The sequence below is a fragment of the Anser brachyrhynchus genome (assembly GCF_964034855.1).
Source record: "Anser brachyrhynchus genome assembly, chromosome: 2".
In the NCBI taxonomy this organism is placed as follows: Eukaryota; Metazoa; Chordata; class Aves; order Anseriformes; family Anatidae; genus Anser; species Anser brachyrhynchus.
Window position 1 is genome coordinate 6,253,708 of NC_137695.1, and position 70,999 is coordinate 6,324,706.

At 37.3% G+C, this 70,999-nt stretch overlaps 1 protein-coding gene across 1 annotated transcript; it reads left to right on the forward strand.

Annotated features, from left to right (window-relative positions):
- The first annotated feature begins 707 nt into the window (after positions 1-707).
- Positions 708-37,427, forward strand: LOC308189261 (sodium channel protein type 5 subunit alpha-like). The gene is made up of 24 exons (XM_080579076.1): positions 708-792; positions 1,791-1,919; positions 5,383-5,474; positions 6,878-7,093; positions 7,772-7,835; positions 8,447-8,591; positions 10,797-10,991; positions 12,483-12,674; positions 16,231-16,333; positions 17,886-18,124; positions 18,242-18,394; positions 19,573-19,926; positions 21,243-21,695; positions 22,584-22,703; positions 23,300-23,411; positions 24,448-24,602; positions 25,990-26,163; positions 27,426-27,563; positions 28,224-28,478; positions 29,379-29,432; positions 30,420-30,561; positions 32,972-33,072; positions 33,878-34,142; positions 35,526-37,427. The coding sequence occupies exons 1-24, from the start codon at positions 752-754 to the stop codon at positions 36,575-36,577; spliced, it is 4,944 nt and encodes a 1,647-aa protein (XP_080435202.1). The 5' UTR covers positions 708-751; the 3' UTR covers positions 36,578-37,427.
- Positions 37,428-70,999: the final 33,572 nt, after the last annotated feature.

The following is a 70,999-nucleotide window of genomic DNA, read 5'->3' on the forward strand; positions in this document are numbered from 1 at the left end:
ATTTTGTTTAAAAACAAAACCAAAAACAACGTTTTTTTTAGGTGATGACTGAACTTTCATGAAAGGATATTTTTTCTTATGTATGTTTTCATTGTCTGCCACAGTCATAAAATGAGAAAACTTTCCAAATTTGTGGTAGGCTGTAACTGTCCCATCATAAAAAATGTATACATGGACCTCCAACTTCAAAGAACACTAGTTATTGATAATTAACATTTTTCATGTTTTTTTTTTTCTTTTTTCTCTAGGATTTATTAAAAACCATGGTTAGTATGGGGTTGTGACCCATTTCTCTTTATTTCATGTTACTGCTGCAAGAGAATGGAGGTTTCTAAAATTTCAAGTAATACTAGACAGCAGAGGACTCTCAGATTTCCTTCTTTAAATGTATTTCATTTATTTATGATCCTCATGTCTTCCGACAGCTCTGTCTGACCTCTTATGTCCACCTGGAATTTCAGTCTAATGTCCTATCTTCCAAAACTGTCCCCACATGCTGTTATTTTTACATCATGAGGTTTACCCAGCCGAGCAGAAATTTGATCTGACATCAGCTTCTTTGGAAAAAAGCAAGAAAAGTCGTGCATATTCAAAACCAAAGTAGTTATTTGAATAACTTCATGGGTTTTGTTTGTAAATTGGCAACTTTTTTGAACTTCATTGTTTTATAATACAGCACTTTTTCCTTGACTTATTATTCACAATATTTGTTGGCTTTATTACATGTACTGTGATACTCAATTGTGCTTCCATGGCTGTAAATAACCTTCCAGCACAGCTCAACTGGACTGAGTAAGTTACCTCAATTGCCTTTTCTTCACTCTAAGGAAACTAACCTGCTGGACTGAAGGAGATTGAATAATGTGGTGATCTAATTCTGGGGTTTGAAAATCCTCTGAGAGACCTGTGAGGAAGATTTGGGATTATTGTAATAGCAGCCAGTCCTTGTGGAGCTTCAGCCTGTTTTCTCAGAGGAATACACAAGGAATACGCCCTTTACTCTACGTTGGCTAATTTTGCCATCTGGTATAATATAGAAGGTTGGCCCATTTTATCTTTAAAGGATTATGCTGTTTAGAGAGGTTGTGTAGCATGATTCTAACTTCTAATATAGAATAGAATAATGCAGTTGGAAGGGACCTTCAAAGATCATCATTCAAGGTGAGGCCACATCAACGCTAAATAGAGCAGGAGAACCACCTCATCCTAGGGGAATAACCTGCGTGTCTGTTATGGCCAGCTCATACAAAAAGCATAGAGGAATAAGTATTATTTCCATTCTCTCTTGGTGTTTTCTGGGGACACTCCCAGTTCAGTTGTCCACATTAGGGAGCTTTTTGTACCGTCTCATTACCTTTCATAATTGTGCTCTGTATCCAGTGTAAATTGAGTTGAGGTTCTGGAATTAAAATTTGAAAATCTGCCTGTGGCATCAGAGGTTCCATAACTTTAAACCCTCTTATTTTGGGCTAAGCACAGTGATAACGTTAATTTCATAATTTTTCATAAGGAAGTGTGAACTATTCTTCATCCAGAATTAGTACGGTATACTTACATGAACATTTATGATTATAGATTTACATGCAAATCTTACTGAAAGTCAGAAATGTATGTTCTTATATCTACAGTGTGTTTCTGAAAGTAATCTATCCTGCCTTATCATACTTTGCATTTTCTACCTTCATTTCCATCCTGTGGCTAAATCATAGAAAAGATAGAATGTGCCTAAATTCTTTTAATCTCATTTATATTTTTATTTCTATAGCTTAAATATATTATTTCCTTCTCAGACATCTTTTTACTGGCATATATACTGGTGAAATATTGATAAAATTATTAGCAAGAGGATTTGTTTGGAATGAATTTACCTTTCTTCGAGATCCGTGGAATTGTTTGGATTTTGTTGTTATCATTGTGACGTAAGTAAAACTCTGTTGTTCTTTTACACTCAAGGGACAAACATGCAAATAATATGACATTTGATGGTCTGAAGTTCTTTACAGTAGTTGACATTCTACCTATTGAAGAGTTCCTGTGTTTGGATCACTCTTTGCATATCTGCTGCCTGAAGAGGGAAAAATTGTCTTAGACTTTAAAGCAAGACCTAAATGCAAAGCTCATCTTTTTGAGTTAGCATTCATTTGCTCATTTACTTCATGTATTGTCACAGTTAATGGAACTGTTTTATTGCTCCCAGTGCAATACTTTCAGTACTTTTTTTTTTTTTTAAATGAAGAAGTGTCTCCACAGACAGCCAAAACCAAGCATGCTTCCTTATGTTGTATTATTTGCTGTGGTCTGGATCAGATGAGGCTTATCTGAGAAGGATTCAAAGCGCACCACAAGATGTTGAATGACATGGTGATAAATAGCAGATTAAATTTGAAGAATGTAAAGTGATGCTCAAATAAAAGCAGACCTATCTTTACATACACAGTTAGGAACTCTGAAATAGATTTCACTTGTTGGAAAAAAAAATGGTGAAAACACCACTCCAGTGTGCAATCAATAATGGTCAGAGAATGAAACAGAAAAAGAGGACATCACGGGTAATAAATAACAGAGCAGAACACAGAGTTGTTTCACTGTATAAATCTTTTTTTTTTTTTTCAAGGCTATATGTAGTCTTGCTTCTGACATCTCAAAAGATGACGATTAAAAAAACAGTACAGAGAAGAGTGTCAAAGATGGTTACATCTTGTGCTCCATCTAATGAGAAACTACCTAGAGTAGGGCTCTCATGAAAAACAATACAAAACAAAACAAAAAGCAGGAACGTTGTAGAAGTCTCTAGCATAAAGCCAAAAAGAGCTCTCCTAAAATGAGAGCTAAAGGCACCAACTAAAGTTCTCAGATGACAGAATGAAAAAGAAGGGTTTTGTTTTTCACACTATGTGTAGGCACGTTCTCTTGGGAGGCTGTGGATAGAGAAAGCTTACTTGCAATCAGAAGGTTTCTGGACAGAATCCAGGACGAGAAGACGTTAAGGGTTATATTTAAAACAAAGACACTGTCTTCTTCAGGACGTCCCTGAGCTATAAATTTTCTGGAAGAATGAAATCTGTTAGGCATTGCTGTATGATTGCCTTGAGGCTAAACTCTTCTGTAAGCCTTTGTTATGGGCCATTCTTGGAGACAGGGTAAATGGCCAGATGGATCACTGCTGTGGTCATATTTAAGTTCATATCAAAACCAGCTAGCTAGGTGGACAAGAAATGAAGAAGAAAGCAAGTCAGAATTTGCATCTCAAATACAAAATGTTAATCTTGAAAGCAAAATAGTCTTACGGCAGTGAACAGATTCACTCAAAACCAAGACTCAAGCATTTTTAAAGCTTTCTCCGCCATTTAGCATTTCTGAGTATTTTTCAGTTCTCATGTCCTAATTTTTTAAGGGGAAATGTATGTTGGAAGGGAAATTATGTGGTCCAACTCCTTGCTAAAAGCAGGGCTAATTTAAATTAGGTTGCTCAGGATCTTGTCCAACCAAGTACTGAGTTTGTCTAAGGATGGAGACTCAATAACCTCCCCAGGCAATCCATTCCAACCACAATGTGATTTTTTTTTTATTCTCCCAAATACCTAAATGGAATCATGTAGCAACTTAACTCTGCTGCCTCTCATTGTTTCATGGTAAGCCTCCAATAACAGTGCAACTCCATCTTCTCTAACCCCTTGCATTGGGCAGCTAGTAACAACAGTAAGATTGTAAGGCACCATCACGCCGTTAGCCTGCTCTTCTGCGGACTCAAACCCAACCCAGGCTAAGAATCTAACCGTCTAATTCTTTTACCGGCCATCCCTAGAGACATCCCTGGCTGCATGTGTTCCAGTATGTGAAATTTCTGTCTTGCCCTGGGGAGCCCAAGGCTGATCACAGTACTCCAGATTCAATCAGATTCAATCTCGTAAGTGATGACTACGCTCAGGGATCTGGGAGGCCTGACAGCAGACTTCACAAATAAAGATCTAAGCAGTGTTGAACAGCCTCAACTTTTACATGTCCTTAGTCACTACCTTCTTGAACATCAGTGTAAGTGATAAACATCAGTGAAGTGCAGTGTTCCCATGCTTTGAAGAAAATATCCTTGACGATCATCCCACTGTTGTAGGGGCTACTTTTCCCTTTGAGGCAGTTTCCTGTGAGATCCTGCCAAGCAAATCTGTGAACACACTGGAATCTGTTGTCCTAAAGTCCAGGGTTTTTATCCTCCTCTTCATCTTGCTTATTTTTCCTGGGGTCTTTAAACTGCAGCATCTAATGGGCTCTGTAGCAAAGGCTGCTGTCAACTGCCATACCTCTGACTGCTTTTCCCTTGGGAGTAACAAGTTATGTACTCAGATGCCATCACACACCTATGGACCTATATGAACTAAGTCTTCTTATGGGTAACCTTCAAATCAGTAAGGATTTTATATGGAAGAAATTTACACATCAATAGCTGTCAAATAGTCCAACAGCTGTATGAACAACTACATTTCACAGTCTTTGCTACCCATGCTCCTAATTCATTTGTGTTCAGGCAGGTATAAGCACTTCTCAATATATTACCTGCTTCTGGTTTTGGAGTCCTATCATACTACAAATTAAAATATTTTGAAATTAACAGTGCAGTGATTAATTTATGTACTTTATTTAATCTTACAGCTTAGGTAAAACTGTAGTGGTCCGAAGTTGTGCTTTGAGTGGGAAGTTACCTAGATGACCTCCAGAGATCCTCTCCAGCCAGTGTTTGTCAGATTCTGTTACTGAGACTTCTTATTTTAAGGAATTCTGTTACCTGCTATGGTCTTATTATAAGAAGAGTCACAATTATTGTCCAGTGTCACGTGAAGGATGTCTTACAGAATGTAGGGTAACTCGTTAGTGTTATATGGAATATACAACTCTTAAAGTCCTCATTTTATGAAATTTTCAAACTGTTGTTAACATATTGTAAAACTAATTTTGTTCAACTCCTTTTCCATAAACTATATGTTGTGTAGTTTTAAGAGAGAGTTGTAGTAGATAGTTGTAGCAGTAGTAGAACACTACTACTTTCATGTCGTGTTCTGAATCAGGTCAGCCTCAGTGTGAGATGGTGTGGTTGTGTTATTGAAGGTTTTATATTTACTTGACATTTTGATGGATAAACACTTCAAAAGCATCCAAATGCACAAGAAGAAAAACCTGCTGTGTTTCTTTTGAGCAGCATTTTTCAAAAGGCTCATTATTTATAACAATCCCTAGAAGCGGACTTAATTCCTAACTTCAGACATCTACTTTGAGGTATATTGGACCTTTTTCTGTTCTGTATGTTATTCATTACTGCATCCTCTATATGCATATTCTGTGAAAAGCTGGATCTTTGTCATTCCGTTATATGGTGGTTTAATTTTATAGGTATGTTAGTATCTGTAAAACATCAGGAAATGTTTCAGCTCTTCGGACTTTCAGAGTACTGAGGACTTTGAAAGCTATTTCAGTAATACCAGGTAAGGAACAAAATATATTATTATTTGTCTCTTTGTTTGAGCAGAGAATTACTGTTTTACTAATTCCTCTCCTGTTCTTGTGCTGTCGGTCACTTTTTGTGGCAGTTAAAAGCATGCCAAGGTGTGACTATTTTGCAGTGTGTAGTAACTTTCAGCAGCATCTTAAGAGAATATTTTTTCTCATTTTTCCTCAAAATTATTTTGATGAAGCAAATTTTTGTATCTTCTGTTCTTTTTTTCCTCTCTGTAATTTTCCATCATCACTAATGTTCACTGTTTTTTACCCCAGTACCTTTTGTATTTTTGCTTCTGTCTTTTCTGAGCAGAAATAATAATTGCTATACCACCATCTTTCTGTTTTCACATTATACCTTCACAAGCTTAAGCTTCTATGGTTTATTTCTGAGAATGCTGTCCTCACAATATTTCAGAACTGCATTTGTTTATTTACTGGCCACAGCTGCAATTTGGATTAAGAATAATTCTTTTATCAATAGTATTTTGTATATGTTATCCAGATATTTGTTATTTTTGTAAGCTGTGCCACTAATTTAGATGTGAATGTATGGATTTTAGAATCTACAACTCATTTGAAAATCTAAAAAGACTGTATAACCCATTGTCATGATATATAATAACTGTCATTTCTATATAATTGCAAGTGTTTTTTTTTGTTGTTGTTGTTTTTTTTTCTTTTTGCTATGGAATTATAGTAGGAATTGTAACAAAAGTGTTTAATTTTTGTCAAACCACCTGTCAGTACTTTACCTTTCAGATACACTATGTAGAACAGAGATTAAATGTACTTTTTTTTTTTCTTTTTCTTTTGAAAAGCATCTGCTAGAAAAAATCCTGGATCTCACTCTCTGCCTATCTCATATTTCAAATTTAGTTATTCTGCCTGAATATGTATCTTCAATTTATATATCATCCCTTTTACCTTCCCAGTGTCATAAATGTTCTTATGTTTTTAAACTGGTGACATTTGCAAGGTATTGTTTTCTAAATAAAATACCCTGAGGTCAGCAGTAGTTATCCTTTATTGTAATGTGTATTCAACAAAATGTGTATCATTTTTTTTAATCTTAACCAATCACAAAAATCTCTCCGTACTCAGTAAAACTCAGAAGAGTTTGTTAGATGCCATCTTAAGCTAGAATGTTCAAGTTAGCAAAATTAGTGTTAGAAGGAAGTAAAAGCCAAATAAGTTTTGATTAGGAAACTTAAATAAAAAATGTATTGCTCATTATATGCTTTATTTTACCTCATTTAATACTGTGAAGATACAAAATGATTTACACTGATTTGTTTTTAACATACTTGCAACTCTTGTGTATTGTCATAAAAGAACATTACTGCATTCCTCTTCTCATGTTGCGTATTTTTAAATCTTATTTTTCTAGGTCTGAAAGTCATCGTAAATTCACTTATTGAATCTGTTAAGAAACTTACCGATGTGCTGATCTTGACTGTTTTTTGCTTGAGTATATTTGCTCTCATAGGCCTCCAGCTTTTTATGGGCAATTTAAAATTCAAATGTATCCTCAATTCTACTACAAACGATACGTACAATGACATTTTATGTAAGGATGCCAAGATATATTCACCAAATGAAACTGGTAAATTTTTATTGTTATCTCCTTTTACGTAATCTGTATATCTTCCTATGTATGACTCGTTTTTCACAGAGGTCTTAAAATACGGTTGCATGTGTCTCTCACAAGAAGGCATGTTCTTGCATTTGCACAAGTAGCGGTATGAAATCTCTGGAACAACTGAATGGTGTTCCTGGTGAATCTGGAATTTGGGGAAAGATTCCAGGAAAGCAGTCTGTGTGATAGAAGGGACTGAGTTTTCTGCAAGCATTTCCTTCTTTACCTACGTATATTGAATGGGGAGCCTAATTTTAGGGGAACAGCACTGAGAATGACTTTTTTTTTTTGGGGGGGGGGGGGGATGACACACATGAACTGTGTCTTTCAGGGATTTTGCTTACTTCTTTCAGACATTCCTAGTTTTACCAGAAAGCAATAAAAATTTTACATTATAAGTTGTGCTGTCAATGAATTTTCAAAACAGGAAAAAAAAAAAAGCCATACTTATGAACAGATCTCTTGAGAAACAACTCTATTATGCCCTTTGTTGTGAAAGACCATTGTTAAAAAGTGCAGTAAAATATAGCTTAATATCTGTGTGCTGTAGGAAATGAGTATGTGAACACTCAATTTAATTTGGAGAAGTTTAAGGCAACAACTTCAGATTGTATGACTCCTTTATTTATTTACTTATTTTAATAGATATCTGTGCCAGAATGAATAAATCTTCTGAAATACTGCTCTGTGGTTTCAGTTCGAATCCTAAGTAAGTGAACAAAATGGTTTTAGTACTTCCCTATTTTTTTCCCCCAGATAGACTTTGGTTTTATTTTTGATGTGAAGAAATGCTGTTGATTTTTCAGAAGGGTGGAATGTGGGTATTTTTTTTTAGTTCAATAAAAAACATTTAAATTAAGAGAACAAATGAATTAAAATACTATGATATAGGCAATTATGTACATGCTGTATTGCTAAGCATTGGTAATACAATGGTAGTGTAGAATGACATAAAGGAGGAAGGGAACAGATCAGTAAAGAATGTGAGGTACTAATAAACTCTCCTTATCTTGGTGATTTATTTAAAGGTAAGCAAATTTTCAGTTTTCACCCCCTCTGTGTATTTCTTTGCATGTATCCTGCCTGAGTGGATAGTTTCTGTCCAGTAAGACTATATCACAAATCTTCAACTAGACAAATGACTTTCCAGGATTGTCTGGTATAAATCAGCCCTTCTGGCAGAGTTGTGTTGGAGAATAATGAAACTAGACATTCAGATGAACTGAGAAAATCCATATATAGTGTTGTGCATTCGGTGCTTTCAGAAACAATCTAATACTGCAAGCATGAGTATTGTCTAACGGTTCTTTTTTCGGTTAGTGGAGAGTGCCCCCAAAACTATAAATGCTTGCAGATTGGGAAGAATCCTGACTTCGGCTACACTAGTTTTGATCATTTTGGCTGGGCCTTCCTTTCTTTATTCCGTCTGATGACACAAGATTCCTGGGAGCGTCTCTACAGACAAGTAGGTACTCTTTTTACCTGCTAGGTTGACTTTAGACATGAAGTTCAGAGCTTTATATCCCCTAGAAAAATCTGCACCTGTTTTGTTTTTTTTTTTGGTTAAATGATAATGATATCATTAAATGTTAATGATACAAAATTTGTTTTGAAACCAGTGTAAAAAATAAGGAAGAAGCTTCAATTGGCTAAGTTCTAACAACTTCTGCACATTGGATGGCAGCAATCTTTCCATGAGTGCTCATAGTTTTGTTGGAGAGCACACTTGGGTCAATGATTAGTAGTTAAATACGTTAATTATGTAACTATCAAAGGATTGGTGTATATGTAGGTGCAGCTAGTGAGCTCACTGCTGCTGCAAGAACAATGAGGACTTATGGACTCTGTTTCTCTTTTTGTAAATACTGACTCCTCACCAAACCTTTTGGCTCAGAACAAACATGCTTAAATTTCAGAGCATATTTTGATAACTGGGATTAAAAAAATGGAGCCTTTTATATTTTATTGTTTTATTTTGTAACTTGTAAATTCTTTTGTATATATATAAACAATACAGAAATTGAAGAGATCTCTCTGAATCTCTTACGTCTATGCAGTGTGTGCTAAAAAGGAATTATCTTCTTCCTTGTTCTGTAGCTTTCATATGGTTCACTTGAACTTTTCTCCGGCAACCTTTATTAACTGATTTTTTTTTAAATGAATGCATCTGTAGATGACACCAAATTAGGTAGAAGTCTTGGTCTGCTTGAGGGTCAGAAGGCTCTGCAGAGGGACCTGGATAGGCTAGATTGATGGGCCACATCCAAGCACGTGATATTCAACAAGGCTGAATGTTGGGTGCTGCACTTGGTTCATAACAACCTCACGCAGCTTGGGGAAGAGTGGCTGGAAAGTTGGCCAGCAGAAAGCAGCTAGGGCTGCTGGTCAACAGCCGGCTGAGCATGAACCCAGGTGGCCAAGAAGGCCAATGGCATCCTGGCCCGCACCAGAAATAGTGTGGCCAGCAGGGCTAGGGAAGGGATTGTCCCATTGTATGCAGCACTGGTGAGACTGCACCTTGAATATTGTGTTCACTTTTGGGCCCTTCACTACAAGAAGGACATTGAGTTGCTCAGGCTCATCCAGAGAAGAGCAACAAAGCTGGTGAAGGGACTAGAAAATGAGCCATATGAGGAGCAGCTGAAGTAACTGGGGTTGTTCAGTCTGGAGAACATGAGGCCGAGGGGAGACCTCATCACTCTCTACAGCTACAGGGAAGGAGATTGCAGTGAGGAGGGTGTTGGTCTCTTTCCTCAGGTGACAAGTGATAAGATGCGAGGCAATGGCCTCAGGTTGTGCCAGGGGTGGTTTAGACTGGACGTTAGGAAGAATTTCTTCAAGGAAAGGGTGGTTAGGCACTGGAACAGGCTGCCTGGGGAGGTGGTGGAGCTGCCATTCCTGGAATTATTTAAGAGACCTGAGGATATGGCACTTAGAGGCCTGGTTTGGGGTTTGGTGGCAGACTTGTAGTGTTAGGTGGGTGGTTGGACTTGATGATCTTGAAGCTCTTTTCCAGCTTAAATGATTCTATGATTCTGTCTTCTTTCTGCCATTTCAAGGTCATGTTATTTTGTTTTCTGATGTTTCAGAGCTTAATTTTGAGCCATCTCTTCCACTGCTGTTTAAAAAAAATTAAGAATATGCAGTCTAATTACTGCTTCTTATTCACTAAATACACATCTTTCATTATCGTTTAGATAATCCAAGCTTTCCTCCTCTTTAATAAGTTTTAGTAATTTCTTCTATAGTTAGCTTTACATCTCTTTACAGATGAAGTAGCTTCTCATAACTTAAACTCTGATGATCATATGACTGATTTTCATAGAGATATTTCATTTAATTTTAAGAATGGATTTTTTTCATTCTCAGCTGTACACGGTTTCATTATGAATGCTTAATGGTCTGTTACATGAAGAGAAAAATATTATATGATCACAGATAAGTTTTTAAGAGCTGAAATGTATTTACTTGTAGTCCAGATGAACTCCCAACTATCTGTATTTCTAGACCTTCTGTGTAACCTAGACCAGAGGTAGTGCTGTTGTTTAAAGAAAACAGCTCAGTATCTTGACCTCTTGCATTGTACTGGAAGATAAATTGTTAGCTTGTAATTCTGTTGTAAATGTTAGTTTGTTAAGAATCTGTTACGACCTTTCCTTTTTCCTCACAGACTATCCGCACATCTGGAAAGAGCTACATTTTATTTTTTATGGGAGTCATCTTTTTATGCTCATTTTATCTCTTCAATCTGATCTTGGCTGTAGTAACTATGGCGTATGAAGAGCAAAATAAAGCTACTCTTGCTGAAACACAGGCAAAGGAAAAATTACTTCAAGATGCTCATCAAATTCTAGAGAAAGAAAAGGTTTGCACATTATTTTATATAATATATAATATGTGGTTCCTTTTATTTTCTTCTGTTTGTGGGTTAGGGAAAAAGGGTTCTTAATTATGCATGATTCATACAATAGGTTCTCATATTTCTTTTCTCTCTTTCTGTCTCATTATAAATATGTATAAACAATTCTTCAATACGAGCAAAGAGCATGAGTCTAGGTTACATCATATTAAGTTTAGTTTTTTGCAGGCCTGACACTGCATAATCAAACAACGATGGCTTTCAAGGCAGATATGTAGCTTTTGTAGTATTTTATTTTACCGACAGCATAGGTACCTGCACCCTGTGGTTTGCCCTGTTCTAGTATAGTACCACTATGGCTGTGTACAAGAAATCCTTTCTTATATCCTTTGGATATAACAAACTTTTTGCTATTATTGCATAGTCTGACAAAAGATGTATGAGTAAAGAAATATGCATCCATTGGAAAAGCTGACATTTCTTTACTTCTTTAAGATTGAAGTTAGAATACTGATGGTTTTCAGGATTGTTTAAAAATCGATCTTTCTGAGAGCCACTGTGCTCAGCTCTTCTCATACCTCTTTTTGAATCATCACACACAGAAGGTTTACCGACTGACAGGAGCAGGAATATCTTTGACCAGGCTAATGCTGTTAGTTCCACATTAATGTAAAAGGACATCCAGGACTGTGTTAGTTCGTTTGCTTTTGGTTTCAAGAGTTAGTAGACACACTTCAGATTTCTACAGTGTTCCTTCTTCTTGGCACAGTATTGCCTAGAGTCATTTGCATATTGGACCATAGGAAACCAGGGATCACTTTTTTTTTTCTTTTTCTTTTTTTTTAAAATTAATTAATTAATTAATTAATTTTTATTCTTAAGAAGTGCAGCTCAGCTGAGGCAACATATAGATTGAAAATAAGATATCATTTATCTTCTAACCTTTTATGAAAGATACTTCTAATGTGCTGCTAACAACCAAAAAAAGTCACACTTGGAAGAAGACTTGCATATATTTCCTACCAACTATCCAACTTCATCAAGATGAAATGTATCACCAGTGTACCACATTCCTCCTACATAGCTGTGGACACACCTGTGATATTTCTCTGGCTGAAATGCCAGGTTTAATTCAGGCTTTTCCTCCTTCCATCTTTCTTTCAAGAGGAATAGTAGTAAAGAAAGATTTAGTATTTTAGGATTTAGTTTGAGCCCTGCGTCTTCTATTGTCATTGTGTTCAAGGTCAAAAGTGAGAAAAGGGGGAATAAACAGTACACCTGAAAATTCTGTAGTAGCTGATAAATAACTTTTATCTTTCAGTCTTGTGAGTAGTATTTTGTATTCCTACCTCTTTATGATAGTTTAATATTTGAAAGGTAAAAATTGCTAATGCAAAACATTTAGATAGCACAATAGTTAAGCTGTATATGGTCCTAGTCCGTTCATTGGCTTTTGCCTTGTATTAATAGACAGACTTTTTCCTGTTTCTTTTACAGATTTTGGCTGCTGGAGAGAGTGATAAGGCCTTGCATGTCAGATATGAAATGCCAGTTGCTGACTTAGAAAATTCGAAAGAAAAAGAGATGAAAGGAGAAAAGCCCATTTCAAGACAAAGATTAATTTTAGGTGATCATGTTGAAGAGGAACACATATTTTATTCACAGCCTAATCATTGCCAAAAGAAACTTGTAAGTATTTGAAATACAAGATAAATTCATTAGACTTGCATGTGATATGACAATTTGATGAGCAGAAAAGCTTTATTTATTTGCATTTTCCCCCTCTCCCTTCTTGCATAAAACGACTGAACTTGTTTTGTGGACCAATCTGAAAGTTAGATTTGGGGACCAAAGGGAGAAATGAAACGTGGACTTGAAAGGAAAGTTAGAAGTGGCTGTCGGCATAGTTAAGACACACTATAGCCTGCTGCACTTACAGCTGTGGTAAGACATGTCAGCATCTCTGTTATGCTGCTTAAAGAAACATAGAAAAACCTTTTATTTTTCAGAACTTCCCTAATAACCTATCCTTTCTTTTTTGTACACAGCTAATTCTCTGACCAAAATATTTAACATTGGATTCAGTTCAGTATGACTACTGCTGATGTTAGGGGCATGATTCAGTTGTCTAAATATAAGCATCTGGTGCCATTTTAGATGTTCTTGAACAGGCTGAACATCCTAGACAACTTTGGTGTCAGTGGCACATCTTGCAGCACTGTTGTATTGCGTTTACATGGCAAGGCTTTCATAGCAGGGGGGCTGCAGGGGTGGACTCTGTGACAAGAATCCAGCAGCTGCCCCATGTTAGGTAAGGGCCAGTTTCAACTGGCTCCAAAGGGACCCACTGCTGGCCAGAGCCAAGCCAATAAGCGATGTTGTTTGTGCCTCTGTGAGAGCAGATTTAAGAAAGGGAAAAACAAACAAACAATAAAAAACCAAATACTGCACAACAGCAGCTGGGAGAGAGAGGAGTGACACCCAGCCCTGCAGCCCCCAAGGCCAGTGCAGCAGGAGGGCAGGAGGTGCTCCAGGCACGCAGCACAATTCCCCTGCGGCCTGTGGAGAGGCCCCTGGTGGAGCAGGCTGTCCCCCTGCAGCCCACGGGTCCCACACGGAGCAGATCTCCACGCTGCAGCCCGTGGAGGAGCCCCCGGTGGAGCAGGTGGATGTGGCCTGGAGGAGGCTGCGGCCCACGGAGAGCCCCCGCAGGAGCAGGCCCCGGGCCGGAGCTGCAGCCCGTGGAGAGGAGCCCCCGCAGGAGCAGGGGGTCTGGGGGGAGCTGCCGCCCGTGGGGGACCCGTGCTGGAGCAGTTTGCTCCTGGGGGACGGACCCCGTGGGACGGAGCCGTGTGGGAGCAGGTCTTGAAGAGCTCCGAGCTTGAAGAGCTCGGGGGAGGAGGTGGAAGAGGGTGGATGGGGGGAAGGTGTTTTTAGTTAGTTTTCTTTGTTTCTCACTTCTCTAGCTTATTTGTAATAGGCAATAAATTTCTCTAATCTCCCTACACTGAATCTGTTTTGCCCATGATTATAATTGTTGAGTGATCTCCCTGTCCTTATCTCAACCCTTGAGCCCTTTCCATTGTATTTTCTCTTCCTTTCCTTTTGAGAAAGGGGAGTGAGAGACTGTTTGTGGTGGAGGTCAGCTGCCCAGCTTGGTAAAATCACCACAACTGTGTGGATATCTCAAATACCTCATGGCATTTCAAAGGTTACTGAATTCCTAGATTTAGGCAACTGGATTGTGCTCCAGGTTTTTACTTGCAGGTGTCTACATGTAGTTTAGGTACTAAGCTCCCAGAGTAAAATGGAGATTTACTTTTTGGGCCAGATTGATACCGAGTGACAATGTGGTTGTCTCTTCACCACATTACAACAACACAAGTCTTCACAATTATTGCATTCTTTAACAAGCAGTGTGATCCAAGCCATGTAAGTTGCTCTCGTGTAGACTTCTAAAGTTAGTCAAATATAATCTGCAACACTTAGAGGTAATGGCAACTACTAGATTATCGCAGCTAGAAATGATGGCAACTACTGGCAACTACAAGATCTGCTAATGCTGACAGCTCTTCAATACGCTCTGTACTTCAATTGCAAGAAGAGGCTAAAGATGCCAAGTCAAAGAGAAAAAGGCAGATCAGAGAGAAAGGGCATCATCACTTCCATAAGAACTTAAAGGACTGTCTTTCTAGAGCTTATTTCGATATAAAATCCCAGTTTGTCAGAGGACTTCTCATCACTAGTTATTTCATTCACTTTAAGAGAGATGAGCAACAGTAAATAGTTCAGTGTTGATGGATGCTCTTAACCTTACTAAAAACATCAATGCTGAAAGCTTGTGAACAAATGTGAACTCCAGAAAGAAGACTTTGGGAAGTTCAGGCAAGCAGGCACACAAAATTTTACAAGTTTATCTTTTTAGAGTGACCAAATATCACATAAAGAAATAAAAGGGCAAAATTGCCCTGGTAACTGGAATGTGATTAGGATAATCTAATTGGGTCTTTTAGATTCTGAAAAAATGCAGATAGAAAAAATGAACACTTTATCACTATATTACAAATTCATTTTATATGTCTATTCTATGACTATCAGCTAAGTTTTGCTTAGCTTTGAAGTCATTAAAATATCAAAGAGACAAAAAGAAATTAATTAATAGTAAAGCCCTAGGGCCAAGGGTATTAGTTTCATTCCCTGAATAATGGTTTTATAAAATATGTTCATAAAAATCTTGTTATGATGAAAGTCTGAAGTAATGATTTGACATATCTGTAGTTACATACCCTCCCCCCCAAATAGAAATGAAATTAATTTTTGTGCTGAAAGTGAATACTAAGGTACTGTACATTATGATGTGGTCAGTCAGTAACTTCCTGCCAGCTGGTGGCTATAATTATAACCTCCCTAATACTTGAATCTTCCTCCTTTCTGTTTTTCTCTTCCTTGAAGAGTCTCACCTACTCTTTGTAGCCTCTTGTAAAACCCTTTTTTTTACAACTATCTATTTATTTAGGCTTTAAAAATATGCATGTGTTGGGATATATTGGGGAGAGGGGGGGAAGGATGCACAGTTATTGTATCAGGAACTAAATCTTTGATTGTAATTGAGTGTATCCCGTAAGATATTTGGCTGTTTCTCAGTGCATATCAGGAACAGTGAGGTTAGCATTCTGTAACTTTAATGAAAACATAAGTAGTCCCATTTCTAGTTTTAAGCAGTTCAATATTAGTATTCTTGATAGGCTTAAGAGGGCTGGGCAAACCAATTATTTTGACTCACTAAATAGCTATTATTAATATAAATTCTTATTTCTTAATAATAATAGTTCAATAACTTTTTTTTATTCAAACTGATCTTCAGCATTCTTTTTATGTGTTCCTTTTATCAAACACTGGAAAGATGGAATGTTTTTTTTCCTTGCTCTCCTGATAATCATTTTTACTTTCTAGAATGAGTATATACATTCTATAATGGCATAATTATTTTTGTTAAATATTTTCAAAAGGAAACAACTTCTTGAAGATCGTTAATGTTTTTAATGAAATGTCCTTTGTCTCCACATGATTTTTTTTGTTGTTGTTTTGTCTCACATTCTGTCAGCAAGGTAAGGCCTTATTACAATGTATATTTAAAACATATTAACTGCATATTTATCTTACACTGTACATAATTTTTTTATATTACCAAACATTCATTCATATTCCCTGGCTATATTATCTTCTGTTGTCTTTCTAACCAAAGAGGCAGATCCTGCTGTCCTATGAATTGTCAGTGGACTCCATTAACGATCCTCTTCGAAGACAGAGGTTAATGAGTGCAGCCACTGTTATTACAGATAATTTGCGTAAGTCTCAGAGTTCTCTAATTCTTCAACTCTAATTCTTCAGAGTTTTTTCAGCAGTGCTTGAGTAACTTGACCTAAGAGATCAAAATGTCACAAACGGTCTGCATTGTGTAGAAGTCACTAGGCGAAATCATGCTGTAGTCAAAAGTGAATTTCAATAAAATAAATATTCTCATACCTCACATAACTCTAACTGTAACTTGAAATTACCAAAGGTCATTCACATCTGATCAATAAAGTCACTGGGGTCTGTGGATGAGGGGAGAGCAATGTTGTCATTTATCTTGACTTTAGCAAGGCTTTCTGCAGTATTTCGTGTCTCTGTTGGGATGTTAAGGTCTTCATGAGTGGGCAGCCAGCTGATCAATGAACTGGTTGGATTCTTGGGCTTTGAGAATCTGGTGGATGTGTTGCATTATACCTTGGGTCAGGTAACAAAGGGAGTACCTCAGGGTTGTATCCTAGGATCCTTTTTGTCCTTTCATCATCATCAGTGATCAATGACAATAGAGTGTTTACTCTTAAAATTTGTGGATGACACCAGACTGAGGGGGATCAGTTGATGCACTGGGGGTAAGAGCTGGACGGACTGGAGGAATGGGCCAGCAGGAACCTTATAAAAATTTAACCAGAGCAAACTTTTGCATAAATGCAAGAACCTCTTGAACAATATAGGCTGGGAGCTGGCTGACTGGGAAGAAGCTTTGCAGAAAAGGTACTTGGGGTCCTTTTTGGAAGTGAGCTGAGCATGAGCTCAGCAGTGATGGCTGATAGCATCCTGGACTATATTAAAAGGAGCATAGCCAGGAGACCGAGAAAAGTAATTATTACCCTTAATTAAACACTTGTTAGACAACATACTGCACCCAGTTTTGGTCCCCTCCCATACAAGAAATACATTGATGAGCTAGCCTGAGTTCAGCAGAATGCCACCAAGACACCAGGGGCTGGAATACTTACTCTGCTCTGGGCTAGTTCAGCCTGGAGGTGAGAAGGTTTTGAGGGTTTTGAATATCAGTTTTCCACTATGTGGGACAACGTTTCCAAGAAGATAGAGGTGGGCTCTTCACAGTGGTGCACAGTAGGAAGACAAGACACAACAGACATACTTTGAAAGAAAAGAGCTTCAAAGTAAGGACAAGCTTTCACCATGAAGACAGTCAGACTTTGACCTCATAGCTGAGCAGGGGGTTGGACAAAGATATGGGAGAAAACTTTCTTCATTTTATCCTGGATTTTGTTTTTCAATGCATGCTGCATCTGTGACTGTGCAGGTACAACTGACAGAAAAGATAGTCTGGGTAATAAACATATGAAGAAGTGGGTAATATCACCTGTTTCTGTAATTACACAATTTGTTGATGATGATCTTTAAATGGCATGTGACTAGTTTGTGTAGAATGAATGAAACAATTTTTTTCTATCATGCTATTCTGCTCACAAGTTTGATTTTTTTTTCTCAATCTTTTCTATGATTGATTGTCTTTTTCTTCATACAATGAAATTCCACTTAATATTACTAATGTCACTTTCTTTTTTTTTTGTCATTTAGAATTGCAGGAGTCAAAGCTGAAATTCCCTTTAATTTGGAAACGTTTTGCTCGAAAGTATCTAATATGGAATTGTAGCCCATTCTGGAGATTAGTCAAAGAGAAGGTGAAATTGGTAATTTTGGATCCATTTGTTGATCTCATAATCATGATTTGCATTATAGTGAATACTTTTTTCATGGCTCTGGAGCACCCTGACATGACATCCCTTTTCAAAGACATGATTTATATAAGTGACAAGGTAAGTTAGTACTACTGTGGAGTGAATATGGAGGTATTGCCCCAGACTGACTGGGTCAGCCTCGTAAGACGTATTTTTTCTGTGACTTTATAGTGAATTTCTTTTTCCTCTTCCCAGGTCTTCACCCTGATTTTTGCAGCAGAAATGATCTTGAAAATCATCGCTCTAGATCCTTACTACTACTTCCAGCAAAAATGGAATATTTTTGATAGTGTAGTTGTTATGGTTGGCTTAATAAGTTTTAATGCAAATCTGTCATTTTTCAGGCTGGTAATCATTTCTTTATTCTCTTTTTAAAAGTGCCCATGTTGTATAGATTTGTAAAAACATTACAGTGAAATACCCTCAAATTATTTTACTGGTGAATCTGTTAAATCTCTTTGTAAGTGAATAGTAAGCCAACATGGATCTTAAATTAGAATGAGTATTAAATGAACATTAAAAAATACATTTAATATGTTTATTATACTGTGTATATTGGATACTAGAAATCCTCTGGTGCAGTGCTCCCCCTTAGAGATTTGACTTTGCAGAAAGTTCATCAGTGTTCTGTTTGGTCTATACAATGGCACTGATCAAATACGTTTCAGATCTTCAGTCAGGAAAATATATTATCCGAGAGAGTTTTCATGCGCTTAAAGATAGCAAAGGTTCCTTCCCTACAAAACTTTTCCTTTTGGGTCGAGAATTGTAAAATAGTGTGGCTTTCCTAGAGGCTTAGGTGTAGAAGTAGGCTTTCCACCTTCTTGGGTAAAAGGACTTTCTCTCAGATATCTATGCATAATGTCACTTTTTTCTGTACCCTTGCAGTGTATTCAGAATTATATATGCTAAATTTACCAATTATTTTTAATATTCTTCCTAGCTTTTCAGAGTCATCGTACCTGGAAAGTCAGTTGAATTCTGTTTCTTCTTTTGTATTGTAACTGAGTTTAACAGCTCAGAATTCTAATTTGACTTAAAAAGTCCCTTTTAATCATGAGGGTACATAGTATATATCCCATCCATTTTTCCAAGTATGTTGTGTGAAACAGAAAAAATTCTTTCCATTGTGATTTGATTATACTTGATGTAGCCCAAAATGCAGTCATTTCATAAACCTCATCCAAGTACCTATTAGGTATCCGATTATTACTTTTAGTAGCTGTAGTACTGTGAGTAATACAAATGAACTTACGCATGCTGTTATTTAACATGGTATGAACAATTTGAAAGCGTGCCTGAGCAGTTCTCCATCCTCAGCAGTATTAACCATTTGAAGCACAGTACTTTTGGATTAGAACAGATAAAAACCTTTATCTGGGGGACAAATTATGATGGTCTTATTGGATATGGTCTTTACTGAAGTAAAGACAGCATGATAAATGCAAGATATCTTTTTGTGTGTGTGTGGTGTGCTATCTGTGAAGTGTTCTGCTAATCATTGTTCTCTTGTGTTTTACTTGCAGCTCAGGATCTTCAAATTGGCAAAGATTTGGCCAGCCTTAAATACTCTTATGAAAATAATTCTAAACTCAGTTGGTGCTCTGGGTAACCTCACTCTGGTTTTGGTTATCACCGTATTTATTTTTGCTGTAGTAGGAAAGCAGGTTTTGGGAAAATGTTATGAGACTAACTTCTTAAAAATAAATATAGACCATAATTTACGCTGGCATATGAAGGATTTTTGTCATTCATTCCTGGTCATATTCCGAATATTATGTGGAGAATGGATTGAAACCATGTGGGAATGTATGGAAGTGGCTGGAGAAGGTCTCTGTCTTCTCATTTTCCTGCTAGTCCTGGTGATAGGAAACTTAGTGGTGAGTTTCAAGCTATTTTTCAGTTTCTACTGAATGCATTCAGTTACATTGGCATCTTTTTTTCCCTGAGACAAACATAATTCAAAGAGTATTCACATTATTCTATTTTCTGGATGTTAGTTAACATATTTGTTTTTGTTTCTTTTTTTTTCTTTTTTCTTTTTTTTCTTTTTTTTCTTTTTTTTTTTTTTCTGTCTTTCTCACACAAGAGGTAGCCAATAATTAAAATACACAAAAGTACTAATTCTACCACAGTATGGAATTGCAGCACTTTCAATAATTTGGTGATAATTTGCTTTCTTCATCTATTGTGTCGCTGGGATCAAATAACCAAACTGCTTTTAATGCTTACCAATTTATCCTTACAGTATCAAAAGCCTACAGTACCCAGGTTTTCTAGTCTGCGTGATTTATACTCATTCTAACATATGTTGTAAGCTAGTTTATTCTTCCTGCCTGCCTATCTTGCACAAATACTTTTCTCTCAACTTTTCACAATCTTCTGTCCTTAAGAAGCATTGTTGGATTTTGTTTACAATAGCTGCAAATATATCAGACCCATTAAGTACAGGATTTGTTAGACAATGCAATAAAATTTCATAAAAGACTGTGGTAAGTCCTCAAGAAACTACCTAGTCTGTTTCTATACTCCAATAAAGGATGAGTTATGCCTTAGTCCTGTTTTTAAAAGTCTCACTAATGCAATCTTTTTGTTGTTCTTACCCCAGAATGTTTTTCTGCAAAGCACAGCCTTGTTCAACAATTTAACGTTGTTTGAAAATATTACATTTTCTTTTGCCTGCAGTAATCACATTTTTTTCCCCTTATCTTTCTTCCCAAGAACCTCAAACTTTCTGGAAAATTCAGCATTTTAGTATACTCCCCCTCATCCCCAAGTAGATGCTTTGGTACAATACTCTATTACCATGAGCAGTCAATTAATTATTGGAGGAATAAATCTTCTTATGCTTGTTTTATTGGTCTATACCAGATCTCTTTTGATTGTGTTACTATTAAAATTTATTTTTTCCCGCTGTTTTTCAATCAATCTACCTCCTTGTACATTATGGATATCAGAACATATGAAAATATATTTTATATATCCGCCCCACACACTTCCTTCCTTTTTCTCCTGTCTTTCCTTCCAGAAGAAGCCATAACATACACAATTAATTTCCTATTATAATAGTAACTAATATAATTGCAGTGGTTGATGAAAGAGAGAGTGAGATTTTTAATCTAAGGAAGGTTTGCTGAAATGTTATTTTTCTCTGTTAGAAGCGGCAGTGTCTTCAACTTACTTTATCTACTTTAAGGTGCTCAACCTATTTATTGCCTTGCTGCTGAGTTCATTCAGTACTGACTCCTCAACGGGACAAGAGGAAGCTGAAAAACAGACTAAATGTCAGATTGCCATTGCACGGATTCACAAAGGCCTTCAGTCTGTGAAAGAGAGAATTTTGGATAAATGTGGCAAAATAATGAAAGGAAACCTCACAACAACAACCAAAAAGAATTCTTTGGTGAAAACTTCTACCAAAGACCTAGAAGAAAATAGCTATGCCATGACAGATGTCACAAAGGATATAGACAACAGTTTTTTTGACATTGGGTATTACAATACTGAAGAGAGTTATTCAGTAACAAGGAAATACGAAGAATTTTCAACGTATCATAGTACCTGTGTTCCCATTGCAGTTGCAGAGGCTTACACTGATGAAGGTGGTGATAATCAGAGTGTGTACACAGAAATGGAATACAGAAAACGGGTAAGAAATGCTAATGTTTGAAAATTTATTGTAACTTTCACCTGCAAATTGTCTTGAAGATTCAACAGTAAATGTTACCCACAACCAAATGTGTGAGCAGCAAGCTCAGATGTAGCAGCAGGCTGTGATTACTATACTGTACCTAGATTAGCTTGTTAATAATTGTGTTTTATGAACGTCTGTTGTGGTATGACTGTGAAACTGATATGCTTTAAATCTATGAGAACAGGTATTTGGGCTCAAAATGCAGTTACCTAGCATTATGCCAAGGCCAAAATGTCAAAAGCAGTTGCTGGTTTTGGTTGGATTGTCGTATGGTCAGTGTCTAGCTGGAATAGTGGAATGCATTTCCTAGGCTTTTGGTTGCAAGAGGAGGTATTGTCAGTGGATATCTCTGGACAAATTCTAAAAGAAGCAGAAATTGCTGATCACTTTAGAATCACCAGTGGCTATTTGAAATATGTTTTGAGTTGGATAATGTATTATGTTATGAGTTATGTATTGCCTGGATTTTGTTTTGGCAAAAGGACTGAGAGCTGATAGGGATCCCTTCGCAATTCCGCATGGAACCAGAGACTGTTGGGGTGCAGCTGCTGAGGCTCAGCCGGTTCATCAGAACTTAGTATGTTGGCTGCAGGAATCCACCCGTGGGATAAATGTATACCTTGAGAAATGATACATGTCCGCAGGATAACCACAGCTCCAAAGTGTTTGACATTGAGGAAGAAAGTCTTATTTTATATGCCTTTTATCATTCAATTCTCTATAACAAGACAGACATGCTAAGTTTTGTGGATGCTGTAGATTCTGTTAAATAATTTTAACTTTCAGAATGACTCTCAGGATGAAAAAGGTAGAACATCAATTGTTTTGCATTATTTCACTCAGGGAGACAGATTAAAACGTAGAGAGCAGTGCCAGAGTTCAAGCGGCTTCAGTCAGATTTCTGGGACTTCAGAAACTCTAAGTTGCTTTTCGGAAATGCACCAAAAGAAAGGACAAAATGAGGTATTCATAACTTTTGTCATCTTGTGGAATATGCTAGAGATGAAAGTTGTCACAGTGGTTCTCTTATTCAGAGATGACAGGACAAGTAGTTTCCGAACAGTAACAAGTATAATTCATGCAGAAGATGGTGCATCTCTCTAGAGGTAATACTAGTTTAAAACATGGGGGTTTGTGTCTCATGAACAGCTGTGGCTACCAGTGTAACTTACTATATTATTTTCTACAAAATAATTGAACAGAAATTAAACAAGGAACACATTTTCTTTAAACTTATCTGATACGTACTCTTCAGTTTTATGGATAATTGTTTGCCATCATCCATGGATGCAAAAATTTGTTATCTAGAAATGGTTCCCCCAAAAAAACATAGTTCTGGTGCAGAAACTTTAGCTTATTCTAATGCAGTGCAGTTTCACATAAAAAAAAGGTCATGGCTTGCTTCCAGACAATTAAATGGAAGTTCAGTAATGTTGGATCACTTATATATATATATGTATTCTTTATTTGGATTAGAGGGGAGTTTCATTTATTTGGAAAATGGTGACTTTATTAAGGAAAAACAAATCAATTCTCTTCTTTGCCTTTGTTTTGTGCAGAGATTTGATGTTGGTAGCTATTCTGAAGCCAGCACTGTGGATCCAGTTGCTCTTACGGACATGTTTTCCCAGCCTCAAAAATCACACCTACCTAAGCCCTGTTTTGCAGAAAGTAAGAATATTTTATTTATCACAGTGACACCAAATGAACAAAGGTATCTGTTTGGAACATTTCCAAATTGACAGATACTGTTTGCCTGAGACACTTATTTGTACACATAAAAACTCAAATAAATGTACCTGATGCCAGCACACAACTGAGGCGTGACTGGGATGCCTGAACACAGGCATTTAGTACCATGTGAAATGTCTATGAGTACCCACAGCAACTGCACGGGGATGGCAGAAATGACACAGGAACTGTAGGATATCCCAAAGGGCCTACAACGAATCTAAACACCTGTGTTTTGACAGCAAAATGACATCTTTGGAGTGTGATTCAGTCTTATATTGAGACACCAGACTGTAGGTATTTGTATATGAGTGAGGGCATTTAAACACCTCTGAAGGGGTAGCTGGAGGTCACCCAGGATATTCATCTTGGTACCTGGTATCTGAAGAGGCACGTCAACTGAGTTTTTCTGAGCTCCCAGTACAGTGGGTGAATATCCAGTCAATACAACTAATGGAATTCAGAAGACTGTACAGCTCATCCCAGGGTGGACACCTACATCTGATTGCCTGAACTGCTCCAGAGACTGCATTGACTCTGATGTTTCAATCCTGTTGACTTTAGAGATGAATGAAGAAGGGTGTTTTTGGAGCAAAATAGTAAACAATGTAGTTGTAACACCTCTGTAATGCAATCAAGTGAAATAATCAGTAGAAATAATAATTTACTAAACCACTAGTGAGGTAATATCTTTTTTTCAAATCAAAAAGAATAAATGCAGAGGATAAAATATTTTTTTTTAATATAGAATTGATAACATTTTAGATGAAACCCTTGCAGAGGGGCTTGTCTGCACAAAAGCTTCTCTACTTTTTCCATGTATGAGATGTTCTATTAAAAGAGATTACTGCTCTCTACAAATTCTGTCTTTTCTTTGGCTTTAGAACTTTTCAGCAACAATGAACATTCATTGTCCTACACTTTCTGTGGCTCCATATTTTCCATGAAACCAATATACTGTTCTTTTTCTTTTCAGGTTGTGTCGAATGTTCTCCGTGTTGTGCAGTGGATATCACCAAGTTTCCAGGCAGAACTTGGTGGAAATTTAGAAAAACCTGCTACAAAATTGTCAAACATAGCTGGTTTGAAAATTTTATCATTTTTATGATAATATTGAGCAGTGCAGCACTGGTAAATTTAATTTAATTTCTCAAACTTTGAATGAATGGTTGTCAGTAAAGGAAAGGAATCCTATTATTTCATTTATTTCTTCTTCTATTCTAGATGAGAGTATAATAAATGTATGGTTTGGTAGTTACAAGGTTCTCCTGCATTTGTCTAAGATACTTAAATGTATGGAATCATATTCTTCTTCGCAGTTCTTTATGGAACTACTTGTGTGCTTAACTGGGAGGCTAAACGAGGGGCTGAAATTACTTATGAAAGCTTAAAAAATGGTTTACCTCCTAAGTTGTAAAGCAGACTAACTGCTCAATAAAACATTAGATTCAAAATCATCCAGATATTAAGATGATCAGAAATTAAAAGTGAAGATAGCTGTAAACTGATAAGCTGACCTAATGTTTAATTGCTAATCTGATTATGTCTGTGCCTACTGAAGAATAAGGTAATTTTTATTTGATTTGAAAACATACTCACTAAGTTTACTGAAAGCAGTTTACTGAAGTGAGAAAGGAAAGTGAGTTATTATTTAATGTACTGTAGGACCTAAGTTGAACACGAAAACATTTGGTAGCGAGATGCAAAATAACAAAACAATAATTATTTATTTTAATCAAAGACTTCTTGTGGTGTTGAGAACTTTAATGTTCCTAAATTCTGATGTCTTCTTGCAAAAGGGGACTTGCCCACTTTCTGCTAATTCATAAAGTTGTTTCTTGATAAGGAATTCGCTGAACTAGCTAGAATGAAGAGATATCGTATCTTCAGGCATGTCTGGGGTTTGGAAGTAAATTAAGTAAGATGGTGCTCACAGAAAGAATGCATAGAAAAGTACATGGTAAGTGCTGAGAGCAAGGAAAAAGTTAGCAATGAAAAGTTTTAAAGAGCATCACTCCTAATGAGCGGGTAGTTTGACTAATGGATGGAGGTGAAAGAGTGAAACGAATGAGGTTAATTATCAAACTTGCTCAGAAAAAAAAAAAAAGAAAATAGTAAATAGGATAATGTACATGAATGCTTAGAGTTCTCAATTACCTACAGTCAAGTTACTAGTCCTGTGGACACAGTGACAGTTGCTCTGTAGATTTTTCTCCTAGTCATAGTAAAATTGGACCACTGTAGGGAGAAGCCACATTGGATACTCATCAGATGCCATTTTAAAGAAGGGTAAAACATAAATAAGCCAAAGTATGTGATTTTCAACCCACCTGAAAATGAGAGTGTAGTTATTCTACAATTTAGGTTTTTACTTCTAAGTATGAAACTAAGTAGGTGTTGCCAATATTTTAACATGGAATGCTTATAATAAACCAAACTGTATGTTCTTGTGCAATATAAAAATAATTTACCATAAAACTACTGAACAGTTTTAAACTGAAAATTTCTGAAATTCTAGGCATTTGAAGATATTAACCTTGAAAAGAGAAAAACAGTTAAAATGCTCCTAGAGTATGCTGATAAAATATTTACTTACATCTTTTTTATGGAGATGCTTCTGAAATGGATAGCTTATGGTTTGTACAGCTATTTCACAAATAGCTGGTGTTTGCTCGACTTCATCATTGTATGTGTAAGTATTACCCTCAACTTGTCTTATAATTTGAATTTTGATATTTTCTGTCTTAAAAACTACATGTGAAATTGGATTATGATTAAACACAAGTGTAAAAGACAGATTCCAAAACTGAAAAGAATGCAATCAAAAGTGACTGTAGGACAAATTTAAATGGAAATTGTACGTAATAATTAGAAGTTACTTAAAGAAAAAATAAATCCCACATTTATCAAGTATTATTGTTGTTGAAGACCATATTGGTACACACCTTTTCAGCATATAGCAAGAGTGTAATTAGCAATCAGAAATGAAATTAAGGGAAGTTAATTAGATATGATAGAAAAATGTGAAGGTGCTGGCAGCTCCAGCATTTAGAAACATATTTATTCTGAATCCCAACAAATTTAAATAATGCATTCTTGCCATATAAGAATAAAGTATTTTTTGTCAACAATACACTGGAAGATACGGAAATTAAATAGTTTAAAATAAGGACATCTAAATAATTGGCTTCCAAGAACATCAAAGTAGCTGTTTGATAAGCTCTCTGAATATTTAGCATTGGAAGTTGTGAATACAAAGAAATTTCATCAGAAAAATCAATACTATGACTATTTAAAAAGAACATAAAGCAATTACTCTAGCAATTACAGATCTGTAATTTTCATGGCAACACTGACCAAAACAGGGGAAAACATGAAAATATCAAATGGCTAGACAAAAATAAAAAATTTCAATAGGAGGGAAGAGGCAAATTATGAACTGGGGCGGGGGGAACGCTAGTTATTGGAAGAATTTTTCAGTTCATTTTCTGTCTTACGAAGATCTAAAATCAAGACTGGGTGTCTTTTTAAAAATATTTTTTTCTAAAATACTATCTTAAGTTATAGTAATGATGAGGAATTACAGGATATGCTTCTAAGAATAATTGTAAAGAAAATGAGAATAATTTATCTGAATAATTCTTTCAAGCCTTCTTAGAGTATGACATAGTTACCAACAGTTACCAATTTGGTTGTTGTACTGGTATTTTGAAGTATTATATTAACTGGTTTTGGAAAAAAAAAATGGAATGAAAGAATACCACTATTTGAAAAATGTCAGAAAAGAATGAGGTAAAATTCTATCATAATAGCTTTGAGTGTATTATTTTTTGCATTTGAATTACTGGTCAAGGATGTTATCACAGTAAGTCTGTGATTGTCTACTGAAACAAATAAAATAACCTTTTTATTTTATGCCAGTTAATAATCTCAGTTTCAATTCAATTAACACAGCTTTCATTTGTTTCCTGGGGACTAAAATCTGTTTCCCAAGACAAATCACTTTGTTCCCATGGGAGTGCCCTGAAATCTCTCAGGACACTGAGAGCGCTGAGGCCTCTTCGAGCTTTGTCAAGATTTGAAGGGATAAAGGTAAGGATATTGGGAGTGGTGTGTATATTTTGTAATAGCTGCTTTTGAAAAAATAAGAACTTGACTGGACATGACCCTGAGCAACTTGATCTAGGTTGGAGCAGCTGATCTGTGTTTCTAGTATATTATGTATTTCTAGTGAATATTATTATACAAGGCCATGATAAAAGGCTTGGAACTTTCTCATAACGATAGCAATAAAACATTTCTACAGTGGTTATTGCATGAGGTTCATTTTGATCTGGAGGGCAAGCTGGTATTCTCTTACAAAACTCCTCCAAGATAAACAAGGATTATTTATCATGTTGTAGTATATGCAGATTGTTTTCCTATACTTGCTTTTTAGAGTCCATAGCTACCACAGTCTTTTTTTTTTTTTATGTATTTGATTTACTCAAGGATAATTCTGGCTGCCATCTGTTTTACTTCCTCAGAATGACAAGATAGATACCACAGAATTACATACTAAGACAAGCTTGATGTTGGGCTGAAGGCTGGCTTTAAATGTCATCTGCTAGTTTTTATATGGGTGAGAATGTGCAATAGACAGAGAAGAAAAAATAATTGTTTTTTGTTGTTGTTGTTGTTTGTTTGTTTGTTTAAGAATATGTTCTATTGAATGCGAAAAAATAATTCTTTTCATCCATTTATTTATTTAAGGTTGTTGTGAATGCGCTCTTGGGAGCTATCCCCTCAATCCTGAACGTTTTGCTCGTCTGTGTTGTCTTCTGGCTCCTGTTTAACATTATAGGAGTAAAACTACTCGGAAAAAAGTTTTGGAAATGCACACTGAAGATAGGAAACATCAGTGAAATTAAAAACAAAACTGACTGTTTAAAAAATAATGGAACATGGGTGAATAATGCTGTAAACTTTGATCACGTTGGAATGGGATACTTGGCTCTTCTCGAAGTGGTAAGTTCTCTAAGAACATGCTCAGTTTCAATTTCTTCAAGGAAAGAGCAGCCCAACCACAGGATGCTACTGCACTTCGGTTTATCTCACTGAAATTGGGGATTTTTTAAGCTTAAATAAATATTTTTCATCTCTATGAGCTGCTCAGTTCCTCATAAAGAACACTTTAGTGTGTGCATCTTTGTGTTAAAATCAAGCACACTGTTTCATGGCTTTTTGATTTTGTTTTAGTTTTGATAAGCATACTAAGCCTGAAACAGTCTGATTGTTATTGGATTTAAATTAGTCTCATTTTCTTTAGACTAAAAGTTAGTCCCACACTGGGTAAGAGAGAAGGAGCATGGTGGTGCTGCTTATATTGTCTGTTATTATATAAGTCATGAAGAGTACGGATGCTAATTTACTGATCTTCCCAGTACCACAACAAAGGAGATAGAAGCACTTTTTAAAGTGGTTGTTATCCTCATGTCCTGTCTAGATTAAGTTCTTTGCCCTACATCCTCCACAGCCTTCTAGAATTCTGCAGAATGGCTAAAAATTGCAGGAAATAATCATTTGCTGTTCATCTTACACTTGTTTTCTTCCTTTTTGGATATATTTGCTAATTAAACTGAAACTTTTGCTGTTTTCCAAGAAGTACAGAATTTACAAAAAGCTCAACTTAGAGTGAACTATAAAGGACGTTTCACAGGATGCACACCCAGTTTGTCTTTTGAAGGACATTATTTTTTTTTTTTTACTAAACTCCAATGAATCATACAGCCAAGCAGATCTTTAGAACATTTTTATAGTACTCTGCTCACTTTTCCTCAACAGTTAACATATTCATACTTGTTCAACCAAAAATTTTAAGTTATTTTATTTTAATGAGAAGAAAATTAATTATGCAATTATTTTTAGGCAACTTTTAAAGGTTGGATGGACATTATGTATGCAGCAGTGGATTCACGTGAGGTACGTCGCTAAAATGAAATTAACTTATTTTTCCTTTCCTTCTTTACCTTTTTATACATACAATTCACTTTTTCAACTTTGTTTGCATTATAAAGTCCAGAAATACATGCAGATGAATGCTTCAAGCTATGTCATTACATAACATTACATAACAATAATCCTGAGAATACCAAATGCCTGAAACTTAGATGAAAGTAAATTGGTCAAAATAGTGATGCTACAGAAAAGCCAGCATACTTTATCAAGAATGCAAGGGCAAGATGTTGCAAGTTTTATACAAGTTTTTTTCTGGAAATATAATTGAGAAAGTCTTGGAAGCATTATGCCTCTGAAGCAAATTTCCTTTTTTAAAAATGTATACAGTAGCATTAAAAGAGCATGCATGTTTAGCAGGTATTTCTAGAGGTTTCTTCCCTATGTTTGATATTCTTACTATTTCTTCCCCATTTCTGTGTGCTGTTTCTCACTCTTACTAGTACAGTATGATTTAACTTTTTACATGTTTAATTTAATTGCCTTTTCCTTATTCATGCAAACACTAATTGTGAAGTGGCTGCTAATTAAAAATAAGGTCATTCCTTGTAGGGCTGTTCATAGTGAGCTGGTATTTTAAAAATGCTTCTTGTCTGGGATAGCATTCAGGAGGATGGCAATTCACCGAATTGTTTTAGCCTGAGTTGTTTTTCTCATCTAGGCATTCAGAGTATTCCTTCTGATTGGAATTAATTATCTATTATTTAAGAGTAAGAATTTTTGCTAGAGCAAGGTTTATGCATCTTCATTTGTAATTACCTTTACATACAGTCACAAGACAGAACAAGACAATTGTTCTACTTGTACATGTAAATAAAGTTTTAAATATGCATAAATAATCTATTGATCCTGACAATAAAAAGGTTGGTTGTTATAAATTTTGGAAATGACATAGCTGTTACTATCCAGTTTTTACTAATATTGTTTTGCTGTTTGGATTTTTTTTTTTAACAGATAGATGAGCAGCCAAGCTTTGAAGCATTCTTACCCATGTACTTTTTTTTTGTGATTTTTATTATTTTTGGATCTTTCTTCATGCTGAACCTTTTCATTGGAGTGGTGATCAGCAATTTTAACAAACAAAGGAAAAAGATAAGTACTGTATGAACTAATTTAGGGTCTCTTGTAATCCTTATTTGATTAACTGTATGTTTGTTTGACATCTAGATATCTAACATTTTCAGATAACTATTTGACTGGAGAAATTTAAAATAAAATTTAGTCTTGTGTTTCAGGTTTTCAAAATAGGATTCTTGTTGCTAGCTCATGCTTAGGCATTGCTTGGTAATTTTCCTTCATTCAGTAATTTACCTGTAAATCCTGTTTACATGATAGGTCCTTCTGTTTGCTCTAAGTGGAAGGATGGGGAGAAGGGAGTAGATAGTTTTAGAGAAGTCAAAAAAAGTGTTACATACACTTTGCTACAGCAGACTGGAATTCTTTTCTTCTGCTTTGAGGATTAATTTTGGAGAACAGAATAACTCTTTTTGCTGAGAGTAAACACCTAACAAATGTGGTAAGGATAGTCAAAACCCATGACTGCTAACGGGAGAAGTAGCCACTGCTTTCCTGGTAAAGAAACTTGAAAAGGTCTTCTTAATCAGAACTTATTCTAAATTAGCTACATTTTAAAAATCTGGTCTTCAATAAAGTACTCTACAGATTAATTTACTGCGGTTTTTAAAAAATTCTGTGGTGAGATCCATGCCATGGTCCCAGAAAGAAGACAACTATTTGTTAAAGTCCATGAAACATCGATTGCTTGCTCTCCTCATAGTTCCTCGATTACCTATTACTTTTATTCAGTAAGAAATTGAAGGAAAAATCTTGGAATGGAAAACACACCCAGAGAAAAGAAACAGTCAACCTTCCCAGGTATACTTCAGCTTCTTTGTGCCAGAAGATAATACAAAGCATCTGGAGCCTTATTTATTATCAATAAATATGTTGACTGAGTTCAATCGAGGTTTAATCAGTCCCTGATTCATTTAGGGACTGAATGTGCCCAGAATATTAAGGGCAACTGAGTCAATTAATCTACTTGGAAGTCTTAAAACCACTAAGCATTTTGCTCATTAAAAATATACCACAAAAGCATACTGACAGGAAGTTTACAAGTTCAAGGTGCATGTTTGGAAAACAGAATCTCCATAGGATCAATTTAGTTATTTCCATAGGCTGACTTACACACGAAGTGTGAAAGAAGTACTGCCTTAGGTAGAGATAGATTAAAAAATAAAATAAAATAAGGTGCACAAGAAATTTTTCTGCTCTCTGCACCAGAATCACTTGAGGTGATTCTCCACCTATATTCTGATCTCATGAGACCCCCCCTGGAATGCTGTGTTCAGCTCTGTGCCCCCAGCACCAGAAGGACGGGGACCTGTTGGAGTGAGTCCAGAGGAGGCCACGAGGATGCTCAGAGGCTGGAGCACCTCTGCTGTGGAGCCAGGCTGAGGGAGTTGGGGTTGTTCAGCCTGGAGAGGAGAAGGCTCCGGGGAGACCTCACAGCGGCCTGCCAGGGCCTAGAGGGGGCTGCAGGAGAGCTGGGGAGGGACTCTTGGTCAGGGGGTGTGGTGGTAGGACAAGGAGTAATGACTTTAAACTAAAGAAGGTTAGATTTAGATTAGATATTAGGAACAGATTCTTCACTAGATTGAAGTGAGGCCCTGGCCCAGGCTGCCCCCAGGAGCTGTGGCTGCCCCATCTCTGGCAGTGCCCAAGGCCAGGCTGGATGGGGCTGGGGGCAGCCTGGGCTGGTGGGAGGGGTCCCTGCCCATGGCAGGGGGTCAGGATTAGATGGGCTTTGAGGGCCCTTCCAACCCAATCCATTCTATGATTTTATGGTTCTATGAATTTACATTGAATTTTCAGAGATTTTGCTGGAACGATTGGAAGTGCACATGCCCTACAAAACATTGCTACAGGTTTGTTTTATAAAATGCTAATCATTCCATGATTTTTTGAGGGCTTCTCCTGGATACTTGATTCAAAGTGATTGGTAGGTAGTACAGATGGCATAGATGGTACTAGGAAAAGTACCAGAAATTTGCAATAAAGATAATCCCATAGAACTTGGTCCCAAAGTGCTTACTCATAATCCTCCATTGACTTTCTAGCCCAGCCACATGCTCTTTTCCTACCTTTCCCAAAAATATAAATGAAAAGTATTTTAATTATTGATGAGTCTTAGGTCATTGTTAAAATATGAAATAGATTTATAAAAACATCAGAAAGGCTCTTACGGTTGAGGAATCTGATTCAGGAATACTGAGTGGACTAGATTTTCACAAACAAATGTTGATCATTTTTTTTCAGTACACCTTTTCAAATAACAAGGGGAAAAGGAGAAATACTGAAGAAACATTTTTTTTTTTCTGTGTTGTCTTAAATTCCATTTAGAACAGCTGTAATTCACTTTTTTATATGTAGATAAACTTGCTGGTATTTATTTAGTTGACTGTTTAAATTTCTACTGAACAATAGTAATTTTCCCCTTTACTTAGGTGGAAAAGATCTATTTTTAACTGAGGAACAGAAAAAGTACTATAATGCCCTAAAAAAACTTGGATCCAAGAAACCTCAAAAACCCATCCCAAGACCACTGGTGAGGCCATCCTAAATAGAATGTGGTATCAAATATAAAGATGGTGACCATATTTAATCCAAGCAAGCAGGCATCTGGAAATAAAGTTATGAGTTAGAGATGATCATCATCCTCATTCCATATAGATATTCCATAATCTTCCTTACGGATTACTCTTTTTTTTTTTTTTTATTTCCATCTAATGCAGTCTTTCCTTGTGGGTATTAATGTAAGGCAATTTACAGCCTATTTATTCATATGTACAGACTATTTATAAAAGTTTAATATCAAAAGTATTTGCTATTCATACCATAATCTTGGTTGCTTACATTGCATGATATTGCTTCTGCAACTAGATGGGATTATTGCAGGAGAATAAGTAAGGAGTAGTACATGCTACTCATTATTTACTTTTAAATCATCTTACTCTTTAATTCCTCTAGTTTCTAACTTTAATTCCAGTCGAGTTCATATGTTAACTCTTCAGTGTTTTTCTTGCTTATGACTTTTTAATTTGAATTGCTTACACTAAAATGTCTGCTTCAATAAGTATTACTATAAAAAGAGCAATCACAAAGTACTCCAAATATTTTCCTGCTAAATAATTTTTTTCTAAAGAAACGCAGTTGCATGATAGCTGAAAATACTTGGCCAAGTACTGAGTGTTTTCCTTGAATGTCTAAAGAAAACACCTAAAAATGCTTTTGGTACCTTATTATTAAGCTTATATTCTCTTAAATTCCCTTTCTAAGCAAAATTTACAGATTAACTTTTGATTGTTGCCTGGGTCTTAGAAGTAGCATTAATCAGTTCTCTCTCTCCACAGAATATGTTCCAAGGATGTCTCTTTGATATAGTATCACACAAAGCATTTGACATTAGTGTCGTGACTCTCATCTGTCTAAATATGGTTGTCATGATGGCAGAAAATGACAATGAAGCTGTCAAGAATGTTCTTAAAAATATCAACTATTTTTTTGTGGCAGTATTTACTGGGGAATGTGTCATAAAAATACTAGCCCTGCGACATTATTTCTTCACCAGTGGCTGGAACATATTTGATTTAGTTGTTGTGATCCTCTCACTAGCTAGTAAGTATCATCTGCTAATAATTTGTCTTACCAGTACTAAAACAAATTTCAGTATGAAGTTACCACTGACATGTATCTGACAAACAAATTCCAGATCCAGTGTACTTTTTCAAACCATATTCTAAGTGGTTACTTCTAAAATGTTATATGTTGTTTTCCATTATATTTTTCCAGATATATATTAAAAGATAAATGGATAGTTTCCTTTCATCTTTCTTCTCCTTTCTTTTCTCTATCCTTCCTCTTACTCTTCCTTCCTTTAAAAAGTATGAGTTTTATTAAGCAATTTACAGAATAGCAATTTAATGCAGCAACATCTTTTCTAAGTTGTTATACTTAAACAGTGCTCTTCATAATGTTTTTATACTTTTGATTTGCAAATAACCACATTAACTGTCATTTTCACAGTAGAAGTAAATCCAGGTTAAAATATATTTGTATGAAAAATGGGAAACTTCTATCTCCTTTTCCAGGACTTTCTTTTAAGAAGCCAGATCACAAGGGCTGATTAAGAAAGTTCGGGAAAGTTGAGTTGCTCAGCACCATTATAAGTCTACGTGACTATTTGTGGTTGTGGAAAATCTTATTAGAACCTGTTTAGTTTTTGTTGTTGTTGTTCTTTTTGAAATAAGACTAGGTGTTTGTCATTTTCTCAGAAGAGTCATGTATAAGTTTAAGATTCTTGTGGAGTTTATTTGGTCTGTTTGGTCTGTCAGGATTAGGTTTTATCACAGAAAAAAGGAGACATGAAAGAGTTCTCTGCTTTGTCCCTAATCACAATACCCCTTTGCTATCCCATGACATCCAGAAGAATGCAGATTCCTAGGTCTTCTGTTTGTAATCATACATTACTTCTGAGTTCCTGACGGTGACAGTAGGGTTGCAGAATGAGGTGTGATGGAAGACTAATAGTGAAGACAATTTTCCTTTATTTTATTTTTGATCTTCTCTGATCTCATTCAAATACAAAGCATTAATGAAAGTCTTAATGTTTAGCATGTGGCCTGGGCCAACAGCTAGGAGATGAGCCCCAGGACAGGAGCTGAATGGATTAAAAAGGATTTTTTAAAAGTACTTCAGCAATGCATAACTTCATGCACTGGATTACAGAAATCTGTGAGGATGCAGTTTCCATACTATACATAAACTTGGTACCTCTGTAAAGATATCTAGAGATATTACAATTTGTTTTGTTTTTCCTAAGCTCTTTCATAAGCAATTGCAGTAGTGATGATAATGTTTTTATGGAAAGTGATATAATATGATCAGTGATAATGTTGATTACTTTCAATACCTGAAGCACAGAATATAACAAAGTGAACATAAATATGGAATTTCATTGATGTGGCTTGACAACATTTTGGTTTCTTTTTCTTTTCAAAGCTATTGGACTTGCTGAAGGCTTTTCAAGCTTCTTCTCTCCCACGCTTCTGAGAATTTTTCGTTTGGCACGAATTGGACGAATCCTGAGATTGATTCGAAAAGCTAGAGGAATTCGAACTCTTCTTTTTGCATTATTGATGTCTCTACCTGCTCTGTTCAACATTGGTCTTTTGCTTTTCCTGGTTATGTTCATTTATGCTATTGTGGGCATGACAAACTTTGCCTGTCTTGGCTGGGAAGATGGGATTGATAACCTTTTCAACTTTCAAACTTTTGAAAGTAGCATACTCTGTCTCTTCCAAGTTATAACATCAGCTGGCTGGGATGGTCTTTTGAGTCCTCTGATAAAAGAACCTGCATCATGTGCTCCCAACTTAAATATAACAGATAAAGACAGCAATAGTTGCAGAAATAAGGTCGTTGGTATCACATTTTTTGTAAGCTATGTCATTATATCATTTCTCATTGTTGTAAATATGTACATAGCTGTCATTTTAGAGAACTTCAGTGTCGCCACTGAAGAAAGTGCAGATCCGCTTTGTGAGGATGACTTTGATATGTTTTATGAAACCTGGGCAAATTTCGATCCTCAGGCAACACAGTTTATTGAATATTCTGCTCTTTCAGACTTTGCAGATGCACTGGCCGAACCTTTACGCGTTCCAAAGCCAAATACAATTCAGCTCATATCGATGGACCTCCCTATAGTGAGTGGAGATAAGATCCACTGCTTGGATATCTTACTTGCTTTCACTAAAAGGGTCTTAGGAGAATCTGGGGATTTGGATAGTCTGGAATTACAGATGGAAGAAAAATTTATGGCTGCCAATCCATCAAAAGTTTCCTACAAGCCAATTACTACAACCCTTAAAAGAAAACAAGAGGAGGTGTCAGCTCTTGTTATTCAAAGGGCCTTCAGGAGGCATTTGATGCAGCGTTCTTTGAGACACGAATCTTTCTTATGCCATCATAAACATTGTAACAGTGCTGTCTTTGAACAAGAGACACATGAGAAGGAAGGTCTTATTGCATCAATGCTTAATGGAAATTAAGGTAGGAAGATAGACAAATCACAAACTAAATCTTCTATATCTCTCCCTTTATTTTATGATAATATTGCTGAAACAGATAGTGATAATGTAGACACATAGTTTAGCCCAGGGTGCAGCATTTTTATTAAACCAATACGAATTATTTTGAAATGGAGAAAGTCTTCAAATGCTAGTAATTGGATGAAGAAAATATCCTTAATTTACAGTAGTTATAGTATCCTTTAGGTATTGTGATTGTTCAGTTTTGCAAATGCTCCTTCAAGTAAGTAGAATTTGCACAACTATGTAATAAATATTAGAGGAAAATCAAACCGTGGATTTTTTTTTCCTCAGCTACTGGAGTTGGTGTGTTAATTTTTACTTCTGTCATTTTTGTATTACTTCATATTTCTGTTATTATGGGAGAAATCTTACAAGATCAGTTGTAATTTTAACATGATTAATAGGCACACAAGGCTGTAGAACAATGTGTCTTCAGAAATAAAGCCTGGTACGAAAAATTGCTTATTGTGGGAAAATGAAATAATTACTGCATTTTCTGTGAAGGAGCTCACTTAGGACACTTAAATATAATCAGTCACTGATTTCTAGATTGCCTGAGACCATCTTTCTCCTAATTCCTTTGGGAGTATTCATTTACGCTTATGAATTTGAGTTATCTTTACCTGTGCACCTAAACAGATTTAGGAAATCATCCTCAGGTGACTATGCTTGAAAGTTATACATAGCTTGTTCTTTGTATTCCGTCATCTATGTCATTGATAAAGATGTTGAAGAGCACCAGTCCCAAGACTGAACCCTGAGGGACACCACTTATGACCAGCCTCCACCCAGACATAGAACCATTGACCACAACCCTTTGACTGTGACCAGCCAACCAATTCTTTATCCACCTAACAGTCCATCCTTGAGATCCATACCTCTCCAATTTAGAGAGAAGAATGTGGTGAGAGAACATATCAAAGGCTTTGAAAAGCCTATTCATTAAATCCTGAAGTTAGGTAAACTTTGCTTAATGAGATCCTTCAAACGGAATGATTATAAGCACTGCATGTCAGAACCTACACTTAGTAGTACTGTGTCTACTACACTTAGTAGATAGACCTTTTTAAGGAAGCTATGGGGAAAAACTTTTTCTCCTTCACGAAAAGTAGGGCTAAAAAAATAGCTCTGATGGCTCTGATGATTCTATTGCTCAGAACACCCAAAGGGCTGTCCCTGAGAGAAATCATATTTTGGAACTTTTCCGTTTTGTGAAAGGTCAAATATATATCATGCAAGACTGATGATACCTGCCTTCATGTTCATGTATCTTATATAATAACAGTAAAATGTTAGAAGCCCATTTAACACATCTTGTACTTAAGAGCTTTAAAGCATGTTAAGCAATTCATGTGTTTTGCATTGACTCTCCAGGAATAATAAATTTTAATCATTATGGAAATTAAATAATCTCTGCATGGCAGGCTGGAGAAATGAGCTGACAGGAACACCATGCAGTTCAACAAAAGCAAATGCTGAGACCTGTACCTGGAGAGGAGAAATCTCATGTACTAGTAGATGCTGAAAGCCAGATGGCTGGAAGTGATGTTTGCAGAAAAAGTATTGGGGATCATGTAGACATCATCCTTGGGGTTGTTCAAGGAAAGGTTGGACATGGTGCTTAGGGACATGGTTTAGTGGGTGACATTGGTGGTAGGGGGGTGGTTGGACCGGATGATCTTGGAGGTCTTTTCCAGCCTGAATGATTTTATGATTCTATGTTACACTGACGAGAGGCTAGAGCCTGAGCTGGAAAAGGTCATGTGGAACATGTTGAACAAGGTAGATAAGGCTGGAATTTGCAAAGTCCTGCAGTTTTGCCACCTAACTTAACCCATAACAGTGGCCTAAAAGAAAGCTGGAGAGGGACTCTATCAGGGAGTGTAGCGACGGAACAAGGAATAATGGCTTTAAACAAATGGAGGGGAGATTTAGATTAGATGTGATGTGAGGAAGAAATTCTTCACTCAGAGCACAAAGCGCACATGGAAATTATGGCTGAAGAAGCACCTTCCTCCTGTTCTTTTCTGTAACTTAATTTTAATTACCTAAAAACCAGTGTTAAAAATAAACCCAGGGCACAGGATGGGAGGTGGAGGGTAGTCCCTGTGGCCGAGGGGCAGCCTTTCTCTCTGGCAAGCCAAATGGCCTGGGGAGCCAGCCCCAGAAAAGGGGCCCTCAGCCCCCCAACCCTCCTCCTTCCTCCACATGAGGGCATCTTCCAGGCCGCTCCCAACACAGCCGCCTTTGGCCACGCGTGGGCCACTCCATCACAGAGGCTTGCTGAGGTCACAGTGGCCACCACTGCCCCACCTTTGCTCCGGGCCCTATAAAACAGGACCCCTGCAGCTGGCCCACCACTCGCTGAGCTTCGAGGCCCTCTGACAGCCAGCTTGTGTGGCGGGAAGAAGAGCAGAAGCAGGGAGGCGAGAGGCAGCCCTTCTTGGTGTGAGGACAGCAATGCAGTCCAAGGAAGCACCAAGGAAGGCAGCTAACGAGAAGAAGTGTCATGGGCAGAGGGGTAGCACCTGCAGCACAAGAAACACCAGTGCCCGAGGTACCTCTGGCACCCAGCCCACAGACACTTACAGGCGGTACCACTGGTACCGCAGCGACGCGGGGAACAGGCCGCCCCCTCAGCCATACAGCAGCAGGGGGCCTGGGCCTTCCCAGTGTCATAATGGTGGCATGGAGCGAAAGCAGGAGCGTCAGCTGGACAGCCGCGGGGAGCAGAGGCGTGCCTGTCGTCCAGAATACAGCGTGGGACCCAGCCATGGCCGTAAAACAGACGGCAGCGTCAAAACCATGCATGGGAATGAACTGGACAATGGCATGGGACCTGTGCGTGGAACTGGACGACCCCCTGGTGCGGCACCCTGGCCTGAAAACATTCCCGATGGAAGGCATCCTGTTTGGGCAGTCCCAGGCAAGGACTGGCTTGTCCTCCTGCCAAACACCGTGGAGCCCATGGAGCTGGGTCCACCAGAAGAGGCGGAGGAACCAATGGAAGTGGATCCACCTCGGCCAGATCAGACCTGGGACTACCCTGGCATGTCTTCGCTCTCTGCCATGAGAGAGCACAAACAGCATCGCAGGAGTGCCCGGCCAGCTCCCTACTCGTCGCTCAGGCTCCATCCCAAGCATTAGCTTGGAGCCACCAAACACCACAGACATCCTGCAGGCTTACCTGCGAGGTGTCCCGGCAATAAACCACTCTGTTGCCAATTCTCAGGCATTGTGTGAGTGCTTCTTTCCCATCCCGCAGCCCTTGTGCAAGAGGTGGCATCCCTTCTGCACAGAGCCTCGAGGAAGAGAGCACAAGAGAAGACCCAGCTTCCTTCAGGCTGCTGTGCTGGGGTGACAGGAGGAGTCCCCGAGGGCCACCATGGACCCTTAACACTTGTGAAAATAGACTGAGGGGTGAAAATAGTAGTGTGTAAGTGATTATAGGTGGCTAATTTCTTATATTAGGAGTGAGTTTCTGTATCTGAGTAATTGGAGAAGGCTGAGGTACTCAGCAACTTCTTTGCCTCGGTGTGCACTGGTAGACGGGCTTCCCAAGTCTTTCATTTCCCTGAACCTGTAGATGGAGGCTGGGGGATCAAAGTCCCACCCACTGTAAGTGAAGAGCAGGTTCAAGACCACCTGATGAATCTAAACAGGTACGAGTCTATGGGACCTGATGACATGAATCCCAGGGTCCCGAGGGAACTGGCTGATGTAGTTGCCAAGCCTCACTCCATCATAGTTGAAAAGTCCTGGCATTTGGGCGATGTCCTTAGTGAGTGGAAAAATTGAAATGTCATGCCCCTACTCTTCAACAATTAAAGAACTGAACAAAGAACACTACTCTTCAACAATTAAAACAATTAGGAGAGATTTCTTCTCAGAAAGAGTGGCCAGGAATTGGAATGGGTTGCCCAGGGAAGTGGTCGAGTCACCGTCCCTGGGGTTGTTCAAGGAGAGGTTGGACGTGGTGCTTAGGGACATGGTTTAGTGGGTGACATTGGTAGTAGAGTGATGGTTGGACCAGATGATCTTGAAGGTCTTTTCCAACCTTAATTTTTCTATGATTCTATGATCCGGTGTAGGAGAACTGTGATAATAATGGTTGCAAAGATCAAAGGATTTTGTGCAAGAGGTATTGTTTCAACCAAATTTTAAGAATTACTGTACATAAAATTACACCATTACACTTCATCCAAATGTCTTGGAAAGTATTACTTAGTAATCTGCAAAAGACTTCATGGTATTGTTAAAAGACAATGTTTTTTAAAGGTAGCAAAAATATGTATTTCATTGTCTCTGAAAAAAACAAACAACACACATTTATGTATGAGCATATATTAATAATTACTTTTTTTTTTTTTAATCAGATGAGCTGATATAGTTGTCTCAGAATTACTAATGAAGTAGGACTACTTTAGGTTATTTAATAAAAAGTTCAGATGCATATGTAGTTTTGTCTGTTTTGTAAGAGGTATCTTATCCTTCAGTTTCAGTTTATTACAACACATGATCTATTTTAGAGGGTAGAACCACAGTAATATAAATTTCCAAAAATAGCTACCTATTAGGACAAGATAAGTGCAAATGTTTTACTTGTTACAGGGAATCAGAAGAGATTTAGCAGTCTTAGGACAACTACAGCAGGAACAGTAAGGTAATTACTCAATTTTTACTGTCATTTCCTGTACTAGACACTATTAAAATATGACAGATAATCAAATCTAAGCTATTTGTAGGACAAATAAAGGCATGTCAAAGCTAAGAGTTAGTGGGTTTAGATACAGTATGGTTTGAACTAGCTTTATTACTTCCAGAACAGTTTACATTCAGAAAAAAAAAAGTTGACAGAGACAACTCATGAATTTGTACTCAGCATCAAGCACACTGGGCAATATGATGCAGAGGGGCTTGGTTGGTGTGCTTGGGACCAGCTCCTGTCCGGCACAGGTTGCTTTTGTGCAGGCAGTGCAGAGCAATGCTTTTGAGGCGAAACTATTTATTCTGTTTGGTGTGAGCTGCAATGAGCTGTCAGCTTTTGTTCAACATTGAGGTACCATTAGATGGCAGCATTTACTACACTTTAGAATATGGCCAGTCAAGTGAAACAGATGACAAATTTGTACACTTCATCATGGAAGTATTAAATTAATTGTAAGTAACTTGGATAATAATTTAATATATATATATATATATATATTTTTTTTTTTCCTGGGCTCTCAAGTCAGCCACGATTCTTGGTAGGTGCTTGTTTGTTGACTGTGTTCTGGTTTTTGCACGACAGATTGACAGATCTTGATCGTTGTGATATACTGCCTTCTGAACATGTCTGTCCTCCTGCACCAGTGGATCCTCCAGGGAGCAGTTTTATTTGTTATCTGTTACTTTGAACAGAAGGAAAATTCCTTCCTGATTCTCAATCTAGCAATACAATATCTAAAGTTTTTCTTTAGACAGATGTACTCCCTCAGTTTATCTCCAATTTGACAAATTGAAACACAACTTTCTATTGCTCTGCTACCAAGAACTAGTCATAAATTATTATAAATCAAATTCCATGTCTAGTACAAATTAATGCAGCTGAAGTACTTTCAGAGGGTTCGTCAACGTAAGAGACATATTGGAGTAAGTCCAGTGGAGGACCACCAAGATGGCGAAGCATGTGGCTTATGGAGAAAAGCTGAAAGATTGGTTTGTTTAGTCTTAAGAAGAGGTGAAAGGATAGGTCTTAGTTCTGACTTCAGCTACCCAATGGGTAGTTATAGAGAAGTGAGAGTCTTTCAGGGGTACACAGTGATACAGTCAAGAGGCACAAGTTACAACAAGGGAAGAGCTGGTAAGATGTTAGAAAAAAAAATCCACGCTGTGGGTGGATAAACATTGGAACAGATCACCCAGAAATGTTGTAGAATTTCTGTCCTTGGAGAAAATCAAAAAATGACCAGAGAGGACTCTGAGCAACCTGATCTAACTTCAAAGTTGAATCTGTCTTTCCATCTGGATCTGCCTTGGCTTGGGTTGAATGAATTTCAGCTTGCTCTATAACTCCAAGACAGTAGTCACATGCTTTTCAGACTTTAATTTTATGGGCACACAAGACTTATCCTCCTGATTCAACAGACATTTATATCATTTATACCATACAGGGATCTGAGTCAATACAAATCTGTGTGGTTTGGGGTATGCAGTTCTAGGTTCTCTTTATGATAGGGTGACAAAGACAGCAAATTAACAGGAGATTTCTTGTCCATCCACCTCTGGGATCCAAAATAATAAGAGTTCTCTGAAACTCCTACAACAGATTTCTTTCTGAGAGTTTCTTCAGTAATCCCATCCGTTATAAATATTTTGATAAAGATATTGAGTGGTTTCAGAGCTGAATGCCGTGGCAAAAGTTTAGGCTCTTTGCTCTGCCAATTCCAAAGAAAATATGTGAAGGCATCAACTTAGTAAGTGGTTTTATTGATCTGCAGGGACTTTTGAAAGAACAATAGAGATGTTTTGGCAACCCCTCAGGAAAATATAGCTGTTTGGGCAAATCTGTTGCAGTTGTCTGCTTCATGGTTCCATGGAGCTAAGGCAAGGTGTGCCAAGCTGATTTTGATAATGGTCATTACTTTAATGCAGAACTACAAGTGGTTTGGGCAAATTGAGGGCAATGCAGTTTCCTCTTCTCTCCAGGATCCAGGGGGATTGGCGTAAGTACGAGCATTCAAAGGTTAGAGGATTCATAGGTTAGACTAACCACAACAGCTGCCCTACTCTCCTGTCCAAACACTGTGTAGAATTTGTCCCCAAAGATCTATTAAAGTACTCACAAGAAAAATCAACTTTTATCCTAGTTTTCTTTTGGTCACATCGTTTTTGAAACTAAGAGAGTAAACCAGAGATAGAATTTTAGTAGTGGTCCTACTATACTACCAGTCTTAGCATTCTCTGAAGAGTTTATCAGCAGATATTTCATACCACTACTCTAGCTATCTTTTTTTTTTTTTTTTTTTATGTGGCTATGGCTGGAAGAATCAGTTACTGTAATAACACAGGCATAATGAGGCAAATATAATAGAAAGTTATCCCTTTGTTCATTTGATATCTCTCTCTTGCTGTTGCTGCTAGCGAAGCTTGCAACTGTTAGAGCCAAGGAACTGTGTACGAGGACAGATTCCTCCAGATCTGTACAAAAAAACTGCCCCAAGCACTTCCAGCTGCTGCTTTCCCCCACTTCTGGACAACACCTAGAGAAAATTTCTCCCTCTTTTCAATGGAATATCAGTAAATTTCAGTCCAAATAGCAGCATCAGGACGCCACGACAGCATCTTCAGAAAATGGCATTCTGTTCCTCCCTATATGGATGTAGGGCCCATTGCTCATTTCTCAGGCTCATTGACATCCCATTCAATATAAAACTTGTGCTTATGTCCATTATGTCCACCTTACTGATCATATTCTCAGCTTCCTCTTATAAATTGTTTTGTCTATGTAACTAAAAGAGTAGACTAAAAGAGTAGTCTAAAAGACTAGAGAACATCAGATATAATGGGTTATAGTTAAGGTCTCCTACTGTCGCCTAAGTAGGGGCTTCATCCCTTAACAAACAGCCAATCATTCAGATGGCAAACATCCAAAAAGCCATATAGGAAAGAGAGAACTTTAATGTAAAAGCATGGATAAAATCAGTGGAAGTTGCACTTTCTCATACACCTGGGAACCCACCAACAAGCTACAAAGCCATAGGAAAAACTAGGTTTTGTTAATTCTGCTGCACACGTGACCAGTTGGTATTTATTTGAGAATGCTATTTCTATAAGTATGTTTGCACTCTTTGTTTTGATCAGTTTACAGAACGGAGTTTCAGACTGAGACTGGCTTGTGTTTAAATGCTTAAACTGATGTTCTTCTTCAGCCCTAATCATCTCAAATTAAAATGTTTTTTTAAAAAATGAAAACTTAGTGTTATTTTTTTTTCTTTATGTAAGATTGTTTCATCATGCTCATGGCAACACAGATGTATATACTTGGCTTCCAAGAAAGAATCTTGTTGCTTCTTAAGTTGGTATCACCCACTCCATTTTCCACATTTACTCCACAGTCAGTCCAGGGCAAAGGTATTTTCTTCCTGTGTGGCTGACTAAGAAATCCCTATAATGGAAGAAGGCTCAAAGGCAATGGCCCCACAAAGACTGAGGAACAATGCAGGGTGTCACTGATCACAACTATTGCTGACTTTATCTCAACACAAAGGTATATGTGGCTCAGCCCAACAGAGTATAAAAATGTAAGAACTAGCAAAAGACTTTGAAGGAAAGTGATGGGCTTGAGCTGATTTCAACACACATAATCCTTCCTAGTGCCCAGCATCATCACAGTGACAATATTATAGAGTGGTAAAGGGCATCACCTTGGTACTATGACTGAACTGTGTATTACAATTGCTATATTTTGCTACCTGTAACTTAAATTTGAAAGGTCATTTCATTATATTTTGTATCACTCTGCTAAATCAAAAATCCTGTATAACATCAAATATCTTCAAATAAGTAAAATTGGTATTAAACACCATGCCCTACACACATGGAATATCTGAAAGGATTCTGGCACCCTGGCACGGCTGTTTTTCTTTCTACAATAATCCAAAGTCAAGAATATAAACAAGCAAACATTTAGAACAAGGCTTTTCTGTTTGTTAAAGATAGGTCAATTATGAAAGAAAAAAAAAAAAGAGATTTTTGAACCCATTTGCTCACCTTAATGGTTACAGAGACAATTACAACAATCATCTTCATTTAAGGTTATAAATTTTGTATGTTTATCTATGTATACAGAAGCAGGTATTTTAATTGCAGTGCAAATAAATTAACTTCATAATGTTTTATGGCATGTCATGAATAATATATAAGAAGTAAAGTGAGATCTAACTTCATATTTCCTGGTTTGGTGATAGTGATTAGTAGATTTGAATACTAAATCTAGCTGTACTAAAGAACAAAACAGTGGGCTTGACTGGCAGAAGCTTTCATTTCCAAGTGTCTCATCACTGTCCCAATCACATCTCAAGAGAGCACACTGTCCAGTGAGTCACTTCTTACTGGGAAATGCCACAGTTCAAACCCAACTTTGTGGCCACTGCTTAAGCAGTGCTCATATTTCATAGATTTAACCAGAGGGGTACTATAAATGTCCGTGGACTAGCAAGCCAATTCTTCACAAGACCCTTTGGCTTTCTGAAGATGATTCAGTAAACCTGCTCCTCTATGTGGAAGTATTTCTTCCTCTTCCCTGGCAGTGCCCAAGGCCAGGCTGTATGGGAGTTTGAGCAGCCTGGGCTGGTGGGAGGGGTCCCTGCCCATGACAGGGGGTTGGAACTGCATGGACTTTGAGACCCCTGCCAACCCAAACCATTCTGTGATTCTGTGATTCTACATTACCAAATGTCACTTCATCCTTCTTGTAAGGCTCTTCTCTTATTCCACTTTTCTGTGATGTTGAAGAACAAAGATATTTACTGGCTTTACAATGCTGCTGGCTTTGTGCCACGGCCAGTACTACAAAATGCAAAGTTGAATTGTTGAATTCCCAAGTCCTTTACTACAGTAGAGAAAAGTCTTTGACTGGCCTCAAACTCTCAGAAGAGAAATGGATTCTCAGAAATCTTACAAGATCTGCCCTTCCCAAACACTTAGCATTTGAATGATACGTGGTATCTGTACCCCAAATAATAAATAAAGACTCTCCTACTACTGCCCACTGTTCCAAGAGCACTGCTTGAACGTTCCTGTAAAGGCCAGTAGTTTGAAGATTTGGGGATGAAATCAAACCCAGCTAGTAACACTATCCTTTTTGTTTTTACTGGATTTTTAAGCCAAAGAGGCATATGGGCCAAACTGCTCACAAATGGGTGCTTTCCGTGTAAACAATGCAATGGTGGCTGCTCTAAGTTTTTTTGTGTGTGTGTGTGTGTGTGTCTGTGTGTGTGTGTGTGTGTGAACAATGTCAGGTTTTTCCTTCCTTAAAAAGTAATCCTTACCTAATGGCCCAGTTCTGGTATTATGACTTGATAATTCTGTTTGCAAAGGAAAAGATCCCGTATGTCAAAAGTCAACTCCTCTTGCTGAAAAAAATGGAACAGTTCAGTTTCAGTAACTGAATGAGATGCTGTATGACACTCATAGATAAATACAAGCCCTTCCTTCCTTTTCACCATCTTTCAGTGTTTTGCAAGCAACTGCATGATAAAATTGTTATCATTAAAACATGAGAATTAAATCACTATCTAAAAATCTTGTCCTGTATGTGTTTTATGTCTGGTATCTAGAAAATGTTTGTATTATTGTAAATAAATAAGAAAAGTGCATATAAAATTGCAAAAAAAAAAAAAAAAAAGTTGTGGTTACAAGACATTTCATTTACCTCAGGAAAAAAATGCATTTATATGTGCACATGCTTGTGAATTGTTAATGTTACAGCAAGCACCAATTCTAGTAAACAGATTGCCTGAATTTTCCTTTTAAGAGGATAATGAAGCTCACATGTCACCAGAAATATTAGGATGACTAACAGGTGAGACATTAATGTTATTTCAGATTATTACTACCTCTGGCCTTTATGCGATTTTGACACAAAAGCAGCTGTGGCTGACAAAGTGCAGGTGCTTAGAACATAACACATTTCTATAGCAGGAAGGGTCCTTTTGACCTTCCACTCGCATGTTCCCATTTCCACAAATTCAAATATCTTGTTTTAGCTTTAAAAGATGAGGGTGAGATGAATGTTAAAACAAATCCTAGATATTTTCTAATCTGTTTGTTGAATTTGATAGACCTTTAAAGCATGTTTTCTGAAAGGCAATTTCAGACATCTCTCTTAGCAGAGTCCAATTATGCATTGGCTGCAGCTCACTGTATCTATCAAAGTGTCACAGATGCTTTCATGTAGGCAATATATTGCTTTGTCAGACCCAAGAGAAGGGAAAAAAGAGGCACCCCAGAGTCTTTTCCTTAAGTAGGTGTTGAGCAAATTAGCCCCATTACAATTCAGCATGCATTAGTCCATTAAAGAGCAGGAGGAAGATTCCTTTGTGTAAATGACCAAATGGTCTCACTGTATATTAGTATTAGTCATTTCCTGTTATTCTTTGAAGAAAGTTCTTGATACGTGATATTTAAGAGATCTTAATTTCCAATGAGTGTAACTTTAAAAAATAATTTAATGAAATAACGCATTCCCATATATTTTAAAAGGTAATTAATTCTTTTTTAATATCATAAAATGAAATTACTTTTTGGCTCAAAGAACACAAGAATTTCTCAATTTGTAAACGCCCATGTAGTTATCCTATGATTAACGTGGCTCCTTGGATACAAAGCTGCTCTTCCTTCCCCAGATCGTTTCTACTGCTGTTCCCAGATTTTATGGTGAACCACATCAAAGAACAGGTATATGGGCCCTCAGCCAGAGGTCTCAGACGTCTCACTTGGAACGAGCATGCTCAAGTAAAACCAGCAGGCCTGGCCCCCGCAGGAAATGCTGTGCTTTGAGCAGAAAGATTTCGTACTTGGAGCAGCAGATTCAGCAATCAGGGACATGAAGAGACCTGTTTCATTGATGGCTGTCATAAAAGTGAAAAGAGGGTTCAGAGGAGGCCACAAGGACGCTCAGAGGCTGGAGCACCTCAGCTATGGAACCAGGCTGAGGGAGTTGGGGTTGTTCAGCCTGGAGAGGAGAAGGCTCCGGGGAGACCTCACAGCGGCCTGCCAGGGCCTAAAGGGGGCTGCAGGAGAGCTGGGGAGGGACTCTTTGTGGACAAGGGGGAATGGTAGTTTTGGATTAGATTATTAGGAATTAGATATTAGGAAGATTATTAGATATTAGGAAGGAATCCTTCACTCAGAGGGTGGTGAGGCCCTGTCCCAGGCTGCCCAGAGGAGCTGTGGCTGCCCCATCCCTGGCAGTGCCCAAGGCCAGGCTGGATGGGGCTGGGGGCAGCCTGGGCTGGTGGGAGGGGTCCCTGCCCACGGCAGGGGGTGGGATTAGGTGGGCTTTAAGGTCCCTTCTGATCCAAACCGTTCTGTGATTCTTCATTTTCATACCTTGGAGTGTCCCCTCAGCTGAACTACTGCTTTGGCTGTACAGCCATATAGTACAGGAGACTGGGAAACAAATCTAAATATGAGAATAACCCAACCACAAAATGAAAAGGACAGCTTTTAGCTCCAGTAAGTGCACACTTCTGGTCTGGTGTGCAACCATACCCTATGGAGCTAAGAGCAATGGTGTGCAGCAGAAGATAGATAGTCATGTTGCCAAAATAAATGCTAAAGCTGAAGTTATACACAAAGCTTCATTGTGTGACATAATCTCACATCATCCTGCAGGTTAATGACTTATTTTTGGTATGATTGGTAGAGCTATGCAAATAACCTGACTCAAGTGGCAGCAACAGTAAAGACAGACAGATTTGACAGATTTTTTTTTTTCTCCTTAGTGTTTAATTGGAAAATAATAAGCCCGCTCAGAAAAATCCCACCATTAAAATAGGGCTCTTCAGCAGTCTAGAGACACAAAGTTAGGAGGCTTTGCAGTAGTGAATTGACACCTTGGCTACAAAGTTTGCCTCTTCTCATTCTCTCCTGTTCCATTAGAAGTATAAGGTCAAATGAAAATGTACAAAAAAGGTGTAAAAATATTGTATGCTCAGTTCTCTTCTACCACAGACTACAAGAGCCCAACAAGGTTATCATCTGTCAAAAAAACTGCAAAATAGGAGGCAGAGATACTGAAGAAAGTCCTCATGGAAACATGTGATAGATGCAGAATTAAGATACCAAGATTATAAATGAAAAAGTGTAAATTCCTGCAGAAAACTCTTGAAGACAGTAGGCAGCAGCAAGGATTTGGAAAGAATGAGCATAGCTGAAAGTGCGGAGCTGGCGTAAGGAGCTGCTGGGGATTTCTCAGTTTAGATCTTTTGTTACAACTATTTTGCACAGCTGCAAAGAGTCACAGAAGAGGACCTCATTTTCCAAACAGTGTTTGACAGTCATTTTTTTCAGCTATTCCAATCTGATGAATAATACAGTCTCTATATCACCATACTCAGCCAAACAGACGCTTTAGTCAATCATCTTATTATGTATTAATTAGCTTATCCACTTGTTCTCAGTGTTCAGGTCTTTAAAATTGTCTGCTCCTGAAGGCTGTAGATAATTCTTGCTAGACTGGACCTACATCAAAGAGAATAATGTCTTGATCTCAGTTGCTTCTGATTTACACCAGATAATAATTTTTTTGTGTGTTTTGCTTTACCATAAAAAATAGAAATGTAACATAAGAAGTTTCTTAAAAAGTAAATATCCAGTGTCTGATACATCTAGGAAAATCTAGATATACTTAATGCTGCTTGATGAAATAGCATTAGGAATATTCATTTTCTAACTTGATTTACTTCACTACCCTAATTCTCTTAGTACTATTTTGATAGACCACTGAGGAGAGAGAAAAGAGCAATCCACAGTTTTCCATTTCAGTAGATGATAAACAAATTTTCCTGATTGAAATGTGCATTGGACCATTTAGAAAGCTGAAGATTACTGTATGTAACAGAATGATTTTAATACATACTTACAAAGAAAGCAATTTCCTGTTACTCTGTAATACCAATTATCCATTCAAAAGAGTCTGAATTTTACATCACCATGATATTTTTTTTTTTTTAATTTCATTCTCTGATAAAAGGAAATGAGATTCCTTTATACTAGGTCTTTATTTTGACAAAGATGCCAATTAACTACTTTATACCATTTAGACTTCACTATTATGTGGATCAGAAAATGGCTTCAGCTATTCTTTTAAAATAAAGCAGCAATGTAATATATTATAAAAGCTATTCTAATCTCTGTGCAGTAAAAAGCCATCATAAATCACTAAAAGCTCTCTGCAGCATCATTTCCTTGGTTTCAGACTGGGCTACGAATCCCACAGATGTTAATACTCAGCCCATAAAGAGCAATTTATGAGGGTTTCCCCTCTTGACCAGAAGCCCTCAGTCTCCAATGGACATGTTATAAAAAAAATGCTGAAAAGGTTTTAGTTGTGTGAAGTCACAAGAACATTGCACAGATGAACATAGCTCCTGGACTGATAAGCATTTATGCAGTTTGGACACTACTTTCCATACCAGAATTATATTGAGAGAATAAAATCAACAACACTTCCCCCAAAATGGAAATTTTATAACACAAATCTCATCATGGTGGTTTCTTTATAGGAGAAAGAAAGCAGAAGTTGGGTGATTTGGTCCTTAATTTATCTGTAAAACCATTGCAGTTAAACAATTCGAAAATAGCTAAAATGATTGTATTGAAGTAGTGAATCCACAGAAGCTGCAAAATTGAATTCTTTTTTTTTCTTACTTGGAATTAGAAATCACAATACTTGCAATCTAGGACCAGTTATTTATTATTTTAGTTGTAGGTGTGCAGTTCAAAGTATATAAGGTTTCTCTTGATTAATGGCTATATAATTCCACATTGAATACCTGAAATCTGTCAAAAAAAATTAACACACAGTATTGCTAGCAACAGTGAAGAAAAGTATCATAACACAGATATTTTCTTGTCCCAGATGAAGGATTTTGTCTATTTTGCAAAGTAGTTATTAACACTTTCTATTTGGGTTCCATCTCCTTTCTCCCACATTGTGTGTTTGAAGCAGTTCTGATTGATGCCTCTTTATCAAATGATAAACTATGATCAGTAACAAAATGAAAACTGATGCCATGTCCTTAAAAGAAGATGACAGTGAAATGTAAAAGGAATTTATAGTTAACATTTCCAAATCACATCTCACTTCTCAGAAAAGAACAGAAATTAATCTTTGCTAAACCTGGTGATGTTGTGAAATTCCAGAAACATACGCAAAAATGTTTACAGTTGTGCAAGTCATCTGCTTTCTCCCAATTAAAGCTACCATTGTATTTATTATTGTGTTCCTGTTACTATAGCAATGAAAGCTACATAAAAAAAATGGATAGATACTGACTGATTGCTGCACCTGATGTATAATTTTTCACAATCTACCTTCCATTCATTATTTCCTAAATTGCTATAAAATAGCATAATTTGTCATAACAGATATGTATGTACACACATGCTAATTACAGGTCATCAGGAAACATACAGAAAGAAGTTGGTTGTTATATTAAGGAAAATGAAGAAATGAAATTATTTTGTACTATTTCTAAGTAACCATTCCTTACTCCAAAGTTATTGCATGGGGGGTAAAATGGAAGAGAAATTTCAATCTCACTTTAAGTTGACTGTTCAGCTTTATTGTAGATTAAATTACTATATGTTTAATGAATAGTCCTCTTTTCTACTGTCAAACATGCATCACATGAGTATGTTTCCTTGTCTTTATTAGTTAAAGACAAGTTTATTATTGAAAGGCAAGTTAAATTAATTTATTATTTTTTCTTAAGTTCAAATATCTATTAACAATCAAATATGTGTCCATTTAAGTAAGCTATTTCAGTATTATAAGCATAGGCAAATGTTGCTCAGCCTTTTAATACCTCTATACATTTTCCTTCTAAGCACCTTGATTTTATAGCCAGATAGAAATTTACAAATGGGGAATGCTTTTTCGCTCTTCATCTAGAAAGGCTGAGATTTTGTCACAGCAGCATTTACATCTTTCCTTTTGCAAATTTTTTTAGCTTGAGGTTTATTCCCCTACAGCTGCTCTTATTGGCTTGAATTTGCTGAGGTTGGAGGCTCTTCACTTCTCTCACTGCTGAAGGAAAGGGACTCAAACTGCCATACTGTGAGCACAGTGGGTGAATTGAGGACTTAATTTTGGATGGGGAAGGAAAAGTCGCTGCCGAAGGTGACTCACACCTGTCCAGCAGGGACTCTCTATATTGTTCCCACACATTTAAAGGAGGTGGGACATTGGCATGGAAGGCGCAGGTGCAGGGGTAGCCCTCAGTTCCCAAAGACATTCACATTTAGGTGTCTTCGTATAGGCACATTTAGGTGCTTGTATATCAGCTTGGGGTTTAAACTCTCATCCTATCCAGTGGAGATATAGTCAGCGGATATCTAGCTGGCATGGATGATGGAGCCAAGACAGCAGCTCCTTCCTCCTTCCAATAAATGAGCATTTTGTTCAGCTACTACAATTCATCATTTATGCATTTTTCTTGCATTTTCCCTCTTTTGCAGGCTACATAGCGAGTTGTGACCGAAAGCCACTCCACAGCACAGATGATGTGAGGTGCCTGCTTTCTCAAACAGCCATTAGGACAAAATTTTCCTTCCATAAGAGAGTGCAAGGTGCAGATGGTTATACAAAGGAGACAAGCTTCACCCATCTTCACAACTACCTAAGCCAAGACTCAAACATCTCATACTTCATAAAATTAACGTCAGATGGTTGTAAAGCTGTAAAAGACCAATGACAAAAAAATATGTTGCAGGGAACAAGAGAGAATATGAACTGAATTTGTGTCATGAAGTCTGAGATTCTGAGCTGAACGTGCTATCTTATTTTGAAGTGTGATAGTGATGACATTTGTGAAGCCAGATGGGTTAATAAATCTGTGTCAATCCTGTTTCAATCTACCATGAAAATTCCTATCTGGAATTTATTCCATGTATAGAAACCTGGTGTTTCTGACCATGACTTTTCCCTCCCATTTCTTCCATTCCTACATAATTTGAAAGAAGGTCACTCTAAAGAAAGAAGATCAGCAACCAACTCATGCTAAATAGAAAATAAAATAGCATTTGTCTCACTATACTGCAAGACTGTTCTTGGAGAGTTTTTCTTCCACCTCAACCAAAGCTGCCAAGGCCAAAACATGGATTGGGCAAAAAAAATGTTTTATTGATACTGCTTGTATTTAACATAGGGAAGGATCTGGCACCTAGATCTTCTGAGTCAAGACAATGCTTACATTTTAAAAGCACTCTCAGAGGTAGAGGCACCATCTTGTATTCCACACATGGGCCAGTTTGCTTTCCTTCTTTTGATTTATCCCATTTTAAATACATGAAATATTAGATATCCTGAAAGAGAAGTATAATCTAAAATTAATATACCAGCCTTATCGCTTTAGTGATGCCCCCCTCTGCCTTAAAAAGTCCAGCAGTCTGGCTAATTTAGAAGTACAACACTCAGGATCCTTTGGATCAGATTATTACCAAGATCACACCCTCTGTCCCTAAGCAAAACTGTATGGAGAAATGAGTACTCAGTAACAGAAATACGAGTTCTTCTGCAGGACAGGCAGGACCCACTAAAATTGCCTGGGTTCCTCCTTGGAGAGGAGGACTCCAGATTCCCTCCCTGTTTTTGGAGGATGAGAAAATTTAGCTTGATGGACAGAAGTTGCATTGTGCCATTTAGCATAAGGGACAGAGAATAAACCTTGTCCCACGTTTTGGTAGTGCAGAGAGCCACAAATATGAAGTCTCCTGTCTTATCCAGCAGTGGCTTGGAGCAGCCATGGAGCAGTTGCAGGTTTCAGGAGTGAGTGACCTGTTCTGTGTTCCTCCCCTACTCCATGGATATATCATCATAGATATTGCTAATCTAACTCATATATAAGCACTGGCAATTTATTTATATGCATGTGCATACACACAAACACATATATGTATATACACATATATACAGAGGAGGAACTGTCGTCAGTTTTCCTGCCTTCTACCCAGCTTCAATCACAACATGTTAGCATAATTTGCATATTCTGCATTATCCATTTTCCTAATCACTGCTAAAGGAGGAACTGAAACTGAAATATTCAAATAAAATACAAAGGCCAATGGCTTTACAAAAAAACATGCTGTAGTGCAGATAGCTCTCACTGTGATGCTGAAAAACACATTAGTCCCCATGTTTCCCATCCACTTTGTTCTGTTCACTCCTGATGACCTGCTTTCCTCTGAAAGACACTCAGAAATCCAGGGATGGAATAATATCTTAAAGAAATGCTCAGCTTGGAGCCTCCCCAGATTTGCTTACTAAGGTTGCAGTCTTTCCCGTGAGACCTTGTATAATCACATCAGTTGCTTTGATGGCTAAATAGACGCCTCTGACCCATCCTTCTTTCCCTCCCCCAGCACCCCCCACGTACAAATAACACCCTGAAGGAAAAGCACTGCCAGAGTGGTGAGGGCTTGCAGAAAGGGGAAGTGATGATAAAGGCAGTGAGGAGGTTTTTCCAACACTTTCTTGGGAGATAACTGGGCTGAGATATGTTTCACAGAAAGAAGTGACTCCTCGAACCTTCACTTAGAGAGGATAGAAAAGAATGTAAGTCATGTGGTTTACTGCATTTTGTCTTAGAAACGAGGTGGTTTGTGCTAGGATCTTCTATAGAATTCAGTGACCTTTTATTTGCCTGAAAAAAAACATTAAGAAACTTGAGCAGAAACTTTTTTTTTTTTTTGTATGTGAGTGGTATGTAAAAGAAATTGAAAGTGAGAATAAGTGAGTGTTTATTACTTGCAGTACAATATGTGTGCACAGGAGTTTTCCCTATGTTTGTGACCTGTTATTTTGTTGAAATGTGTTAACTAGGGTCAAAAATAACATGAAGAAGAGAGAATAGGCGTATACACCCCTTTTAATTCTCCACATAAGAATGGCAGATATACTTTTCATATTCAAAGTTCAGATTCTTATAATTTTTGTTTCAAAATAGAGACAGAAAAAAATCAATAACCTTAAGTTTTAAAACAGTACTTTCTTTTACATATGTTTATTCTACTTGGTAATCTTGTTCTGTTACAGGCTAACATTTATTTTTTGAGACAATAAAAATGGATCTAATTTTACTTTTTTTTTTGATAATTGAAGTCTTAATCAAACTTCCTTTTATTTTTGGGATGTTTTGGATTGTATTTGGTGAATGCTTTTATCAAAACAAACTGTGGGGCAGATACACTAATAAGTGACTATTATTGGGGAACTAAAGAATGAAACCGAGTAGGAGAGTGCATACTGGGCTGTTTGCTGGGGAACTGGCAGTAGAAGAGAAGACAACCTTCTGAAACTTGCAGAAATGTCAGAAACTGGTCTCTTTGCTTCTATGAAGCAGAAGAGATTAAAAGTTTAAAGTCTGCATTTGAAGTAGCTGCAATATATTTTATCTGCTGGGAGTGGCATACGTGCATTCACCTTACCACAGAAGCAACAGCAACATAAATGACTTAAAGTGGAATAACATTTGTGTTTTATACAAAGATGGTTTATTAGGATGATAAGGGTGATAAACCGGAGATAACTGGTATAGAGACCTAACAGAACCAGTACTGGTACTTCTCCCTCACCGTGGTTTTTAAATTTTGATAGTTCTTTAGTACTACATTTTGATTTTCTTTGTGATTATTTGACTTAACCTGAGACTATTTTCCATATCAATTGAGAAAATTTCTTTGAAATCGTGATTTCTTTCTGTGGAATGAAAAGGGCAAATAGTGAAATTAATAATGAAAAGTGAGGAACTGCTTATTAAATGCAATACCTAGTGCAAGTAGGATGTTCAGAACTGACTTCTGGTTAGATACATTTCAGTTTATTTAGAAAAGTGTTTCTAGGTAGAAAACTCTGACAGACAAAAGACGATGTAATTTGAAAATTTCGTAGAACTTGTGGAATCACCAAACTTCTGGCAATCAAAGTTGAAACATTATATGCTTGACATAAACTGTCTTGTAAACTTATGTGCTAAATATTTTTCTTACTGTGTTTTATTTATTTTTTATTTTTTTATTTCATGCAATACTTTACTTTTGCTATGATCTTGGGAAAATTTTCTCCTATTTTGCATCTAAAGTTTTGTCCTCCAAGTATATATAGAGCTGCTAAGAGATCTTTCTATATCAAATTTACATGATGAAAACAACCTTCAGAAATACAAAATGGCAAAGCCATGATACTTTTAATGCATTTAGTACTTTTTGTTAATGGTACCAATCCAAAATCTTGTCTATGTATTTCATTGATTTTCTATGCCTTTCCTTTGTTGTAATAAAGTCATATTAATACAAGCTAGAAGCTTACAAAACTGTTAATCACATTAACCAAATCTGAAACATTGCTTACATTAGGCAAAAACAAACAAACAAACAAACAAATCAAAATAAACCCTGACACATTGACAGTATGGCCTTTAGGGCCCTAAATCTGGTAATGCACTGTTTGTGATGATTTATGATTTCAAATGGTCTGTATTTGGTGAAATCATAACAGCTACAGATAATATGGTTATTTTTTAAATTCAAACAGATAATACCTGGAAAATATACTTGATGACCTTCAAGATCATCTGTTCCAACCATCCCAATACCACCAATGTCACCACTAAACCATGTCCCTAAGCACCAGGTCCAACCTCTCCTTGAACACCCCCAGGGACGGTGACACCACCACCTCCCTGGGCAACCCGTCCCAATGCCTGACTGCTCTTTCTGAGGAGAAATGTCTCCTCATTTCCAACCTGAACCTCCCCTGGCGCAACTTGAGGCCATTCCCTCTAGTCCTGTCACTAGTTACCTGTGAGAAGAGGCCAACCCCCAGCTCCTCACAAATTGCCCATGTACATTTTCCAGTTACTTACCAGTATTTTGAGGGTAATTTTGTGACCGGTTGTTTTGTGTTCTCTCTTCTGAAGCCACACAGAGTGATGTATATAGTGGAAAGAGTCCAGTGAGGGGCCACCAAGATGATCAAGGGCCTGGAGCACCTCTGCTGAGGGGAGGATGAGAGCTGGCACTGTTTGGCCTGGAGAGGAGGAGGCTCGGGGGAGGCTTTATCTACATCTGTAAGCACCTGAAGGGAGGGTGTAATGAGGACGGATCCAGGCTCCTTTCAGTGGTGCCCAGTGCCAGGACAGGAGGCAGTGGGCCCAGCCTGGAGCCCAGGAGGTTCCCCTGACCCCCAGGCTGTGCCGGGCGGGTGGTGGAGCCCTGGCCCAGGCTGCCCAGAGGCTGTGGGGTCTCCTCCTTGGAGAGCTCCAGAAGCCGCCTGGCCATGGGCCTGGGCACCCTGCTCAGGGTGGCCCTGCTGGGGCAGGGTCTAATCAGGTCTAATTCATCCTAACTCCTACAACAGTGGACAAGCCTATGGTCATTGAAGGCATTTCAACACTTTTCTCTCAAGCTTCCTGTGGCTGCCACAGCTTCTTAGCTTCTTCAGTGCTTGCAACTGGCTGTTTGACAATTTGTCAATTGACAGCTCAAGCACTTACAAAAAGTGATCTCTGCACAGATTTAAATTATTTATGATAGCAAAGTAGCTGAAAATTAGTCCGACCTTAATATGCAAAAGAAAATGTGGCTTAACGCTTCAATTGCTAGGAAGGCTGGTCCTGTAAGTAGTCATTAAGGAAACAATGTAATGTAAGGCAATCCTGGAAATTTTATGTGTTCACAGTCTGCTGGTGACTAATGATGTTTGCCCAGTCCTACCAATGACTGTATAATTACTAATCTTTGGAAGTTTAGCAGTTGCCCATGAGTTAAAGCAGCAAGAAGAGCAGGCCTAACAGATGCAAAAGTTGAATTTACCTCATGTCACACAAGACACCTCAGGTAGTCAACCATCACTCTGAGATGTGATTCATTTCATCCTGAAATAAACGTGAAAATTAGGTGTCTCAGCAGGCAATCGGAGAGCTAGTGGAGGTGTAGCAGTCTAGCTCTGAGATGTTTGCAGTGAGGTGGGACAAATTTCACCCAAAGGGGCAATCTGGGTGGACACTAACAGCCTTTATTGGGTCTTTATAAATCGTTCTGTGGATCTCCACGCTGGTTGCTATCTTCATTCCCCAGTGCTGGGAACTGTAAAGTGTACATTCCAGATTGAAAGAGTGGGATTTATCTCACACTAAATTTATAGGCAACAGAAAGAATCAGGAGCATTTTTCAGTGTTGTTCATCTGACTTACATGTTTCCTTATGATGAGCTGATCTGTGCCTTCAGCTTTGGTGATGACAAAGAGGGTATAGGATGGCTAGATCAGCTGCTGCCATCCCCTTTCAGTCAGATGCCATCCATGCTGGGAGACCCAGCAGGCTGGAGCTCTCAGCCAGGTTGTCTGCGGAGGGGAAAAAATATTGAGGCTGAACCTGGAATATTCAGAGGCTGGTGCCACAGGTTCAGGTAAGGCATGATAATGTAGAGGTGGGAAATTAACAAGGAAATATGCTGTCTATTGTCTCCCTTGGCAACCTCAATGGAGCTACATGGATGGTGTTAACTCAGACACACACTTGCTTCTTGTAGGCTGTTATAAATAGGTAAACTAAATGGGTTGAAGTAGATATAGTATTTGTTTTCCATATATAGAGATGTCTTTGGTTGGTTGGTTGGTTTGTTGTTTTCTTCTACTTTTCAAATCCGTGCAATATTTTATTTCTTCATTCATTATTTTTATTATTGTAGTGGTGCATGGGGGAAAGCAAGAGATAAGGGGTATAAATTGAAAGAACAAGTGGTCTAAATGGATTATGACAGCCAAGAATTGAAACAGGTTGCTCAAAGAGCTTGTGCAGTCTCTGTCCTTGGAGATTTGCCTTGATAAAGCCCTGACCTCATGACTGACACTTCTTTGAAGAGTATGTTAGATTGGAGACATTCTGAGGTCCCTTCCAACCTGAATCATTATATGATAAAAAAATTATGTGTTAATAAACAAAAGTTATTTTCATATATGTTTTAAAGATCATTGAACCAATGCCAGTTTGGTTTGATTAAATCATCTGCCTCATAACATATAGATTTTTTTTTGTTGTTGAGGAAAATGTGGAACAGTTCTACAAAAGCTTTGACCTGCTGTTAGTTAAATCTTTCCTTATTCAGTCCAAGAAAGATATGCCAATGTGTTTTCACACCTTTCAGTAATAGCTCATGAATCCAGGAAGTCTAATAATCGAGAAAAAAAACTTCATTATTCATTGACTGAGGATTGAACTGGGGTGGTTGTAATTGCAAGAAAAGGAAAGAAAATGTCGTTGACAATAACCTTGTTTCCTGGCCTGTCAAAATGAATATTCCTAAAGTGGAAAACATGCTTGGAAGAAAGCAGTCTAACTTCAGAAAGCTGTCTAGCTACACATTTTGATATTTGAAAAATATTTCATAGAAAATATGTTTGAAAGCTGAAAGAAAAATTTGTCAATGATTTCTTTGGTTTCATTCTTGTTCTTCAGCTGTTGTGATTTCATTCAGTATGCTCTCGTCTTCAGTCTGACAAAGGATAAGAAAACTTCATTTTAAAGACATATTAAACTTTACACCATTTTTTAGACGTTACAGGCCTTGAGAAAAAAATGGTGCTTGTTTCATGAGCAAAAATAGCTTTGCATTTCCACCTTTTGCCTCTTTTGGTCAAATTGCTAAATCAAGCTTTGATCACGAAAACAAACAAACCCTCAGCCATACTTTGAATGCCATCCTCCCTGAGACAAGAAGCAACAGAAAGGATCTGGGGTATATTTTTAAAGAAGCTTGACTGAACCTGAAACACTTTTGGGGGGATCACTCAATGTTTAATATTGATTAGCTTTTATTCAGTAGTAGGCTGAGTAGCTCATAATTGCCTGTGAACAAAAAGTGTAATTTAGTCTTCTCCACAGCTTGTGGCTGCTATCAGTAGAAATTTTACTGCTGATATGTGAAACAGCAAGCAAAAGACTTAATTTCCTTTCCTTAATGGTTGTTCACCTGTGAAGCAATTTATAAAACCGCCTGTATCAGGAAGGGGCTCCCTTGCCTGATTTCCAGCTCCAGTCAAGGCCCCACAGACTCTGCCTGTCCTCTTGCTTTCTCCTAGCCCCTGTCCTGGGCTTTAATCAGCAGCACCTTGGCTTCCTAGATTTTGTTGTAGTCCTAGGGGAGAACAGAGTGACAATCAGTTTCTATTCAGGCATTTGAAAGGTGATTTCATGGAAGAAAGGAGAGAAATTTTTAAATAAATTTGCAACAAACCCGGAATTTTAATGGTGAACTTTTGCAATCAGGTAGTCTTTTATGGAAGTGCTGCTTGGAGGGATGGGTATGTGTGGATGATTTGGCACAAGGCAGAATAAAGCAATTATTGTATTCCCTCCGTGTATTGCACAGAAATTGTGTCATTTCATGCATCATTCAGGGCTCTCATAACTAATACCACAGCATCTAAATTATTCTGAGTATCAACAAAACAAACAGCACTTTGCCTAGTTCCAGTCTTGGAAATTTGGAAGTGAATCGTATAGTTCTCATTTTTGTTAAAATGTTATGCAGATTCCAGACATTCAGTTTGGTCTTGAAAATCTTAAAGTAATAAGTATTCTTCCCTGAATGTCCTTTTTGACTTCCAGAAATGTTTCCACTCTGTGCTGGGAACAGTTTTTACTTTTCATATTTATCATTTTGTATGCTTATTTAAATGAGAGAGGTAGGCAGCCTGCAAGCATTAAGATGTTTCACTAGTTAGTTTGTCACTGGCCTCCAGCTGTTTTCACTGGTTCTCTACAGTTCAGCAGCATGAGGACAACTGAAATCTGTGGAGAGCTGAAATTGTGTTGTGTGGAGGGAAAGATGCAGGGAGTCAGCACACAAGTCGTAAAATTACTTATTACTGGTATAACAAAGCCTCTTGATTCAGACTTGGTGTTTTCCTGGGATGGCCCATATAGTGCGTAGGAAGGAAGGGTACAAGAGCAGGTCATTATCTAAACTTTCCAAGATGAGCTCTGACTGCCAGTTGCGTAGTCAACTTTGAAGACCATGTTGAAGTGATGGTGGCAGCTTCTGGATGGAAAGACCTGGCTGCTTCCAATTTGAAATTCTTTCATGTAGACTCAGCAGTGATCCAGCCCTGGAACAGACAGGATCATTTCAAAGTCTGTGAGTAGGAATGCCCTGGCTCAGGTGCTCCATAACTGTGTACTGAATCAATAGTGTTCTCCTAGAGGCCATAGTCAAAGAAAAAACATCAAAGAAATATCCTTACAGAGCTTCTAGCACAAGCATGCAGATCTGGATCGTCTTACTGTGTGTACCATTTTCGAATTTTTCTCTGTCAACGTATGTGGACTTCATGGGCTTGCTTTGAGGCTTTCCACAATGTCCTCCAGCTCTCAGTTGATCCCAAAGAGAATCAAACCACCCCCTAGTCTCGTCTCCTCTCCCTCTCCTCTTCCTATTCTCTGTCTCTCCTCTCCTCTCCTCTCCTCTTCCCACACAGCATCCATCGTTGAATGGGTTTACAGAACAAAAGATCTTCCAGACAAAGCTAAGGGTATATTGCCATCTCCAGTGATGTTTCACCCAGCAGGCCTTTCTTCTGACACTTGTACACTGTTTGTTCCTGTGCTGATGTCCATGGCACCATCAGGATGGCTTATCCATCTGAATATTTATTTTGACACAGTCATTTTCAATTTTGGTCTTTCTCATAAGCAGCTTCCACATAGTTGATGGTGCTGCAGTTCAGTGGGTTTTACTATCCCAGTTCCAAGACTAAACCAGAACCTCAGGTTTGTCCAAATAATAGCTCAAGAGCATTTGTGCTAACATGTATCTTAAATAAGGTGGTGTAAATACCTTCTTAAAGTTACAGAGGTCTGCCTACATCCTATCAGATACATATAATTTAAAAAAAAACAACAACAACAACAAAAAAAAAAAACTCATTGAAAAATGTATTGATTCTCTTTTTTTTTTTTTTTCTTTTTAGAAGATGGCTCAGAAATTTATGTTTTTGGACATGCATGGGCAAAATGTTTAATTTTCGTAACTCATCTGTTCCGGAGTTACCAATTTTGATTTCTCTTTCAGTTGTTTCTGTTTGAACAGAATCAGTGACAGGAAGCAAAGAATGAAAAATGGCTGAGTTCATACTCTCTGGTACAAACAACTTCCGTAAGTTCACTTACGAATCTTTGGCTGCTATTGAAAAGAGAATTGCTGCCAAGAAGAATTGTCAAAAAAATATCATAGACCAGAAACCTGAGGAGAAACCACGTCCTCAACTTGACTTAAAAGCTTTCCAGAAATTACCAGCTCTGTATGGAAATCCTCCTCCAGAGCTCATTGGGGAACCACTGGAAGATCTTGACCCGTACTACAAAGATCGCAAGGTTAGAGCCAACCGAAATGTTTAGATCTTAATTTGTTTTGTTATGTTGCTAAGAAGTGTTTATGTGAACAATGTCTTAAACAGTCTTGGTTATATTTGTTTGGAAAAACTGTCATCACTTTCTAGGTTGAAATAATGCAGAAAGCTAGCACAGCTGAACGACATGCTGTAATCTTCTAAAAGACAAAAAAAAAAGCTTAATTTTGGATTATAGGAATTAAATGATATAAACTTCATTAGCATTTAAATCAGAATTGAAACATCAAACATAAAATGGATAAAGGAAGAAAATGAAGTTTTGAGTCAGATCTACAAGAAATGATAATTATTTTGCAAATTTTCTTAATTTTTATAGTTTGAAACTGTCTTCTGACTCAGTGGTTGTCTTCTGCTTACATTTACAATAAATGATCATCTAAGTGTAAATTTTTTTAAAAAAAATTTGCTGATGGATACATAAAACCTAATTATTCAAGTTGTATATTCTAGTCAGGAAGGATAGAAGAATATGATTTTTAATAACAGACAGAGAAATGGCATCTAATCCACTGGAAATTAAGTTTATTGCTTGAGTATTGCTTAATACCCTGAGATAATTTCTACAGTCTTAGAGGTAGAAGATCACTATCAATACTAGCAAATAATGTTAAAGGCTGCAAGTCTTCCTTCTACCTCTGTATAGTGAGATTCTATGAGAGGTCCAACTTAAAGAGAATAGTCATAAGCAAAATTTGTTTTGTGCAAAACTCTTTACGAGGATCAAAGTTAAAAAGGGAAGTTCACGCTGACATTTATTTTTTTCCATTTTGATAGTTAATGGATATCAATTTATGATAAAAGGAATGCAAAATATTATGAAGAGTCTTCTCATTTAAACAAGCAGACTGAAGTTAATATCAGTCATGCGCATCCTTCATAGAACTAGATGTAATACAAAAATGTGTTCTCTGCTCAATTTCCTGAAAGTTTTATTTCATGTTGCTTTATTTTTATTTTTAAGATTTTCATAGTGCTAAACAAACAGAAAACAATCTTCAGGTTTACTGCTACACGTGCCTTATGGATCCTCAGTCCTTTCCATCCAATCCGAAGAACAGCAATTAAAATTTTAATACATTCATATCCTTTTCTTGGCTTCATTCACTCTTTTTTTAATTACAAAGACCTGTGTAATCCTGTGCTGTTATACCTAGCAGCACTGAATGAATAGGTTTTTCTTCACTCCAGACAGCTTCTAATTATGGATTACCTCAGAAATTACTCCTGTTTGATGTTCTTGTGCTATTTAGTAATAAATAGTTTCATGAGTACTGAGGGTTTTGAAGCCTGATTTTCCAGCTATTTTGTGTTTTAAGACTGTTCTCTGATGTTGATTATGTTATGTCTAATCAGTATCTTATGTTGAATCCTTTCTCAATGAGAAAATGAATAAGGTCTCTATCCTTTCTCTCATACTCTGTTTATACGTACCGTGAGAATTAAATTCAACCCCCATGCCAAAGCAGATCACAGTGAGATGGGTACACATATGAAAACACAGAGAACAATTTTGAAAACTTTGTTTCATTTGGAAATCAGATTTTAAAAATATATCTTTGGTATATGACAATGAAAATTTTCAGGGATGCTGTTGTAGGGAAGAAGGATGTCTTTGAAATAAAAAGGTAATACAGATCCCAAGTCATACATTTAAGGGGTGGGACTCACTAGTATAGGTCTCCACTTTGGTACTTGGAAATGAGACCAGGGCAAAAAAAGCTGTCACTCGTGGCTGAATCAGGCCCAGCACGGTCTGCAGTGTACCACGTTAGGTTTCCAGCCATCTTCTCAGCAGCACTGGGTTAACTGGGATGAGTCTGCAGCTGTGGCCGTAGCAGGGTACAGACATCCCTAGAGGAGTGACGGCTCTCCTCTGAGGGTTTCCCTGGGCAGCAAGTTGGCTGATGCTGGCATTTCAACACTAGTGGTCCAGCTCTTGGGTTTGTGACAGTATTTGACGATGCCTACAATTAAAGGCAGGAGAATTTGAGGGAGGACAGAAGAGATTGTTGACAGAAAGGGTAGATGTTTTTCCCGTGAACATCTACCTCCTGGGTTGCTCAGAAGTGTGGTATGACACAAGACATGAGATTCAGCTCCAGAGACAGGCACTTAAGCTCAAATATCAACATGTGAGCTAGATGCCCAAGTTCCCATTCATACGTTATAGTCAGTGGGTCCCAAAGAGCACGTGGACAACCCCAAGAGTTGTCTAAACAGAAGCATCTAATGTCCTTTGAGACACCCACAAATATCATGGCAGACTTTGCACTGTCCCTTCAGAAGAGTACAGGTCTCCAGTTTAGTCAGTTTTGGGCTTCAGGTGTTTGACCTCTGGTGCTATTTAACTTTTGTGAAATATTCAGTTTATTTTTTAAAAATACGCTTACGTTGGAGTTTTATGAGGACTACTTTATTATCATTTACACTGCAGTGGTGATCAAGACATTCAATTTGTTACCTACAAAACCTTGGTCTCAGCACGTGAAAATTTCTCAGTTTATTTGAAGATAAAACTCCACAAATTTCACAGGTCGTGAAGAGGAGAACAAGAAGTAGAAAGAGAACAGTGAAATGTTTTAGACATATGAACTCATACCAACCTTCCTTGTGAAAGGAAGACTGGAGCTTAGGTGATATCAGCCTAAATTCTCAACTCTATCCCAATTTTCCCTGAGACCTTGAACAAGTCAGACAGTCTCTGTTTAAAAATTCCCCTGTTGTAAAATTAAATTTAAAATGCATCATTTCTCTCAGTCTGTCTCAGTGGTTAGGGATCATTTTACCAAGTCTGCAATGCATAGGGCAGCAGATCTCTAGCCTGTACAGCAGTTAAGATGACATAAATAACAACAGCAGTGTATTGTAATCTACATGTATATGCAGATCTTACATGTGCTTTAAACTCAAAAAAAAAAAAAAAAAGTATTAAGTTTATAACCAGTGGAATATGTATGTAAATATGTTTCTAAATCAATGTCATATTCTTTGCCTTCACTCCCATGACTTACATTATTCACTTGGTTTATAATGTGCACTATTATAACTAATTGTGTGTTCATGGCTCAGAATGAGTCTAAGAGTTCTGCATCTTCTTCATCGAACAAATATGTTGAGTAAGTATCTGAGGGTATGTATGCATTTTAACTCTGTACCTCTAATTAATTACTTAGCCTATCTTGCAGCCTTCACACACAGTAGTTTATGAGTTTAATAACCATTATTTTTTTGCTTTGATGGAGTATTTTTGTCTCTAAACTCAATAACTACAATAATTATGGAGTTACAAGAGATCATGAGTGTACATTACATTCCACTCAAGTCCTGTCTGTCCTACCACTCCAGTTCATTATCCCACTTTCTGAAGTTAGTAATTATTTGCTTTTTATCCAGGCAGATTTCTTATTGTTGCCAACACTGATAAAGAACATCAAGAGCTGCTGTATTTTAAAATTATATTTAATAATATTGAAATGTTGAGTATTTGTTCTAGTAAAATATTCTGTTAGAAACTCCTGGCTTGTGGGACACTGTTAAAAAATAAAGCTCTTATCTTCAGCACTGCCAACCCTTGCAATATTACAGCACAACAAATTCATGCCTTTGGAGTCACCCTTAAGCTGGGTAATCCTATTATTTTATTTTATTTTATTTTATTTTATTTTATTTTATTTTATTTATTTATTTATTTATTCAAGTTCTCAGTTTGGCATTAATATGTTAGAATATGAACTCTGATACCTCAAACACATAATAGAAAGGAAAAGATTCCAAAATACTTGGTTTAAAAACTGTCATTAAATTGTTTCTGACTGTTTCATGATTCACGATACTGAAACATCAGTATCATGATGTTTCATGATATCATTGGGAGTGGCAAACCCTTATGCAAGCAGGAATGAGAATCTGCAAGATGTAAGGTATTTATATATGTATCTCCATAAGACACTGGGATACTTCCCTACTTTTGAGAGCACTAAAGGTTAGATAAGAGCTATATCTGCTGTTGGCATCAGAAGTACTGTTCAAATGCATTTTAATAATAATTTTAGAATACTTCTTTCCAAATGAAGAGGGAAGCACTACATACATATAATTTATTAGTGCATTTACTGGCTACCAAGTGAATGCCTTTTGAATTCTGTAGGGAGATCGCTATCTTGTTGAAATGATAAGTGCACTCAATAAGTTCAGAAGAGCTTTTACTGATAATTTTCCATTAATAAGAATAATTGCCATCTTAAATTGAAAATCCTGTACTGTTGTATTTTTCAAGTGTTTTAAACATTCTGCACAGAAATGGATGCAGTGTGCCCAAAGTAAATAATACACAGAATATCATACATTTATTGTCCACCTGAAACCAGAGGAAGATGTGAGTTTTAATGCTTATTTTAGCAATTAGCTAGAACTTTTGTATTTCTCAAATTCTGGAGACTCACATAAAAGAGTTTGAAAAAATTGCTGAATGCCAAAAAATATTACAGGCATTCATGTTAACAGGCATGTCAACTACTGTTTCAAACTACATACAAGTCAGATAGTGACAGAAGAAACTGAAATCAATAGGATTCTTTCCATCACTTCTCTGCAGTGTTGGCTTGGTTCACTGGTCTAGACAGTAAATGGTCTTACTGTGTCTTTTACCCTTTTCCATTAATTCCTAACATTGCTGTTTTACTTTGGCACTTTTCTCCCCTCCTTAGATTTACTTTCACTGGCATTTACACTTTTGAATCATTGATAAAAATATTGGCAAGAGGATTCTGCCTAAATGAATTCACTTTCCTTCGAGATCCCTGGAACTGGTTGGATTTCAGTGTGATTGTTATGGCGTAAGTGAGAACAAATAAAATACGGACTACTTGAACATGTTCTCTGTATTTGAAGTTTTTGTTGCTCTGTATCTGAAACTGTCTAGGATGTTGACTCTTGTACTTGTTTTATCACTCTTTGTATAACAACAATGCATTAGTTGCTCAAGAAGGGAATGGAGCTGTACAGAGCAAGATACAGTTAACTGTTCAATCCCATCTCATATCACTCTTGAGTCCTTTTACATGAATTTACATACATTTTACATGCATTTTTGTGTGAATTTACATGTCCTTTTACATGCATTTGTAATAGCTGGGATGTCCAATGTGAATTCATACTGTGAATGAAAGTGTAAATTTGAAAATAGAGTGATTTCTATTGACACCAGGACAGTGGATTAAATTTGATCTCTTTCCCTCTAAATTCATGGTCTGAGCAATTGGTTTTCAGCTTTCATACTGGTTAGAGGCTGCTACAGATGGAAGAGAGAATCAAACGAGTTCTGGCTGTTTCAGCCTGAAATGAATAATTTTGAGTGTTATCTTTCTTTATATTTTGAGTACATAATATTTTAAGGTGCTGACACAAAATCAACTGTGCACAAACCAAGAGCTACTTTATAAAGCAATTCTAATAATCCAGAAATGGCTTTCTATTGTATGAATCTTCAAACAAATACTTGGTAAGTAGTTTCTTAATGCTCAAAAATAAACTCAGGAGGATTAAGAATTAATAATGAACACTGTAAAATAAGTGTCCTGCTTACTCCATTTTGAGTGTCCTGATTTCACAGGTATGTGGGAGCATTCAGTAGCCTGGGGAGTGTATCAGTCCTTCGGACTTTCAGGGTTCTGAGAGCCTTAAAAACCATTTCAGTAGTCCCAGGTAAGAAAATCTATTTGCTGAATATTTTCTGTTACTTACAACCAATTCTTTACTCCAATCAAAATATTGGCTTATTCTGATCTTTCTTTCTTTCTTCCTTTCTTCCTTCCTTCCTTCCTTCCTTTCTTCCTTCCTTTCTTCCTTCCTTTCTTCCTTCCTTCCTTTCTTTCTCTCTTTCTTTCTCTTTCTTTCTTTCTTTCTTTCTTTCTTTCTTTCTTTCTTTCTTTCTTTCTTTCTTTCTTTCTTTCTTTCTTTCTTTTTCTTTCTTTCTCTCTCTCTCTCTTTCTCTCTTTCTCTTTCTCTCTCTCTTTTTCTTTCTCCTGCTGTATCTTTCACTGATTGCAGATGCAGCTGAATTTGTGGACACAAATACTATCACAGTCCAGCTGGACTAAACAGAATAAATCAATCATTAGAAAGAATCTTGTGTTCAATTTAATTTTATTATATTAAAATTATTTCAGTAACACTTTATTATGTCAGTTTTACAGAATGTTCTTCTAGCTAGTCTATGTATTATGGTTCAAAAGAAACACCTCTGGTGACTGAACAGAATTATCTTACATCATCTTTGGGACAATATTTTTTCCCCAACTTTTCCGTCAGTTATAAAGTCAGTGGTTGCTTTCTAATGACTAAACACAGACTTAGAACCACTGGGTTGCCCCTGTGTTCTCTTTCTGGTATTTTTGATCATATTCATTATTGTTTCTAGATTCTTCATTGATTCTCAGTTGTTTCATGTGAACTATGTGTATCAATTTCTGGATAAAAAATAACTAGACTATCCCTGGTCCCTTATCCTTGACAGGGAGTGAAGGAACATCTGGAAATTGTAGGGTCAGTCAAATGAAGAGAAAATATTGTTCTAATATTCAGTACTCTAGGTTTTTCATCCTGCTTTTCCATTGTACACTGTCTCCCTAGGACTCAAGATCATTGTAGGGGCACTTATCCAGTCTGTTAAGAAACTTGCCAATGTGATGATCCTGACCGTTTTCTGCCTGAGTGTCTTTGCCCTCATAGGCCTCCAGCTTTTCAAGGGCAATCTGAGACAGAAGTGTATCAGGAATAATACAGATCCCAGTATCAAAGAGTATTTACAAAACAAAACATGGGAATCCTATGAAATGTTTGCTAATTATACAGGTAATTTTTCTCTTTAATTCTTGTTTTATATGGCACTCTAGACACCTATGCATGTGTGTGTAACCACTGCTGTATATGAGACTGAATATTTGGATGAGCAACTACCTGATAATGCTCTTCAGACTGCCAGAGCATCAGAATGATGTGACAATAACTGAAATATGTATTAGCTCATTCTCTGATGAAATTCCCTGAAGTTCAGCTTCTACTTTATGCTGAAGAGTTCTAGCATCTTCATTCTGCTGCCTAGCTAAGTAGTCTTCAGCTTTGAACTGAGGAATTTATTTAAAAGTAAAAATCGTTCTTCTTCACAGCATGTGTATCTTATATGTGATAATTATTTTATTTCATCTGTAAGATATATATAATAAACATCTTTCACCTATATTTTGACTGAAGCTGGTGGTGGAAGCGTAGAGCAGAGATCTGAAAAGACACCAAAACTTTCTCAGAGGAACAGCAACAGGAAGGTGCTATTCAGAAATGAAAAGCCCTGTGGTGAAGGAAAAGCCTCAATGTACATGAAGAAAACGAATGTAAAATAGACAGTGAATACACCAGAAATATGAAGAAAGCTTCATCACCACTGAATTCAGAACAGCAACAAAAATATACTCGTAGAGGAAATGTTGAAATACATAAAAAAGCCCTACCGTAGTGCTGTTTGTATGTACTTGGTGTGTAAGATCCGTTCAGACAAGATTTCCTAATAGCCTCATAGTCCAGGGGGAGAAAGTCTTTATATAAATACTTTTGAGGATAGTTTTTGCAGGAACCTCTTGTACCTACCAAGAAAAAAGTACATAAGAACAATGTATTTTCCATACACAGAATGTTAGAAAAGGTCTTAACTGAAAGCAAACTTCAAAAGAAAGCCAAAGACTAGAATACTACAGAAAAGAGAAGGTGGATGTGACAAAATTTAGCTAGAAATAAAAATTTTCTGTGCTAAAGAAACAAGAAAAATATCTCTTTTTTTCCTGTTATTGATTAAATGCAGAACACTGCAGCAATATAAAGGCAATGGCCTGGAGATAGTAGGGCTCAAGAAATTCAAGATGTGTTGCTTCTCAAGCTTTGTCTTGTTCCCATCCCAACCATCTTGCATGCAATGATGGCAAAAGGAATAGGAAGTGCCAGACAAGTTTAGTGGAATCTGGCTGTCTTTCCTACAGGACTTATGACTTACAGCCCTGTAAGGCCAATTTTCAATTAAAGTGATTTTTTTGGGTGTGTTTTCCACAGGCTGTTTTGGTGCTGACTTAGTGTGAAGTTCCCATCTCCAACATGGACCCTACATGTTGCTACAGTTTTCTGAAGCTCAGTCCTGGAATCTTATATTTTGTTGGTT

Coding starts and splice junctions, on each gene's coding strand:
- LOC308189261 (XM_080579076.1), top strand. CDS start 752: ATGGCTGTAAATAACCTTCCAGCACAGCTCAACTGGACTGA. Junction 7,094..7,771: donor ATATTCACCAAATGAAACTG/GTAAATTTTTAT, acceptor TTATTTTAATAG/ATATCTGTGCCAGAATGAAT. Junction 34,143..35,525: donor TGTGATCCTCTCACTAGCTA/GTAAGTATCATC, acceptor TTCTTTTCAAAG/CTATTGGACTTGCTGAAGGC.